At 35.4% G+C, this 72089-nt stretch overlaps 2 protein-coding genes and 1 pseudogene across 2 annotated transcripts; all 3 read left to right on the top strand.

Moving 5' to 3' along the window:
- Positions 1 to 29836: 29836 nt before the first annotated feature.
- On the top strand, positions 29837 to 33381 carry LOC122627411 (annotated as a pseudogene).
- A 7686-nt stretch (positions 33382 to 41067) lies between these two features.
- Positions 41068 to 44571, top strand: LOC122627410 (mitochondrial sodium/calcium exchanger protein-like). The gene is made up of 5 exons (XM_043808518.1): positions 41068 to 41135; positions 41680 to 42005; positions 43202 to 43282; positions 43411 to 43536; positions 44198 to 44571. The coding sequence occupies exons 1-5, from the start codon at positions 41068 to 41070 to the stop codon at positions 44524 to 44526; spliced, it is 930 nt and encodes a 309-aa protein (XP_043664453.1). The 3' UTR covers positions 44527 to 44571.
- Positions 44572 to 44782: 211 nt separating this feature from the next.
- Positions 44783 to 47773, top strand: LOC122627409 (mitochondrial sodium/calcium exchanger protein-like). Its single transcript, XM_043808517.1, has 4 exons — positions 44783 to 44798; positions 45440 to 45558; positions 45697 to 45850; positions 47181 to 47773. The coding sequence occupies exons 1-4, from the start codon at positions 44783 to 44785 to the stop codon at positions 47552 to 47554; spliced, it is 663 nt and encodes a 220-aa protein (XP_043664452.1). The 3' UTR covers positions 47555 to 47773.
- The last annotated feature ends 24316 nt before the right edge of the window (positions 47774 to 72089 follow it).

Genomic DNA, 72089 nt, shown 5'->3' with positions numbered 1-72089 from the left:
ACTAAAAGGGTTAATGATGCCTGCCGCGCATAAATGGCGCTCATGGGCTCGAGACAAATGAAACGTAATGAGCGGATCGACTGAACGTAACGCTACGCGTACGCGTAACGTCTACCTCAACGCGATCATTGCGAGATTCGTAATGATACTGTCACACAATTCGAATAGGAACGTTACGGTGGGTGTCAAATCGAACGAACGTGATTAGTCGTTCGTTTCTCTTGAAATTGCTCTAAATTGCTGAGTAATTCTAAATACTGTTTTATACGTAATTAAATTTATATCGTTTTTAGAACGTTTAGATCGAAAAGAAACGTTTAAATTATATACGATTTAAAAAAAGTTTATACATTTTATTTCTTATGTATCAATTTTTAAAAGATTTTATAAGCAGTATGTTATAATATACTCGGAAGTAGAAAATGGAATACAATTTATTTACAAATGTTTACGAACAAATACATTGAATCATCGTTTTTTTACGAACACGACATTAAAGATCTTTGTTAATATTACATCAAGAAAAATACTTTAATAGACGATTATATTGTAAGAGTGACGTAAGCGAAATGAAAGTACCGATCACAATCATATAATTTATAGTACAATCTGACTTTTTTCGCGATTTCGGTAATCTCTGCTATTTCTGCAAAAGCCATTTAAATTCATGTCGTCAATACGATAAGAATTCAAAGATATATAACTTCTCTCAAAATTGTATTCGATTCTACTTTCTATCCTACATACATTTCTTTTTCTTTTTTTTAAAGACAAGTTTTATTTTGGCTGGTATATTAAGTATTAAGTGCGGTAATAGTGATGGAGAGAGAATTTGAACTTAGAGATGGAGTAACTTCGTTGAGTATAAATTGTGGTTCGAACGTATTAAAGTCGTCATTTGGCATAGACGCAACAATCAGGAGAGAAAACTCTTCTTCAAGCAAAGTTTTAAAAAGCGTTGCCAAGAGAGGTGGGATAATATTGGTACAGTTCATTCGTAACAGCATTCATTAGCAAATTATGACAAAATATATACATAATTCAACGAAATATGTACTTTTTTAAAACACTTACAAAAACACATATCAGGAGTATGAAATAAACTTCCTAATTTATATTAATCTAAACAAAGAATTCAAATATGTAAAATAATTTCAACAATAATAATAAATATAAATATATATATATAATTATATACATATATGTATATATATAGATATATAAATATATATACATATGTGTATATATATATATATATATATATATATATATATATATATATATATATTAGAAACGTCATTGTGAGAGAACTAATTGCCGACGAAAATTGAGGTAAATGCGATCGTGCTTATCGATCTATGTATATATATATTGTTATATGTTTGCTGACGGAGAACGTAGATACACGTTCACGTTTATCGGGCTTAACATAACAGACGCCACATTTGGAGGTATGTAGGTACAATTAGGGGTCACTGTAGCATACGTTCTCGAAATCGAAGCTACATGAACTTCGAATCGTTGACATTGTACATAGCGATAAACGCTCGACTGATACAAGTTAATTGGAGAATAGTATTGACGTTTTAACTTTTAAGTTAATAGTCAGTCACATTTCACGCACGATTTACCATTTGCCACAGAGTGACCTTAAAATATTTATTTGTAATTTATTATACATAATGCTGAATCGCGAAATGTTGAAAATTTGATACGTTTAAATCTCGATGCACGAAACGATATCTTTGCTTGATAAATATTAAAAAGAAATAAAAATACTTGAATAGTTCAAAGACTAATGATTACACAAAAGATGCATAAATTGGATTATACGTTTTTTGAATAACGCTATTCCATGGATCTTCGTCGATCTAAACCGGCGTGATAAACGTCTTTCGAAATTTTTTAGTTCAAATTCAATATAATATGGTTTTTCCGTACAAATACGTTCTCGAATTCGCAACGTTATATCGTAAAAGTCGTAAACGGGTTTTCCTTCGTTACACGTTGAATTGTAGCCGCACCGATTTTGTCACATACCGGCAGGATGTTCTATTTATCCGAGCGAATCTTTAAAGTTGCACGCGAGATAAATTTTAAAAATATGTAGGTATTTTAAATGCATACCAACGTTAAAATTTTTAATATCCTCAAGTTTTGCATTTTTAAAGTTTTTTAAATTTCTAATTTTTTAGAGAGACGAGACTGAAGGAAGAGGTATCCATTACGAATATTAAGCTTCAACGAGACTGACAATATTCCTTTCAGTCACGAAAAGTTCTATCCTAATTGTCTTCGTCGGAGACCTATTCAATGCTTAATTCTGTAATGTGACTTGCGTTAACAACGGCGGAAACTGTTGTACGCCGAGTACACACCGAAGCCATGCAAAGTCCGTTTCTCTTCGTGTTACAAGAAACCATATATCACGATAGCGTAACATAAATGAACGTTAAAACGATCGCTCGTTTCTAGACACATCTAAGACTTGGGAAAAACAACGACGACGACGACGACGACCCTTGTCGACGATAAATCCTACGAAAGACTCTTTTAATCTCGGTTTTCTCTTCAATTTAAATACTTTCGAGTTGGAAAAAAGGAAAAGTTTCTTAAGAATGGAAAAAGTGAAAAATATCGGGTACGAGTCAACCGAACTGCGATTCGTCAAGATCAAATCGTCAGAAAAGATATTGCTTCGAAATTAATTTGCCTTGTGAGACAATGGCCCGTATCTAAGCTTATTACTACTTAGAATAGACAGGTTAGAGAGCGAAAGAGAGAGGAAAAGAGAAATAAAATTGGCGAGGGAGAACGAAGCGTAAGAGCAAGTCATATTTGAACTTGACGTAAAGGGGATTGACAAGAGCACGTGATACAAGCAACCTAACGAATGTCTCCCTGATTTTCGGCAAGCTTTCTTTGGCCACATCTACTCTCCTTCGGGCCAATTTATGCGTCTAGAGTGATAACGAGGGTAGTCTTTGCTTTTCGAGTAACTTTCTTCTCAAATATTATGATTTGTTTACCGTTTCCTCTTAATCGAAGCTTTTACGACAACAACTAAGACGAAAATTGCTAAGTGACACTTCTAAAATGGCTGATCTCAAAGGATAATACATTATGTGAATGGTGGGTATTAGGGTGAATACAACGTTGTCGATGTTAAATGCAAACGCTTCTTCCGAAAGTTTGGCTTTCGAACTACAGCGACGTTTTCTACCTCTTTCTCACAGTTCGAACGTTTTCGAATAGAATAGCCGGAGGTACCGAGAAATGGGATGAGAGAGATGGTGGTAAGAACGTCGATTCTTCCCTTCTTCCTCGTTATTCCGGAAAATTCAGCTTCGAACTCGTACGAGTCGCCAAGACGACAATATTTTCGAGTGGTTCCTATGCTCCGTCAGGCTCGATCCACTGAGATAAATTTTCGGATAGACTGTCTGATCGTATTGCGACTTCGACTACTTTCTTTTTCTCGTTTGCCAACTCGAAAAATTCGAGTGCATGCTATCAACGAAGAGAAATATTCCGAATAATTTAGTAAGATTTTGAATTATTATTTTTCTCTTTTTTTCCTTTTTTCTTTTAATCGTACGTAAGGTCGTCGATCTTATTACTTTCCTAAGATTTTTCATTTCGACGATATGGAAGCTTCTTTACGCATAATGAATTTACCCGGTTACATAGAAACGCGTATTCGTTTCTAACAACAATATTTATTCGTGATATATGGTCGAGGCGATAAAAAGAAGACTCCCTGAGGAATGTAGCCAGAGTCCGTTTTACGAGAAGTTGGTGCCTCTCGCAAAGCGACCATCGCGATAGTGTACTCCGGTGGGCGCATCATGGCAATGCGATTACTAAATTATATACGAGCTGCTGCGCGTCCACGTTCACGCGCCATGAAGTGCATAACCAATATTTAACGGCTATTAGTGCCAAAGAGAATTTATCTTACGGCGCCATGGGGCGCTTGTACCCCCTCAGGGGGTGAACTCAGTGCGTACTATGTTCGAAGTGTGTGAGAGAAAGAGAAAGAGAGAGAGAGAGAGAGAGAGAGAGAGAGAGAGAGAGAGAGAGAGAGAGACAGAGTGTACGCATATTCTACGCGACGGTAGCCAAATTACGCGACAGCAGGTATCTGTTATTGATTTACAGTCAGCAGATGCGCCCCCGTTGAGATGAATTCCCGTCCGACGAATTATTTGGTAGACCAGCATACGCAGATATACATTCATGTACTATGTACATCTCATCTATGCACCTGTCTTCATGATCGTGACCTCAATATATCTTGAAACATCTCAACGTTCTTTAACGTATCGTATTGACGACTATTCGATAGATCGATGTGTCTCTCGTGAGAATAATCCATAGATTTTCGAACGATCTCGTAAATTTCCCTGCTTCTGTTATAAATGTTACTACGTGGAAAAATAATCATATTACCGACGATTGTAAAAATGTTTATGTTTTATAATCATCGTTGTTATGTATGAGAAACGAATATTGAGATTTATAAGCATATATTTAGTCTATATATATATATATATATATATATATATATATATATATGTACATTGGACTAGAGAAAAATACATCAGTATTTTCCACTTATGCGAGGAGTTTAGAAGTCGTCGGTTTTCTTCTTCTATGGCGCATTCCGTTATCATCGAACAAATTCCCAAGGGGAGAAAGAAGTAGCTGGAAAACGAGCAGTCGGTAGAACGAAAGTCATGCTGGAGCATAGACCGACGACCGGCTAGTATTGAAGACACTAAAAGAGAAAAGGAAGAAGAGAAAATAGAGATAGAAGTAAAGATTGAGAAAGAGAGAGAGAGAGAGAGAGAGAGAGAGAGAGAGAGAGAAAGAGAGATGAAGGAAAGAGCGAGACGATGAAAGATGAAAAGGAAGAGAAGGTTGCTGCAGTAGAGACGAGCTTTATCAAGCTATTACCCGTCGTTTTCGAGACATCGATCAATTAACTGAACGAGTTCGAGAAGAAAGGGCCAGATAGTAAGAGAGAAAGAGTAGAAAAGGGAGATGTCTGGCTCGAAGATAAAAGATCATCCAATCGATGTGGATAGTTCGCGTGTGAAGAACGCAAAGCGCAGCGATTTTAAGATAACAGAATCAGTCGCTGAGCTTGGAAGTGCTCTCTCTCTCTCTCTCTCTCTCTCTCTCTCTCTCTCTCTCTCTCTCTTTCTCTCTGTATCTCTGTCTCGCGTGTAGAAGAAAAAGGTAAGTACGGATGAAGGTAGAGACAGGAGATTGCGAATGCAGATAGAAATCCAAATGTTGTTTCTGCGTCTACGTGGCTCCTTTTTAGTCGCATCTGTAGTGGTACATGTCCATGTGTATACGTAAGCGAGAAGCATCCGCTTTTCGAAGGGTGTAGAAAGAGAGAGAGAGAGAGAGAGAGAGAGAGAGGGAGAGAGAGAGAGACTACCGAGGAGAAGTATCATATCAGCAAGAGTCCTCGCATCTCGTCTCTTTGACAGAACTTCACTGTAGAAATGATGTGTTCCTTTGATTTCCCATGAAACGCCATTAATATGTTACGCTACGTAATTGGACGAGCTGGAGCTTTTTTCCGGATGGTAGATGGCATATGTAAGAAAGTAAACTTATAGTTACAGTTAATATCGTTTACCGAATGAAATAATCGTAAGAAATAGCAGAGGTATAAAAATAATAAGAACGTAGAGATAGGATAGCCGGGTCAAAATATGTACGTGTAACTATCGAAAGAACGATCGATCGTATAACTTTGAAACAAAACATTCTTTTTGATGGAGTACTTGGAATAATTAAGATAAAAGCGTGGTTTTATCTATAAAGAGAATCATTCTTTTCCTTACTTCTCTCAGTGCAGAGACGGATAAAGTACTTATGTAGAGTCGCAAGTCTACTTCGGCTAGATCTTTCAAAGATTTACGTGGAGTGCATCTACGCGAAGGTATGGAAGACCTCTTAAATAATCCGCTTACCTTGCGATTATTGCAAATCAGAGGGGGGAAAAGAGACGCGAAGGTCTGGGAATAAGAATTCCACGGGAAATTCCGAAGGAAATCCTAAGTTCTCGTATAATTGCTGGCGCGGAAGAAAATACGCCGAACGGCGGCTAAGAAGTTGCGGGAGGATGAATCGTCTTCGAAAGCGAGCCAGACGAGAACCCAACTCCAGCCACGCCGTCTATTCTTCGATTCCGAAGAAAGCTAATCTCTCTTTCTCTCTCTCCCCCTCCCTCCCTCCCTCCCATTTCTCTTTTTCTCTCTATCGACGTTCTCTACCATTTTCTTTTCTTCAACTCCTCCGTTCATAATATTCAGCGAGTGCACGAAGTAGAGGCTAACAATACGCATAATTACCGACCGATTTCCAGTCGTTTCTCTTTTTATACTCGTCGATCGAGAATTTTCGCTTAAAAAATAAAAATCTTTTTATTGTCTGTTTTTATAATTATTACGAGTTACGATATTATTTCCTATAGCGTATTTCACTCGCATTAAATAACCAATCGTGAAAGAAACATAAACCGATGACGATAGCAAACGATGTAATTAACAAATGAAATAAATTCGATGGTACTTCGTATAAATATCTTAGAAGTGCTGCTTTTAAAATAAACGATCCCACGAGAATACTAATAATCGTTCGAAATTTATCATGTTATTTATTTTGTTAACTGTAAATGCATATTTGGTTACGTAAATTTATAGCGAGCAGAAGAGCAAGAGAAACACATGGTTAAAAGCATCAACAACTGTGGACAGTATAAAACCGATTACATTTTAGTCTGAATATTTTACAACGACGTTTATATATAAAACCATATTTTAATTTCGAACAAAAGCATTTCGTCGAAAGTAACAACGGTACCATTTCGTACGAAAGTCGTCGTATTGATTTTTTTTCTTTCCACGCGATTCGATTCTTTCGAGTGTCTCTGGGAATGCACGCGATTTAATTGAATTATTCAACGGTATCTTTTCTTCTTCATACGATATTGTTTCATATAGATATTCATTAAAATCATTTTTTTTATTTGTCCAACGAATAATGGGCTTACGTTTCAATCCGGTTTTATTATCATTTTTGTTTAAATAACGATACAACAAGTGATAAGGTTGAACGTAACTCTCGCGAAGTTTACGATTTCTCGATGGAGTTGGTTATGTAGCTAAAAGAAATGTAGTTCGAGTGGATCGAGCTCGGAGTTGTTTCATTAAATTATTAGAACTTTTCTTTCAAACCGTTGGTCTTTTGGTTTTACGAGAATCCGAGTCGAAGCGTATATAACTTGACAGCGGATATTATGTTCGAACGAGATTTCGTTTGATATTCGTGGATCGGTCCTATTGATTCGTTAACGAATTCGATGTAAATAAACAGAGCGTAACGGAGTTTTTTTTATGTGTTTGCTTGTTTGCTTGCTTCTTTTTCTTTTTTCTTTTTATTTGTAAACAAGTATTATCGATCCATGCGTACAGCCATATTTAATGGAGCGTATTAAAAATTTTCGCTTCAAAGTTATCACTCGTATCTTTTTTCTTATTTATTGTTTATATCATGACTTACGAAACATTTTTTATAGATGCAGTTTTCTTTCGAAAAAATCCTAAAAATAAAAAATCTCTTTCATAAACAAAGAAAACAAAAGGAAAAATTTTAACAGTTGCAGAACTCGACGAACTATGATGAAGCCATGGTGAACAACAATGTGAAAGAGCGGAAAAAGTCTAAAAGAATATATCCAGTTTCGTATTTTGTTATACACATTGTCGAAGAGGGTAGAAAGTAAAAGGTCAAATTTATATAGAGAGGAAATTTTTCAAAGCAAAAAAGATATTTAAAATTTTTATCAAAGGCCACATGAGAAATTGCATTTGTCGCGTTACAGCACGACGACGATACGTTTTTAAAAAAATTTCGAGGATCATGACTTTTAGAAGAAAAATAATTCTGCTATAGAATATAGAAGGAAAATACATAGTGAATTTCGTATATCTACATATATATTAAATGAAGAATTGATGAAATATATATGTACTTTTCTATATATATATATATATATATATTATCCTTCGATGGAGCAGTAACTCTCTCTCTCTCTTTCTCTCTCTTTACTCGTTTCACATTTTCAAAAGGGAACGCGCGTTTACTTGCGAATTCAACTAACAAACAAACTTCGAAGTTCGCCCGATCGTTCTCGTTTGTCGAAATTCGAATGGAGGTACAGACTAAGGGCTGTTCGCCCGAGTTTCGGTCGGAACTTCGCTATTTACCGAAAAACGTCCCTTTAATTAAAGACGTATCTTGCGAAAGAAAGGAAATGTCCGGTTAGTTGGTAATGATCAATCAATTGATTACTGTTTTCAGACTTTCTGCATTGGAAAGTCTCGAATGTATGAGTTAAGTTAGTTCAAAGGAATGGTTCAAAAAAAATGAAAGAGAGAAAGAGAAAGACAGAAAAAGGGAATAAAGAAAAGGAAAGAGAAAAAGAAGAGAGAGAGAGAGAGAGAGAGAGAGAGAGGGAGGGAGATCGTTTGGACGATATTTTTCATTAATTGGCTGAGTCTCGATTGTTTGTCGAACGAAAGATAAAGTCAAACAAGGGTGCAACCGTAGGTTAGAGAAGAAACGTAAGGGGTTATTGGGGGTTAGTTCAGAGGCTTTGGTGGTCCTATTGCTCACGGAGCTAGTATGATCAGACTCGTTATCGGATTCCGTTTCCACAGTGCTCCAGTCGAATTAGTTTTGCGTCCATTTAGTTATCAGCCATCGTTTACCTTGATTAACCAAACTACTACTTTTCCTTTGCCTTTCGCGAAACGGTGACACGGAACTTCGGTACTTTAATGGACGATTTGTTCGCACACCTTGATTTCTGCCAAAGGGTTCGGCATTGTCCCTTTTCCCCCAAAGATTCTTATCTCTTAATCGTTTCTCGTTTATAGAAGAATTTCCATATATATAATATTTATTTTTAATAAATAATGTTTCGAAACTAGATTTCTTTAATATCGATTTTGAAATATTATGATTGACAAATTGAGTCTAATCAAGAAAGGATAGTATCGATAATGCATCACTTTCAGGGCAGTCGATTAACGTTACTGTATTTGCGTCATCTAACCACTCATTTATTTTAGCTATCAATCCCAACTGTAGAAGAAATGATTTTCGCGAAGTTTTTCCGTTGAATTTCGTCAGTTTAATGCAGTAATTTATCCTTGTCAATGTTTGATTTGAACATGCCGAAATCGAAACCCGAATAAAAGCGTTTGCGAAAAGGTCGTGTAAAAGCTTCTGTGACATCTCCGGTGCTTCCAACACATTCTCGAAATTTGAGTTCGCTGATTCATGATTTTATCGTCATAGTTACTACGAATGTGTTCTCTGAATTTTCCGATCTATCTGTTTTATCTTCCATTCGAGAATTTCATGTCAATTCCAGTAAATATTGTCTGTCTTTATCGCATATATTTGAACACCATAGGACGTAACAACAATATAATTTTCTGGTATAATATAGACAATGAAAATAATTATCTCTCCAATGCATGTTTGTGCATATATCTACTTCTGAAAATATTTGTCGCAAACCCATAAAAGGTAAAATAATGAAAATGAAATGATCGATGATCATGGGCAATTTTGTTTCTCTTTCACAAAACGTATTATTCGTAGCCTATCAAAATTATGATAGTAACAACGGTATACGCAAAATGGAATGGCAAAATTCATACAGAACTCCATTTACTATAACAAAGTTATATTCACTTGTATAGTATCTAATCCCATTTTAGTGATAAGGATTTGAAACTGTCGGAGGAAGGTTTGCAACACATACGTATGTTCCTATGTAGTATATATCTACGTATTCGTATCGCATGCGAGGTTTCTCTCATGGAGTCTCGAACAGTGGTAAGGTCGGAAATGATTGCGACGTTTAGGGGAGAGATGGAAACGGATCGTCGAATCCCAACGACGCCATCGATGCGCCAGCGTATAAACTCCAATGGGTGACCATCGCTACGTGACTCGAATTAACGATCACAATTAACGCAATAGCTGGGGGCTTCGTCACACGCGCGTTCGTTGTGGAGGAAACTCCACAAATCATACGAGTTGTCTTCATGCACGTGTAGTACTTTTTACAGAAAGAAAAATATCGATACCGTGACGTATTTTTAATTGGTAAAATTTCGTAAAAATGATACTTTACGATACCGATTCGTCATATTGTTTTTATGATAATGACTTTTTTAAAAATGATAAAAATACATCAAGGTATTACTGTAGAACATCAAAGTTCCGATGATACATTAAAAATATATTTTAACCATAATCTCCAAACAATTTTCAAGACGTTGCGTTCACCCTACGAGGAACATAACGATAGCTATCCAGCGGACAAATATAGCATCGTCGTAACATCTGCCACGTGGTACAAACTTTCTCCTCTTACCAAGCGAGTATTAACTTTTCACTTAAAATTCAGTGGTTTATATATGTACATATATATGTATTTATGATGACATCGGTATTCACGAAGAGAAATATTTTATGAAATCTCTTAAATTTTTCTACAAGAGTTTTATTGGATATCTTAATCGTTCAGATTTTTATATATCGTTGAAATGAAAACGATTAAGAAAGACCATTCCGAAGAAAGATCAAATTTTTCGAGATGAATTTTACATAATTGCAATCTCTATTTCGAGCACGCGAATGTCATAAAGATCGCACACGTTCGTTTTAAATGGATTTCCTATCGGTTTTGAAACATAGAATTTGCATTGATGCATAGGCACGTATAGAAAGTAGAATTGAATGAATAGGGAATACGTAGTTCGCATGACACGTTAATACTTGTCTTCATTTTGACAAACTTTAACATAATTTTCTCGTTCTCTATCCTGATAAAAATGATAAGATTACCGTTTTGACGATAAAGCACGATATCATCGTATTAATAAAAATGAACAGTTACGATCGAAGGATCGCTAGTTGTAAGTCACGCGAAGATTTGATTTATTTTCGGGCATTCTAAACGAAGACTTGTTAATTGTGAGAGATTAGTTTGATACTTCAAGTTCGTAGATCGTTCATGGATAACTTATAGAACTAAAACGAAGGAAAATGTGGCGTGATACAGAAGTACACCTATGGCATCCTTTAATTAAATCTGCGACCGATGCGCTAATTCGAGTCCCTTTCATTATTCCTCTTGATTAGAGGGCTCACGCTAATAACCATTAATGCCATTCTAATAACGGCGGACCAACCGTTCGTAATTGCGCTAACTTCGAAAGGCGATTTGAGACACGTACGGTGAATCACGTTCGTTCGTTCGTTCGTGCCGATTATTTGTCCGATAAGTGTCCATCGAGATGTCAAAGGATCTCCCAAACTTTCCCCTTCGTTCACGATCCCTTCTTTTACGTACTTATATAACGTCTACTCTAGTTTTTGTCTTACGTCATCTCGTCCTTTCTTACCAATGAGAGAAGTGATTCTACAAAAATTTCTTAAAGTTCGTTTCACGAAGTTTGCGCGCCACGTCCCTCATACTTTAGTACTACCTAACTAGTAGTAGTAATAGAAGTAGTAGTAGTAGTAGTAGTAGTAGTAGTAGTAGTAGTAGTAGTAGTAATAGTAGTAGTAGTAGTAGTTCTTACGAACTATTCAAAGAAAAACTTTCAACGATTATGACTGTAGTATTTTAGAATGAAAAAATTAAATGACTAATTATGAATATTTAATAAGAACAAGAATTTATAATGTAGGTACTAGTTATTAAGCTTATATTCAAATTATATTTTTTTAATATTCATCTAATCTCTTCGTCTTGCTATTCTTTCATCGTCTAATCGTTTTTTTTTATTTAACATTTATTCGATATTATAAATAAGATCGATCTTTGATAGGCAACACAATGGTTTTCTATAATATCACTTTTCACTATCACTTTCGACTTTTCAATTTAAATGATTTTGTAAATTAAAGAAGATTTGGTAGAAATCGAATGATAGAAATTTCTTATGCGGCAAAATTTTGATAGATTATCGTAAACTAAATGCGTTTAGAAATGAACAATGTATGATACCTCGCAACGAGAGAAGTTTCGTTCTCGAAGAAGGAGCTATGAGCTGACCTAGCGTGATAATTCGCGTTTATCAAAGGCGATCCTGAAACATCCAGTAGATCGCGCTTTCGTAATGTAAACACTTATAGTGCCCCCTACGCTCTGTTGATCTTACTCGAATGTTAAGCCCGGGTATGTAAAATCTAAATTGCAAGGAAGTTCATGCAACTATCGATCGCGCATGCGCACAGTACAAGAATATCGTTGACTCTTCTACCGGGTATCCTTTAATTATTCAATACGGAAAGGATACTGCCATTTTGCGTTTATAATATCGCCCCGTTGAATAACGGCAAATATTTAATGCCAGAAGTAACGAGTTTTTCTCTACCGATACGACGTCATATGTGTGTTTACAGAAATTTCCTAAAAAAAAACAAAAAAGAAAAAAAAAATAGAAAAAAATGTATAGGAGTGATCCAGTGATTTTGGCAGATTTATAAACGACATTGACTACTTACGAAGAAATAATATTCATCTAAAGGAAATATAATTTAATAAAACAATTATATACCCTACTAGCGTTACTACCTGGACGAAATGGGGTTATTGTTATTCATAATATTATTGTAGTGTTGCTAACAATATTACCAACGTTATTATATCCTAAATATAATATACATAGAGAGAGAGAGAGAGAGAGAGAGAGAGAGAGAGAGAGAAATGATAAAGACAGAGTAAAAGTTGAATAGAGTCAGGTGCGAATTTTCAAAATCTGCCGTGGCGATAGGCGCGATCGATGTTTAGTACGCCGGGTATCGATATATTAATGAATAAACGGACAACAATACAGCTGCCGGACAGAGATGCAAATGCTGTATCGCTTCGCGATCATGAAAGGCACGCGAGCGAATTCGACGTGCTCTAGCTGGTTTCCAGTCCCGCGTTCGAGGTCATCATTGTAACTGGGGACTGAGGGCTACCAGTGTGGGAGTGCCGGAAGTCACTTAGTATGGTAATTTCGTAATTTGTTTCCCATTGTGCTCCGGTATATGATGTCGCCATCGGTCGATCGATTCGCCTCGTCGGATGCATGCGCGTGAAATTGCCACGTTCCCATCGATGCGGTCCCGTTCTAAGAGAATATTCGACGTTTTCACTAGCTTCCATTTTTTCATTCTCTCTCTCTCTCTCTCTCTCTCTCTCTCTCTCTCTCTCTCTACATATATATATATGTATATATGTATATGTATATGTATATGTATATGTATATGTATATGTATATGTATATGTATATGTATATGTATATGTATATGTATATGTATATGTATATGTATATGTATATATATTATACATATATTCCTGTCTCTGTTCGTTGCAACGTCGATCGAAGCGTGCACACCGGGGACAACGTCAGTTAATTTCCCTTCGGACGATATCCCATTGTTTTTCTTTTTTATTGAAAAAAAAGAAATCATATATTCGGTAGACAAAATTATTGTCGATGTGTAGATTCCATTCTCACACTTTCTATATTTTTTCGATAAAATCGAAAATTACAAGCGCCGGTGTCGGTTAACTCCGATAGAAGAAAGAGAATCACATAGAAGAGGGAGAAAAGGATAGATGTTATCATTCGTACTTTCTGATAACGTACGTTAAATGGGTTCTTTTTCGAACGGAGGAAAGTGCCAAATTGAATGGTAAACCGTACGGTGAGAAAAAACACGTGAAAAGCTTCTTTATCTCTCTTTCTCTCTCTCTCTCTCTTTCTTTTCCTCTTTTTCTCTTTCCCGTTTTGCAAGAAAGAAAACGATAAAAGTAGAAATGAATTACGACGCTCGGAGATAATTTGAATACGTTCGAATTTGAACGGAGTAAAATTAAAGATTAAAAAACGTCTCATTCTGAAAATGAGTTGGAAGAGAGGAAATGTTTGTATGGTAAACTACAACTACTTCTTCTTCTTCTTCATTTTATTAATTTCCAACGAGAGATAAGGTTTATTTAACGAAGTTCATCAACTTGGTATTAATGAAACGTATACGTACAACTACACATACATATCTATTTTAATCTCCTTTAATTCGAACGTCGAAAAATCCTTCAAAATATGTACTTAGATAGCGAACATTCGCACTTTCCAATGAAACGTTTAAAATTCGCTTTCCATATCCAGCTATCTTGCCATGAAAAATAATAGGCATTAACTAGAGATTGTCCATCATTAAAAATGCAAATGCGATTGAAAATCGTAATACTGCTTTACGAAATATAGTCGAATATGATAAAACGAATTTTATAAAATCGAATTTGATTGCAGATAGCTTATAATAAAATGAAGAGGATATAATAAAACCGTATAAACGTGAGATACTTGTTCGAGAACGATTTCACAATATCGTGAGATCGATAATTGACGAGCGATTATCCGAAATAGATAGCTATTATGGGAATTTGGATGTGAATCTAATTATACTGTTAATCGTCGAATTGGCTATCTATTGTCGAATTGTGACGTTCTATAGTAGTACATTCAACAACGACTATAATTTTTCATTGAGATTTGTTGTTAATCGGCCAGAGTTTTACGAGTTTGAAAACGGTATAGACACTTATCCTTGCCTATCGGTCGCGTCCTGAGAATTATGCACCTGCACCTACATTACTTGCTTTTTATATCGTCCCCTGTACGTGTGTGTATGTATCCCATTACTTCTCTTTCCACTCTACGACTTACGGATACATCCTCAAACGCGCGATGCGTCGCTTTTATTTTCGCTTGGCGGCGTTTACTTAATCTCCTTCATTCTCTTGAAAATAATGGCTAGTTACCGGTTTCTTTGTCATGCGATATTTTCAACGATAACTCTTTCAAAGATAACGCGTTTTCGAAAACAAAATGATTTACAATGGATTCGTTCGTTTCTTTCTTTTTCATTATTTATTTTTTTATTCATTCTTTCATTTTTTATTTGTTTTTTAATTACCTTTTTTATTTCCTTTTTTTTAATAACTTTCAATAAAATGCGTCATCACGGTAGTAAAGTATAGATGCTTCGATATAACTAACAATATAAACTCGCATTTATTCCGTTGATCCTTTTCGGTACAATTTATATCTCGGGTCTGTGAATACGAAGTAAAAGCGAAGCTGGATTATCATCGTTATCGCGAAATAGACGATGGATATAGTCACTCGACTTTGCATCCGAGCTGCTCAATTAAGCTTAATTGACTCGAGTAGGTAACGAAATTTTATCCGGCAAAGAAACAACCATTAATATCTAAAATGCCATGAAAGAGAAAGCATGCCGGAGGATACAAAAGAATGCGTATCCTTTTGACCTCTTAATGTTTTCTCATTTGGGTTAAAGGAATATCCTTATATTTACTAACGACCTCCGAAAATGACAAGCTCTATCTAATTTCCTAAAGTGCTATCTTCTCTGCCTCTCTCCCTCCCTCCCTCTCTCTCTCTCTCTCTCTCTCTCTCTCTCTCTCTCTCTCTCTCTCTCGTGTTAGAAGAAAACTTTCATGCCGGATGACACGTAGCTGACGCGAACAACCAAGTATTCTAGTATCTCCTTGATAAAAGATAAAGAAATGATGTAAGAAATGCTTAAGAACTATCATGGAATGAGGTCGAACGATGAATCGTTTGATTCGATCGATGAGCCTTACGACTACTAGCTCGTAGAATTAAGACGACTTTAGGGATTATCGCGTCCTCTCCCTAGGGAAAGAGCTTGCGATTGCGATAATGGCATGGCCATATCAAGCGGAAGAAGTTTCGAAAAGTCGTCGATTGTATGAACGAGTGGACACCGAAAGGGAAGAAAAGGGAGACGTTTTGAGGATTAAAGGTCGATATCGTTGATTGTAGTAATTAACTGGGATTTACTACGCATTGCTGAACACCAATCGCTGCTTTTTTCTTTTCGATCGGGGACTTTAATTGCCTTCTTCTTTCTCCCTCTTTCTTTCTTTCTTTTTTTTCTTTTTTTCTCTTTCTTTCTCTCTTTATATAAAGCTATATCTATAAAGATATACAGATCATATATACGTACATACAGACATACATACATACGTATGTATATGTGTGTGTGTGTGTATATATATATATATATATATATATATATATATATATATCTTGGTCCCTACTCATCCAGAGTGGCCACAAAACGAGCAGTAGGTCCCCGAGGGCCGTTGTAATCTTTTGCAAATCGTTGGGAGCTGTAATGATAGCCGGCCATCCGGCGACGTTCGAAATGAGATTTCTCCTACGATAGCTACCGACATGTTTTTACTCTTACTAGGAAATTCTGCGGAACGTTGAGAAAACTAGAAACACGTAGATGAAAGTAATAAAGGAAATTATAAAATCGCCCTTAGTCTCTTTGGTAATTCGCTTGCGTATTAAATGCGTAGATGTAATTGCGCGTACGTGTTATGATCAATGGAATTTTGTGATAACGATGAAATTGACAAACTAATTAATGTTTCCTTTTCATGAATTTATGATGAAATTATAATCTTCAAATTCAAATGTCAAAAATTTGTATCTTTGATATTTGATCGTCAGACTAATGGAATTTAATACATGAATTTTTTACCTCTGAAAGATTTCACTAAAGGCTATTTGATATCAAACGTATTATGGTCGAACTAATCGAGGATAGTCGAAGGAAATTTTCTATGCGCGAGTGGACCTCAGCGTAGAACTCATTTCTTAACTGTTTGCACGTCTCATTGATTAACTGGAATACCTGTGCAAGCTGAGGTCGTTCCACATGCTCATCCCCTTTCTTGCGACCTAACGACGCTGAAAGTGGATGTCCCTTTGTTGGAACCTACTGGTATCCCAGAATCGCGCAAAGATCACGAATAAGGGTCTCTTTACGAGTGCTGGAATTTCTTTGTGGGAAGCGAAGCAAGTCGGGCATATCATTTTGCGAGCTTATTAGTATAAACCCTTCCGGTTCTTGGTTTCGGTAACATCGTTAACGGATAAAGCGAATGGGATTACTTTCAAAGTAGTTCCCGATTATGTAACCCGGAACTCAGCGTCCATAAATGCTTTTTCTCTTTCTCTTTCTCTTTCTCTTTCTCTTTCTCTTTCTCTTCCTCTTTCTATTTCTATTTCTATTTCTCCTTTTCTTTTTCATTCTCTTTTTCGCTCTCTCATAAAAGACACATTGAAACAGAGCTATACGAAAATTTGGAATATTTTACTCCCATACAAAAACGTATTCACGCTTGCGTATTCTCGTATGAATTAATAACGTAGTAATAATAATATTAATAGTAATAATAATAAACATACCCATGATAATAACAATAATAATAACAATGATAGTAATGACAACAACGACAATAATGTTTTCGCGAAAGAGATACTAAAAGCATTTGAAAATATATTCAAACGTTATTTTAAATTGTTAATCTATGATTTTTTTAAAAAACATATTTTCTGACGAGAGAGAAAAAAGTACTTTTATTATGTAGCACCACCATACTCTATTTTAATGTTAATCGAAGCTTTTCTAATTACATAAATGTGCAAGGGATATTACCCGGACGTTAAATCGATTGTGCGATTTAAGTGAGCGCCAAGAGGCAGGAAGCCAATTGGCTGGGGTACCTTCTTTTTCCACTTTCGCCTTTCGTTCTTCTCTATTTTTTTTCTCTCTATCATTTCTCTCGCCCTCTCTCTTTCTTTATCTTTTTCTCTTTTTCTCTTTCTTTATCTTTTTCTCTTTTTCTCTCATTCTCTTTCTTTCTTTATCTCTCTCTTTCTCTTTTTCTCTTGCGTAGTAAAAGACTGTCATAGACGTATCGAATACGGCAATAGCGACAATTTACTGGTAAAAACTAAATTGTGCGACGTAGCGAACGTTCAGATAAATCTCTGTACACGAAACGTCGAATGGCTGATAAAAGCGGACAGTCAAAGAGAAAGGGGAAACTGACTCTTGCTAGGTCCGTACCATTGTTTTTCGATCGACCATTTAGTTCGATTGTTTTATCGCAATATCCGTATTCGTGGTCGCGTAGCTGCCAAGCGACCAGTAACCATGGCGATAACAATGGTAAGAACTCTTTTCGGACTAAACGAAAAAAAGAAATTAATTTACTATAGTGTACTATCTCGGCGATGTAAAAATAGTGGACAAGTTTATGGTTACGTAAAAAAAAAAAATAGCGAGAGAGTTAAAAAAAATATGCTCGATTGGATATTGATCGTAACATTCTTTTTCAATTTCAAAAGTAAATACAAGTATGTACAATGATCAAGACAAATGCAGCTAGACTCGGTAGTAAAATCGATCATCGATTCACAAAAATAACAACGATAATTATCCTCAATTTATCTTATTTTTATTCGATCTCACTTTTCTTTGTCATTTATTCTTTCTTTTATCATTTTTTTTTTCTTTCTAATTATTATTTTAGAAAAATCTATATCGCTGATCATCTTCGCACGCAAACGTATGCATTTATGGAATTCTCGTCGACTCTATATATTCATTCTTGTGGTTGATTCTTACTCTTTTATCGTAGTCGTACTTTATGTCGCAAGTTTTCCAATGTGTGCGAAGTAGACACGCATATTATATTATATATGTTCCAATGATTGGGAGACCGCTGGAAAGTAGTAACGGACGACCACCGGTGACTGCTCAATTAGTGGAATTGGTCAAACCGCTAATTAGTTGGCAGAAATTTGGTAAATACATAAGCCAGACAGAATGCAGATATATATATATATATATATATATATATATATATACCGTTTACATCGAATTTATCGATAGTGCACCTCATGCTCCTGATTTATTATATATTTACTTTTCTTTCTTTTTCGCAATATCCACTTGAGAGACTATTCGCTATTTCATGAATAATAATTAATAAGTACTTATAGATTTAGAATGTAATGAAAACATTTGAAATGATTAGGTAAGTTACGAGGCAGAGAAAGAAAGTACAATTTGTTAATAAACACATAGTAATATTAAAATAAAATAGATCGCAAAATAATTTCTCTAAATTCGTTAATTAATTTCGCTAAACTTTTAAATAATTTGACACACATAGTTAATTAATGCTAAGTAGTAAAATTATTAAATTTGGCCGACTTCAACGAACTAAAGTAATTCTAGCATTTAATAATTCAAGTACCCGAAGTTTGGTGGAAGATCACATAACGAGTATGAATTACGACTATCCGTGTTCGAGCGTTTATGTAGTCGAGTTAAGCGTAGACTGACACACAGTTATTCGAAGTCTCTTGTTCGAGTTTCACTGAACAATACATCTGTATCTAATCGTCATATCCACAGATTGCTTGTTCTTTCGTGATCAAAACTACGAAAATTTATACAACGAAAATCTATAACGTCATAGAATTAACCGAAGAAACTCTATTACTTGGCGTCGTGGAAAATAATTAATGCAATTGAAATAACTTTCGTAAGTCTTATTCGAATAAATTATTTTCCAAACGAATCGAATGGTCTAACAACTTACGATATTTTTTCCAATGTCGTTAATCATAAGATGATTATTTTTCGATTAATAAAAGACGTAGTGACTCGTGAAAAGCGATATGAATGGATAATGGAATTGAAATTATACTTACGCTCTACGCCCTCGAATACGTTTCGAATAGGGTCGAAGCTCCGCAAACATTAATTACTTTAATGACGGGTTGATGATGTTCTGTTACAGCCATTCAATTCTCTTCTATGCATGTTTGAATGTAACTAACTACAAAAAGATGTTAATAATTTATTATTATTATTATTATTATTATTATTATTATTATTATACAAATAAATTGTCATAGATGAATGTAATATTATCAAATATGTCAATGAACAAATTGTCCCTGTTAAATTTTCATTAAAATAGATGATATAACATTGTTTAGAACAAATATGGTACGTCGTTTTAATAAATATTAATTTTTTAGGATCGATGTCGGGAGCAATATTTTTGAAGAACAATTAGACGTAGCTAAAATCGTTTTCATGATGGGTTACTTTAGCCGTCGTTGGAGCAGATAAATTATCCTGTCGTGATCGGTAGCGTATTTTTAATACTCGCGAGCAAGGAGAAAACGTAAGGCGAGAAAGCACTTGGCAGGCTTGCGTTAAATTATTAATTATTCGACAAAGATTACTTAACGAGCACCATACGCTTCTGTCTGGCGGGTCTGACGGAAAATTAATTGGCGTAATTAAAAGAAAATTAAAAGTGCCCTTCCATCTCTCTTTCTCTTTCTCTACCTCGCTCTTTCTCTCTTTCTTTCTCTCTATTTCTCTATCCCTCTTTCTTCTTCCTCTCTCCTCTCGTCTGGCCTTGTGCAAGGTCGTAAGGATGCTCGTAAAAGTGAAGTCAATTTAAATCCCCCGTTGTCAGCAAGAAAAGAGACTTTTGAAAAAGAGCACACACCTAGAAGCCCCGTGAATCGCGCCAATGCGAACTAATTTTAAGGACAGTTCTCGGAGGAAACAAAAGGTAAGGTACGAATCTCGAAGAGAACAGAAACTTTCATCGAAAAGAGTTTTGCCTTTAGCCTTTAGCCTTCTCCCCTTCCTACTACCTCCCCTCTTTCATCCAATCTCTTCGACTTGGCGTCAGCTCGCTCTTTCTCTTTATTCCTTCTTTTTCTTCGAAACAATACTAATTGAATTCAATTGTGGAAAGGTTAGCCGGAAAGATGTTGTTCGTATTTCTTGGATGACAAACATTGACGAGAAAAAGAAAGACGAGTCAAGCTTTCGAGAGAAGAGAAACTTCTCGTAGAAATTTGTTATTCACGCGAGATACGGGCTTAAGATGCGACATAACGATTGCATGATTTTAAACTCGTTCTCGTTATGGCGAACAGAAGCGAGTCCGTTGCAAAGATTATTTGTTGTTCGTAAAATAGAAAGGATTGTTATAATACTTTGATGAGAAATAGTTATTTGCGAGCGACATAATTAACCTAATTTCAATGTCTCCTCTTTACATTTCGATATTTACTTAAAACTTTTTCTTTTATCAAAAACTTCTGACTTTTTGGTCGATGATTACTTTCGTGAGAGAGAGAGAAGGAGAGAGAGAAAGACAAAAAGAAAAATTTTGGAAATTACGTTTGCCAAGACAAATATTTGTCTCTTGGACGGAAGCATGTAAAGTATGTAAACACCAATGATTTTCGTGTATTACTCGTCAAAAAAATAGGAAAAAGAATCTATTCGAAAGATATATCCTTTTTTTTTCGTAATTAAAGATATATCTGTCGTCACTTCAATAAAGGTGTCTTTGTACTCTTTTCCTTCTTCATCTCTTTCTATCCAATAACAATGAGCATGAACTTTTTCAATATTATTAAGCAAATCCAACCATGCGTTTCGTCGGAAAAATCCAATTTTCGGGATAATCCTGTATCCAACATAAAGTCTTTGCGAGGAGCTTTCAGTAAGGGAGCGCTTTTGGCCCGGCCGTATTTCAATCCTGAAAGTGGAGGACGTCGCTTTTTAAGCGTGGCAGAACTCGTCTTTAGCATTTTCGGTGAAACGAGGTGGAGGACTGAGAGAGAGAGAGAGAGAGAGAGAGAGAGAGAGAGAGAGAGAGAGAGAGAGAGAGAGAGAGAGAGAGAGAGAGAGAGAGAGCAAAAAAAGAGTGAGTATAGCGTGAGAGTCGAACGAAGGAACGGATTTGTCGATTAATTTTCGCTAAAGCGTTTTCGTCAGCCAGAAAGTTGTGTCGGTTGGATGCAGTTATCGATATTTTCAAGCTCGACGTAGTTCGAAATTCATTAACGTTTGCTTAGCAAGGGGTTTTCTCGAAGAGAGGACGCATGGAATCGCTATCGAGATGGAGAGCCTTTCCTTGAGGATACAACACAACCTTCGCTCATTTCTACTTGGTCCCTTCAACTAACAAGTTCTTTTCTCTTATCCCTCTTTCAGTTTCTCTTTTGGAGTCCAAATACACCATACCCCGTTTTCATTCGACCGTTCGTTGGTTCATTCGTTCGTTCGTTCGTTCGTTCGTTCGTTCACTCGTCGAGTTATCACGGGGTACCTTTATCAGACTCTACCCTCGTCTAGGCCCTCTTCGAATCAAAGAGACGCCCTCTTCCTCTCTCCCTTTTCCTCTTTCTCCCTCTTCCCTTCCCTTTCTCTCTTTCCGTCTGTCTCTCTTTCTCTCTCTTTCTCTTTCTGTCTTTCTCTTTCTCCCACTCCCTTTCCCTTTCTCGGTAGCTCCGCCGGTACAGCCAATTTCATTATGTGCGTTCTGTCACCGACAGAATACCTACATCGAGACAAGAGTTGTGTCATGTCAATGGATTCGAGAGATCGACGGAATAGATAAGGTCACAGCTTCGAAATCATGATCAATGCCTACCCTCGATTTATGTTGATTAGCTTCGATATTTCCAAGAATGAAAGAACTCTTTTTGTGAAATCTGTACATATATATATATATATATATATATATATATATATATATATTATACAAAAGAATGAAAAAAAGAAAAATTGATTTTAATTAATTGAATACGGAGACGACAGAGGCGAGTATATTTTTATTATTATAAAAAAGTAAAAGAACAGAGAAAAAGAAACAGGAAGGAAAAGGTATAGGTGTAGTCTTTGCGAACCGTTCCCAGTTGTAATTAAAGGAAAACGGGCATTGGCGAGTCTTCTGCGCAGATTCACCCTCGGTTACCACGTTACCACGAGCCCTTCGTTTGGGATTTCTCTCGGTCGGCCCTCTCGAATCAAAGGAACATCCCTCGTTGCCTGGTATCACGGTCAATTTCATTACTCGTCTTCCGGGCCGTCAGGTAGACACCTTTGAATTTTCCATTAATTTCCCGCCGGTAGCCCCTCTGGTCATGTACAGTTTATTTCAGACACCGCGATGCGTGGCTCTGAGCCAACACACGTTCACGCATCGGTAACGTACCTTTTAACATGTAATTGAACGTCATGCATCTGCAGAAATTTATGACGTCAAATCATTGTCATGCAACGCTGATATTATCAAACAATGGATCGTGTTAATCCGGAAAATATACGAGCGATCACTAGAAACGTTTGCGTTAGTGGAATATTACATTTATGACGTTGATAAACCAACTTCGTAATTGCTAATAATCATTAAAATATTCTATTACCAACAACGAAGTGCTTTTAAGGTTTGATGATATCGAGGGTGTAACAAAAATATGCGGCGAAACTTAAGAAATAAATTGCTCATTTCTAAAAGAGAAGTGATTATATATTTAAATATAATGTTATTAATGTCTCTAATTGGATTTAATTTCAGAGAATAAAATGAATATAATTGAAGAAGGGAATGTCTTATAACTCATAAACGAAGCATTTCCAGACTCGTGTTGATTATTTTTCTTCTTTACATATGAGGAATTCATTTTTGGAATTTTATCTCGTATTTTTGTTATACCTTATATGAAGCGATCAGTGATATACGAAGAATCATCCTATACATGTGTTTAATAATGAAGTTTTAGAAAAATTTTATCGTGTATTCGGCATATTTGTTTATGATTTAAGTCATACTTTAATTTTCTCATTAATAAAGAAATTTTATACAGGGAGGTACGGTGAAAAATAATATTCGAGCAAAGGTCTCGGTGCCCAATGATGCATGCCATGTTGTTCGAATATACGAAAGCTTCGTTTGTTAGATGGGAAGGATGGATTATGGATCACTTTGTGTTATTCACGAATGACAATACAATTTAATCGCGTCGATAGCTTCACACGCGAACGAAAGGGAATGAGAAACCAGATAATACGCTTGCAAATGGATGGCTTTATATAACTGCACGACTCTTTTAACCGTCATATTAAATGCAGCCGTTACTTTTTGATAGGGATCAAAATCAATTCATCCTTTTTCCAAAATTCAAAAATGTCTTACAACAATAAATTCGAGTCGTCCAATTAAAAACGCTCATTTTCTATTAGTAAAGGCTTTGTCTAATTTTTTTACCTGATAATTTCATTGAAGATAAAAAGTTCATGCTCGTTAAATAAGATTCAGTAAGGAGATTATACGACAGAGGTCTTACGAATAAAATGAAATCTAATATTTTCCTCTTTGATGATCCACTTGTTAGTACTTGACCGAAGACATTGTAATAAAGCGAAACGCCGATGGTCGATGGTGTAAAGGGAATCTACGAGAGAATGTCGTTTAAATTGCAGGAAGAGTGAGGTATTTGTAACGCAACGTTGTGGATTATGGATGCATTTCTCTCGAATTGCGCCACTATTTAATTACGTCGCATTGCGCTCGAATTGCACCGCAACGTAATCAAATCCGCAGTGGCTTGATATAATCTGTGTGAGTCGAGACAACGGTAACTCACATTGTTTTCAACACTGTATAGCTTCTTCTGAATCCTATCCTCTAGAATAATAAAACTAACTTTGAATATTTTCATATATGAGAATTATTAATAATTTTTTCTTTCGTATTTCCTTGCCTCTCTTCTCTTTCGACTTTCTCCTATTACAGACATTTTTCTCGTGTTACATCTTTGACGAACAATCGAATGTTTTAAAAAAATAAAACACCCGATCGAAATCCAATTAAGGATAAAATTTCAGTGTCGCTGTAATAGATGAGTCCGTTAATCGATGTAGAGGTGATAGATACATTTTACGTAAAGTCGATTTGATCGTGGCAAAACCACTTCGATGGACTTAATCACCGTTTATTTTCTACCATCGACTGGACCAATAGAATCGAATAAAAGTCTACGATTAACCACGACGTTGTTCTCCCAAGGATCAGGTGCCTCGTTTAATTGTTTCTTCCGTGCACGGAATTACTTACTCTGTTTCTCTTCGGTTGTATGCGTAGTTTATCGGTAAGCAGAAACGAGCTAGCGAGCGAACGATAGGGAGAAAGAGAGAAAGAGATAGGATGTATTTCTCGGTGCTAGATTCCTTGGCACGCGAGTTTGCGACACGGCGGTCTCATTCAATTAGTCGATCGGTCGATTCCCCGAGAATAACGAACCCGAGAGAAAGAGGGAGAGAGAGAGAGAGAGAGAGAGAGAGAGAGAGAGAGAGAGACGTTGTCCTTTCTGGAATTAACGATAAAATTAATGGTAACATTTTGTCCCACACTATGAATGAGAAAAACATTTGCAATAAGATCCTAACGAATGTGTCTCGATAGAAAATTTCGAAAATTTCACTTTTTAAATCCATTAATTGATCATTTGATTAATTCGAAGGTTATCAATGCAAACCTATGTTTATCAGTTAACTTTTTAAAAGCTTCATTTAAAATATCATCGTATCGAATAAATGAATGAACTGTAGATAAGAGATTTTATGGTTAAGCGAAACATCCACGTTCCACATATTAATATGATATATAATAGCATTTTGAAATAAATTTTAGTTCAAACAGATTTAAATGATTTTATTTAAAAATATTTTATTTCAATGATTTCAAACATGATCTACTATATTGATTTTATTTATTGAAACGTATTTAATATTTTTTAAAATAATATTTTTACTCGCACACACGCACACACGTATATATTTCATGGCTTCGTTTATGTTTCGCAAAAAGAATAAAAAAAATATAAAGAAAAAACAAAAAAGAAAAAAAAAGAAAAAAGAACGAAAGTATTGTTTTTACGATTATGTTCGAAATAAGAGAAAAAAAGAAAAGCAGAAGACATAAGAGAAACGAAGATAGTTTAAAGACGATCGTTTGCGAAGACTAAAGACGAGTAGTCGTTGGCAGCGAACTCTCGTTAGAGTTTCAACGTTGGCTCGTTAGAAGAACGATATCGAAACGGGTTGTTGCCGTTTCGTCGTATGTCCGTTAGGAAAAGGTGCCGCTCGTTTTTCTTCAGCCACAGCTTTCGCAAGTATTCGATCTGTTCGTTTCCAGGCGTTCGCCAGAAACTCTCCCCATGCTTGTCTCGTTAACGAGGACGGACAAAAGGTGACACCCTTCGTCACCCTTCGTCACCCTTTTCGGTTACGCACCCCTTCGATTCTCTTCGCTTCGAGGCATCCTCTCAACTTACTTTGCTCGACTCGCTACGTTTCTGTAGTGACGAGAAGACACGTTTCGCACGTAATTCTCGAGAAAGTATCTCAACTTACGTTGATCGAAATAAAGAAAGAGAAAGAGAGAGAGAGAGAGAGAGAGAGAGAGAGAGAGAGAGAGAGAGAGAGAGAGAGAGAGAGAGAGAGAGAGAGAGAGAGAGAGAGAGAGAGAAGCTTATTACATCGGTATTGTACAATCTTCGTAAGTTTATAAACCCAGTGAGAAAAATAAAATAAAGATTAGATATATCTAACAATAAATTGTGAATATTAACACGGAGCTTATAGTCTTAAGTTATCATTTGCGTAATAAGAATTTAAGTTATTTTCTTATAAAATAGTCAAGCAAAAATGTTGGATCTACTTAAAGAAAATATTGTAAGTATTATGAAACATATAATTTGCGAACTTAGTTTTGTAGCATCGATAAATACAATGTTATTAGCGTTATCATCATCGTACACTGCACGTTTCTCTTTATTTCTTCCGATTTATAAAATGACCAATCTTCGTTCTTCTCGAAGAGATTTATCGCATGAGCACCAATGCCTCGAACAGAAGCGTAATTCTCCGTAACGAGTCGAGACGTATCGATCGTCTTCGGATTTATGTGTAAAATATTAAGCTGTAACGAGAGAGCTGGTCTTACAAAACGGAAGGGCTCTCCGCTTCGATGGCCACTCGATGTTTTATCGCGAACGCTTTGTTCCGTAAAGAAAAGAAGTAGAAGCTCTCAAAGCTGTAAAGTCGATAAACCTAATATTTGCACGGACTGCCGATCTCTCGATTTCTTTTCCCTTTCGGAATTACGAAGAATCAGAGTAGAATCGAATTAATTTCCCTTCGTTATTTGCTTTATTCCTATACGTCTTATACCGATCAATAAATAAATAAATAGATAAATAAATAAATAAATAACGAAAATTGTCTTTTCGACGATTTGTAAAAGACATCTTCATTATTACTCAAAACTATTAATTACGAGATATTTACCAGGGAAAGAAAAAGTAAACTAACGGAGAAAAGTTTCGTTTGCGAGAGAGTTAGAAAAAGAAAGAAGAAAGACTCTTCTTGGTCATACTCGTTAAAAGAGTACAAAAGAAATTCGGCTCGAGTTCTTGCAACCTGTAATCAGAGACGAGTCTCGCGACTCGTGCTGGCTTCTGATTTTCCTGGTTAATTTTTACATAGAAAGAAAGAATTTAATTTGCGAGTAACGCAACTACGTGTCGCGTGTATAAAACTCTTTAAATTCATTGTCCAACGAATATTCGTTGCTCAAGATCGTACGTAAGGATAGACAAATCTTCTTCCTTTTTTTTCCTTTTCCTCTTTCCTTCCTTTTATAGATATTTTCGAAATAGCTAAGGTTACACGTTTAAGCTGAAACCAATAGAAACTTTAATCGTTACAGTCGTTCGTCTTAAGAGACAGTTACATACCAGGATCGAACGATCTACAAACAGAATAGATATTCGATGCGCTTGTCGACAACTTATTGACTTTCGATTCAACCTCAAGCCCCTACGGAGGATACCGTTTCATGGATATTTACGGGCTGGAGGTCCGTGAGAGATCGGTTGCATTCTACCACGAGGGAGTTCAATCGGGCAAAAAGTTGCTTTCGGTGCTTGCCCATTAAGACTGACAAGGAGCCTGCAACGACGGAAGTAACGATGAGGGGGAGAAGCGGTGAAAGAGGAAATCGTGTCACCGAAGAAAACGGAGTAAGGCGAAGCGTTTCTTATCTGAATTTCAAGTTTTACCTTCCCCCACTTATTTCAACCCTCTCGTAAGAGAAAATGTTACGTCGGTCGTTGTTCAGCGTTGAAGCGAAGAAGCGAAGGTTTGTGGTACACCCGTTGCTAGAAACTTTCATGATATCGTCGGAGAAGTAATTAATGCGCGGAATAAGAGGGAGCAATTACCACTGCGGTTCCATTTAATTTTCGGGGCCGACTTTAAATTCGGCCAAAAACGGAACTAGGTCGCGAGATCGCACTCTTCTCATTAGCATACGAACCCCTATATATCATCGCGATTCTTTCATTTTTATTCACCTTTTTTCTTTCTTTCCGTTATGAGAGTTATCTTATGTAATTACAATCACGAAAAATGTTCGTTCGCTAAAACTTTTGACAATCCTGAATTCTGTTTTATAACATTTTTCATAATAAATAATATATGTATGCGAAATTTTGTTTCCTTTTTTCTATTTTTATTGTAGCACCTCTACGAAACGATTGGATCGATCTATCGTGACGAAATTTTACAGCAATTTTTTAGTGGAAAAATATTTATCTATATGTGACATTAGTGTAATAATATTAATGTGCGATAATCGTCAGAGAATCGATATGGTGAAGCCAGAAGGCCAGAAATTGAAAAAAGTCATCCTCGATAGTCAATAATGAGAAGTTGTTTCACTGAAGTAACTAAATCGAATGCTGAAGGCGGTTGGTCTGGTTTCTATTTTTTCTTTTTTTTTTATTCTTTTTTCTTTTTTTTATTCTTTTTTCTTTTTTTTTCTCTTTTTTTTTTCATATAGCTAACAACGAAGAAACTTCTCGTCGATTTTTCCCTCGCTCCATCAAACTGTACCTTTATTTTACCTATCGGATAATTTTACTTCAGTCGAACTTTATTCGGAATTTTCTTTAGGTACAATATTATCCATGTCTAGACTGTTATATTCAATGAGAAGATAAAAATGGATCGATACATTATATTATTAAAGCGATAAAACGTTGGATGATTCATTAATAACGGGGTAATACTTGACCTGGAATCTCTCGTTGTAATATAAATGGTAATTCAAGCTCTTCTTGTCGCCATTGTTATCAATGATATTACATCATTATATGCATAACTATCTGGTACAAACAATAATGCGTTTCCTTTTATCAGTGAGCGGATATATCGATTAAATTTAATGTCTCGTTTATGCTCTTCCTTTTAGAATCCATCGAAAAGAATCTTTTATAAGAAAAATATTTTTATTATTTCAAAAAACGCAAACAAAGAGAGAAAGAAGGAGAGAAAGAAATATATATTATATATATGAAACAGTTGGTACACTGTCAGTATATAGCTGTACATAACGTGTGCACGCGACGTATAATTCGTGATCTTGTCGCTATATCAGCATTTAAGGCAGTTCATCACCTTTCGTTCGAAGTGTGTGTGCCTTCAGCGACAGGACACAATGGACGAAAGATTAACTAAACGCAAACTAGAAACACTGTTTCTATCGAAAAGGAAACTTTTTCGATAATAGTTAAAATCAATGAAAAGTTTTTTTTTTGTTGACGTAAATACGTAGATCGCACTTTCAAATATTAACTCTACTTAATTATTAATTTAATTCTATTCTATATTTAACACGTGTTTCGAGTTAAAAAATGTTTAAATAAATGTGCCATTGCTTAAATATTATAGTTATACTCCGAGAGCATGTTTTTCCCAAGAATTACGCCTAAAATTTCAAAATAACTGAATGCGCACTGAATGAAGTTCTTCCTTCCTCTCTGTATATATATGTATATATGTCTGTGTGTGTGTGTGTATATATATATATGTATATTCGTAAGATTTATAATGAACTCCTTCTCCTTCCGTGTTCCCAATGCGTAAAATTGAATTTAACGAGACCAACAATTGCAGTTGCAGCAAGCACCAACAACCTCACGTTGCTTTTCGAGAATCGACACATTTTCCAACTGGATTAAACAGAAGAATACTTTTGGTACTCGAGCTAGATCTGAATGGGTTAAAAGCTGAATTCTTTTCTTCCGTTATTCTTTTTTCATTTTCTCGCTTCCAACCTCCTCATTTCATCGTTCTTGTGCATTTCTCTCCGGTGCATTTCTTAATAATGAACCACTTTAATCTGGTACGCGAGAAGTAAGTACCGGGACTTGTAATTCGTGTTCCAATTTTCTACGTAAAATGGGACGATTAATCATAAGCAAAATATAATTTGATAAGAGCACTTCGCTCAAGCGAGGAACTATTGTGTTATCGTTACAATGCGAAAACGTTTATATCTGTAGCCTAAGACGTTCTAATGTACCGTAACGTTTAATGAACAACTTAGTAAAGAAACGATGATAAAAAATATTATAGAAATTCCGATTGAAAATTCTTGAGAGAAGTTAGAGGATAGACGAGATCGGACAGAATCTGAGATTAAGATATACGAAACGAATCGAAAAAGATTTATAGGACATATGAAAGAATAATATCGTAGAGAACGAAATGGCAGAAGAACGTATAGAGGAATGCTAGAAATTTGATTTTCACGACAGCATTTGAAATATGAATAATAGATAAATGATACTTTCGTTGACAGAGAAAAATATTACTTATTAAAGATTTAATATGGAAACGGGCAATTATCCTTTTCGTGCAACGAAATAAAACATAATAATGATAAATATCAGTAATAAAAAATATCAATTAAGCAATTCGTGCGATAAAATTTTCATGATTAAATAAATGAATTACGTCGTATGTAAAGATCCATATTAAGCTGAGTGTACTACTGAATCTTAGACACGAGTCGTTGAATTTAGTGCTTTTTCCGTATTAAACAAAGAGCTATTACAAGGTCTAAGAACTTCTGTTGAAGAAACTGGTTAAAAGAGGTCACGAGATTGTTACCATTTCACACTTTCCTCAAAAGTAAAAAGGTTTCTAACTTTACCAATATATATATTATGTATCCTCGACCTTGTCCTCTCTGATTAACAGCAAGTTCACGTTTCTGTTCAAAGATTTTACGATTTGGCAAAATATCAGATATCTTCTCAGATATTTCAGAATCGAGATATATGAGTCTGTACTGACTTATTCCAAGGTAAAACATTTGATTCGACATACACTTTCAGAGATACTTTCATCGTCGAAATCTTCGATATAAAATATTCGATCGAAAATATCTAACTAAAAATTATATTGAGATATCTAATTAAAAGAAAACGATAATATACTTATTCTACAAAGGATTCTAAGTTTGAGCCTGGACCTTCGAAATAATTTCGACTCTTGCATCGAGTATGTACTTATTTACTTTGGTCTCAGATCTCAAGTACACGCGTCGAGCATATCGGACTTTCGCAGCCTTTTACCGAACATTCGAGGAAATACCACAGTAAATACTAGGAAAGTGCAACAGAGAGAAAATGCTGAAGTTACCGCGGAACGTTAAGTACATGGAATGGATGCCTTGACTCTCCATATTATGTATGTAAATACTCGTATGTACTATCTGGTGAAACAAATAAGTGTATATGAGAGAAAGAGAGAAAGAGAAAGAGAGAGAGAGAGAAAGGGAAAAAAGAGTGAAGGAAAGAACTAAGTGAAGAGCAGGAAGAGAAAGATAAGAAGGACTTGGAGCGAACGAGAAGAGATCCGAGACGTTGTAGAGTTTTTCGATAAACTCGAATACTCGATTTGGGCGGCGGCCAGAGGAACGTGCGCTTCCACGTCGATGATGGCTGTTTATGGCTCGCGTTATCCACTCGAGACGATACACGGCGTGTCTGGCTTCCTCGTAGGACCTCTATCCGTTGAAAATAAATTCGAAGACTCGAACTCTCGCGGAAGTAGGAAAGTTTGAAAACTAATCTGGACTATCTGGATGCTAGAGCGAACTTTTGGGAAAGTCATTAAACCGAGAATGATCCGTGCGTTAACCGTTCTTGTTGGAAATTACGTAAATACATAGACATATCAGACGTATGTATACAATATACTTATCCACGTACATACCTCGATACAGTACTCCCATAAAAATATTTAAGGAATATAAAACTAAAGTACCAGCTCGCTGTTCAAATTTTTACAACGACCAGAGCGTTCTTTTATCACGGACAAAAAATTTACAACTGGTCGTGATAACCGGCCACCGAGTGCAGCGATTGCGAAAGCGAGACGGATAGCAGGTGCTACGTGACATTCGCCAGTTACGAAACTAACGAGTTGCGAGAAACCGTGACATGTATATTCAAGAGAATCGTCACGCTTTTAATGAATTTTCCTAGCCGCTAAGTATGACTTACGAGTGTTATTTAATCTTGATTTAATTAATATAAGCCGAAAACTCGTCCATCATCGATCGTTCATTTAATAAATATAACAAGGTTGAAAATGTTCATATCGACGTAACGTTAAGCATTTTTAAGAGAGATTATATAAATTTAATGCTTTTATTCGTCGAAAAAAAAATAATGAAAAATTTCCTAATCACTTTTTAAATCATGTTATTGATACTCATAATCACATGAGACACAACCGTATGCACGTATTAACGACTTTGCGCACGTGCGTAGATATTTTTTTCAAATATTATCCAACACTCGTTTTCCATAAAACGAAGAATCACGAGTTGAGTTGTACGAGGTTTTTCGAGTCGACGAGCGATTATTACAAATTGATCGCCATGAGCATGGGACACGTACGCGACTACAGACTCTTGTATTACGTTTGTTTGAGAAAACGAATGTTCAAGTACGTGTTTTCTTTTTTTTTCAACAAATTGTAGTAGAATCTACGTTATAGATCGAGGATCATTAAAAAAGATATTCCGCTTTAAATTTCCCATATTTGTCTTCTTTATTTTTTTCCATTTGAAACGTCCACGCATCACGTCGCTTTTAACATTACGTTACTGACCGAAAATAAAAATAATATTCATGCCAGTCACATTTCCAGCAATTTTGTTCATTATTGCTGTAGTTAATTCTTATGAACTCTTCATAAGATGAAAATAAAATGATTTGAAATATCAGAGTACTGTATTATTAGAGTACTGTAAAGCTACTATAAAATTATTTGAAATATTATTTTCAAAAATTTTAAAAAAGTTTTTAATAGCAATATCACTGGAGAAATATATACTTCTTGATTTTTTCTGACGAATATTTCAATGTTAATCCCGTATATATATATATAATTTTTTTATTCGTGATTCTTTAAAGATAAAATACTTTCTTTAAATTAATAGTACGATTATTTATCACGCACGATGGAAACCAAAAGGTAATTTACTGCAGAACTCCTATTCTCGTAATACCTCCATCCGTAGATTAGTACTTGAACGTGCCCTACTTCGTTGAAAATGGTTTTGCATTGGAGTTAAACTTCCGTCGATTTTCCTTCGAACGATGATTGAGAAGTCTGAAGAGATTGCTAGCAAATAAGATTTAACTATTTCTTCTATATCCTGGAAACATTTATTAAAAACTTTCATTGAAAGTATCAACGATAGAAGAAAACGTAGAAATATTTTCCGTTATCATTAAATTCTCTAATACGTCAATAATAGCTCTATTTCCATCTGTATTAAATTATATCGAGGAAAAAGCACGAAAGGCTTCTCTTCGGTTCAATCCATTAGACTTATGGATGAAGTCGTGTACTGAACAGAATACGTTATCCACCATAAATCTGAATTTTTGAGAACAGTTATACGGAAAATATCTACCATGGTATTGGTATTATTTAATAGACGTAACATCAACTGCAATCGCAATTATTTCTTTGTCTACTTCATATAACTTATAACTTGGCAGAACTACTATCGCGAGCGAACAATTAATATTGGCAAAAAACAAAAGCTATGGTTGTTAGGTAATACGAAATAAAAATGAAAAAAGAAAAAAAAGGAAGTATTTTGTTTATCTGTAGCGTAATAACGTTTTAAACAAATAACGTTTTAACCGCCGCGTTCGATATTTTTCGAAAGGTATGATTAATCTTATAGATACCTATATTCTTTATTGGTGAGAACTCGAATGGATCTCTCGGCGGAGAAAGAAAATTCAATCGACTAGACGTGAAAAATTCCATTGCTTATTGCGTCTGGAAAAATACGCGAGCGTATGCAAAGAAGAGAGAGAGAAAGAAAGAAAGAGAAGGGAAAAAGAGAAAGAGATAGATAGATAGATAGATAGATAGATAAATAGATAATAGAAAGGAAAAAAAAGGAAGGATGGAAGGAAGAAGGTAGGAAGCCACGTTTGATTTTATATCGGTATCGACTCTACGAATTCCCATAGCACGATACGAGAAAAACAAGAAACTTTCACCGTCCTCCCTCTTGTCCTGCTCCCCCAACATACCCAACATCGCAACGCCGCGCTGTGCCGTGCCGTGCCGATTTGTAGATCGATTAAAGTGTTAAAGTGGCGGCAATGTTCTCCGCGCTAAGCTAAAAACGAACGGCGTTAACGCGAGAACGCCTATCGGCACCATCTGCTTCAATGAGTTATCGAAGGACCGTCGCAATTGTCAGACGAAAGGCTCGATATAGTCGCCGTGTAATCGAATCTCCACCCTAGCCTCTCATCTACGCTTTTATTACATCAAATCATGTCGATCGGTTGTAGCGAGTGAACGAAATTGAAATTTGTAACGAGACTGAGAGAGACAAAGAAAGAGAGAGAGGGAGAGAGAGAGAGAGAGAGAGAGAGAGAGAGAGAGAGAGAAAGAATTATTAGTTACTGCATTCTGAATATTTCGAAACAAAGCTATGTGCTGTTATTTTATACTATCATTGTACGAACTATTTTTCTATATCCTATCTTTATTCGTATCAACGAATTATATTTTTCATTTACGCAGATAGGTTTCAAATTTATTTTTGTTTCCATTTTTATTTTCTTCTTGTCTCTCTTTTTTTTTTTTTTTTTTTTTTTTAATGGATCCTTCAAATTCACGTTTTAAACGAAGGATTTTATTGAAAAAATATTTAATATCTGATACTGTAGTTTAATTGAGACTGTAAATTCAAACTAGTACATTTTTCTTTTTGTCTTCCAATTTTTCGAATTAAAATCGAAATTGTTTTACTATTAATTTTTTTTATCGAAAGGTATTTATAAAAAGCATAAAAATTAGTGCATATCAGGGGAAGAAAGGGATTTGCCGCAATTGCAGCTAAAATTATATTTATTATTGGTATATCGCAAGAAAAACACACGCATATACAAATACATAAGAAATGAAACGAGGAAAAGTTACAGATCCACAACGATTTATCTATTCGGTACGTATGACTCTTGTTTTTCCAAGCTCTTTATCCCTTTCATTCTCTCTCTCTCTCTCTCTCTCTCTCTCTCTCTCTCTCTCTCTCTCTCTCTCTCTCTCTCATTCACTTCTTTCTCTTTGTTTTTTTTTATTGTTATTTTTATTTTACGCTTTCACAATACGTACGTTTCTGAGCGCTATCGAGACGGATCGCGATTTAAATGACACAAAACATGAAAGCTCCGATATCGCTCCCGTTCGGAATCCTTCATAAAACGTTATTAATCCGAGCGTTTTATCCGGCTCTCTTCTTTCATGCGAGTTCAATCGATCCGACTGGACGCGGACTTGTTATTATCGACGACTTGTTATAAAAGAGATGGCAAGATGGGCCTTCGTAAATTTTCCGTCACGGTGGCTCGGTAGTACAATGCTACGAAGACGTCGTTAAATTAATTGTAAAGAGTCGAGTCTTACGCTCGCAGAAAGAAGCTTTTGCATATTCCAGCCTTATATCACTCGGTCTTTATTATAAATGCACGGAGGTGAAGTAGCAAAAGAGGAAACCGGAAAAGCTGAGCGAGGTTGGTCGTACTACTCGTTTATACCGTTGCGAAAGAGAGAGACAAAGAAAGAGAGAGAGGGAGAGAGAGAGAGAGAGAGAGAGAGATAACACAAGAAGAGAGTTTATAAATTGGAGAAAACCGTACTTCCCCTTTATACAACTCGAATGCTACCCAATAGTGCTTAGAGTTTAACCGGCATCGTTGTCACGAAAATCTCACAGAGACCAACTTTAAGAGTCCTTTCCGTAGAACTGCAAAGAGCGAAAGGTTTCTTATCAAATTTTTTGCACCGACAAAGAGGACAAATGATAAATGGTACGCGACGAGGATCTTGAAAAGTCAAGCTCAAATTACAAGTCAAAATGGGTCATAGGGGCATGCGCGCATGACCAACCAACTGCTGTTTCTATGGTGACGATACGACAGTTTTGGTTAACCTAAACAGCTTTAACCATAGTCATTAAACCGAATGCTTGTCCCAGTATTCTGCTATTAGCATTATTCACAAATAAATGTTTAGCTGTTGTGTTTGCATAATTTTGATTGCAATGAAGTTTGGACTATATTATATTGTAAATATGTAGAGATGAGTGAATTTAATAACGAAATGTGAGTGTTGAAGAATATAAAAATAAATCGTGAACAAATAAACGAATTTATAAATCGAATAATAATTGAATAAATAGAACTATTGCTTATTATTTGTATACGGTGTAATCAAGAATACCAATCGTAACGATAATGCGTGATACTATTTATCGAGATGTTGTTTTATATGTTATTTCGCTCGAACGCAAAACCAAACGAATATATTTCAATAGAATTCAAAAAAGCGGCAGCAAAAAAATACTCCATGTTAAAAGACTTTTACGATGAAATAATTTGTAAAGGCGAGTTATTACGTTGGACTCAAAGGTAGTTATGAAGGTCCATAACGGACGCAAATGAAAACAGAGAGCGAGCTTTGTCCCAAAGTATTACTCTATGGATATAACGGACTGGTCGATCAAAGACGACGAATCTTGTTTGTTATTTCAAACGTATTGAACATTTTGTCGTTTAGGTAAATATCTATTTGATGTGGCGAAGAAAAAGTGAATAAAACGACGGGGAAACGATTGAGTTACTTAAATAATTAATTTCTATTCTTCGCCATTCGCGAAAACCGCGAAAATTGCCGTTGATTTACGGAATTCACGAACGTGTGCGTCCATCCTTCAGTCGACTGAAAGCAATCACAGCGAGTACAACGGGTTAATATTTTTTTCCACGATAGAGTTGCGCTGCTCCCTCGGTCACGCCGATATTGGTATCGAAAAACTGTCGATATAATACCGCCCTGGGCCATGCCATTGAGGACTGCGAACGAGAGAGATATATAAAGAACGAGCGAAAGGGAGAAAGGGAAGAGGGAGGATCCATTCTTCGAAAACTCGAGAGCTTCATTTCCTTCCGTCCTCATTACTGCCACTTCTCTTTTTATCGTCCTCTGACAAACCGGAAAAGGGAGAGAAGAAGAGAGGTCTAGGAGACTCTCTGTGTCTAATGAGCCTCTTGCTCGCATCGGACGAGTGTGGACGAGTGTTCCTGTTCAGTCTCACCTCAGTGTCGTGGAACAACGACACCCTTGAATGCACAATTACAAGGCTGTAGAAAAAGCCAGAGGCCATCCGTCTTCTCTCTATGTCTCATCTCTGAGCTAAAACACTGCATTCTCGCGTAACGAATTACAAATCAAAAAATCCATACTCCTCTAACGAATTTTTCGGATTTGTCTTCGCGAGGAAAAATTCTACCAACAACTTTTTCCATATAAAACTTTTGCGATTGCTTTAACAACGACCTCGATGTAAGATATTACTTCGTAGTTTTCAAAAGATTTACTATATCCACCGCGTATATACCCATTTACCTACATATTCTGAGGCGTATGATAATTAGTTAGAAAGAGTTACGGACAAGTTTATAATGTACGATATAAATATTTTGTAGAAAATGGCAAAGAAAAAGAAAAAAAGGAAAAATGTATATAAATGTATCGTGTCTAATGAATGTTTTCTTACTACTCTTGAAAAAAGCATTCTTTCTAACCCTTTACTTAATGAAAGTAGAACAATCCTCGCTTATTTTTCACATTCGCATAGGAATGCGCCTCGTTTTCTAGAACCCAACGAAATTGAAATTGTAACTATATACGCCTCTACGTATTTAAAAGAAAACAAAGTTTCACTAAATTTCATTCTGCGTAAATGGACGTCCGTACAGAGTGAATACAGACATAGTACCTCGCGGCATTTTTGAGTTCTTCTATCTATCCAGAAACGAGAGAGACATAAATTACGAAAAGTGCATGCTACGCGAACAATTTAAAAAAGTTATCTGTTCTGAAATGTTCTCTAATATAACCGCGCGATGATACTCGTGAAATTTTCCCACATTTCGATAAATTTCTCAATTCGTTTTTTTATCTTTAAATCCTATAGAAAAATGTTTAAACACGTACGTTTGAGAAACATTTAAAAACAAACCGAAAAAAAATCAAATGAAATGTTTTTTTCTATGTTTCGTTTCCAATATACTAAATTCTCTCGTATCGCTCTTTTAAAAGCTGAAACTTTCAGTAACTTTAAAAATGTTCGAGACTGCGTGACCCACGATCGTATTACGTAAAATTGGAAACTTTATAACACGAGAGCCATCGAAGTTACAACATTTCTATTGTACCTAGATTAGGGACGATTCCACTAACGCGGTTTAAAATTTAAATCGAGTTTAACCGCGCTACGTTCACCAATCAAGGGCCTAAACTTTCGAGTTAAATAGTGTTCGAATTCTAATCCACCGTCCGTTGAAACTGGCTGTTAGATGCGAGCTTACATGGGAGCACGTAAATCTACACAAATTGTTAAAATATTTCAGAATGAATAATAGGGATAGTTAATACTTCGAGTATAATCACTTTCTTTAACGCTAAGCTATTTTATTTTGTTTTCCTTTTTGTTTCTAACTTAAATGAAAATGATTTTTCTATAAAATCTAATGGAGCAATTTTATTGAAAGTGAAACGAAACGTATTTTTTTGATGTCTACTCCCTATCTCCAGTTTTAATAAAGTTCGAAGTAAAATCAAATAGCCAACGTTCATAACGTTTGGCAATAGCAATCATTTCTTTCGCTACGTTTACGTAAAACGATCTACGTGTTACTGGTCTACGGATGCACGCACGAATTTATGGATCTATAAGATTCGCGCGCAGAATCCATAAATCTTGACGTCCGTACGTTTATCGATTTATTCCTATCTTCAAAGATTTACGCAACCATGCTGCCCTGGATTCGACTGTCGAAATATTTATATGGATCAGTTTGATAGGTAGCCACGTATCTCTGACTATGAAACGATAAATCATTGTAAATGTAAGACGTGATAAGGATATTGTACATAAAACGTTATTTTTTTTAAACTATTTTTTAAGTCCCACGCGAGAAAAACTATATCAAAAATTTTATATGACACATGTCGTATGAACAATGAATTAATTGATCGATATGCTCACGGACACATACATATACATCGATCATAAAAAAATTTCTTTATTTACGTAATATTCAATTGATTATCTTCGACAGTTGAGCGAGTAAAATCGATTTGTAAGATTTCGTAAATGTTTTATCGAAAAGTTTAGGTTAAATGATTTTCCTCGCGAATATCTCGAAAAATGTTATGGAAAGCGGAGGTTTATTGAAACGGTTTCTCAGATACGGACTTTTACCGATACGCGAAGTAAATTTCTCGCAGAATTTTCTCGTTTCAACGTAGATACGAGCCTCCTGAGTTGTCTTTTACAGGATGATTGTTCATACCTTTGGTATATTCCTGCAGAGGAACGTTGCGAATGGGTGAAGAAAACACAAGACTGCTACAGGGACTCCGTCGTGCAGTATACCGCAGAGCTCTTTTGCATTTTCCGATCGGAAAATACACCCCTATTTCTCTTCGGCATTCTTCTCTTCCTACTCTGGCTCTTCTATCTCTTCCTCATCCTTGGAGTCACGGCAGATAGTTTGTATGTTATTACAAATATTTTACAAATATTTTACCGAAAATATTATTTTTTAACTCATAAATATAATATCGATCATCGATACTGCGACTTAGATTTTACTTTACTGGTTCAACGATAACCGTATTGAAAATGGAAATCAGAAAACATAATGGATTGATTGAAGCGAAAATCAAAAATTGCGATTACCGAGCGCGAAAAGAAAACGAAGAAAGCAATAATGCGAGACACTTACATTTCATATAACGTATATCATTTCGCAACATAAAGTTCTATATAGCGAATAAAGAATCGGTCGTAGTCGCGTTGAAAGAGAAAGAAAATTGTGTCAACCTATCTTTTGAAACGATCTATTCTATCGACCGGAAAATTCGTTTAAACTTATCGTTATTATTGGGATACGAACGAGCAAGCTCGCGAAAGAGCTCGCGAGAGACAAGAGAAAGGGACGAGAGCAACAAAAAGTTAAGGACTTCACGTAAATCAGGTTGAGAACCGTGAAGCATTTTACTCCGGGCGTAGCTAAACACACTCAGGCGATTTTCAGCTTTTATTCGAAGTAGACTTTTCCTACATACGCTTGAGTTTCTCTGCTGGGTCGATCAGTGAAATTCTCGGTATTGTGTGGTGCCTCTGAAAGACGATAAATGGACTTAAAGAAAGAGAAACTAAAACAGCTTTGTAAAATTTATTTTTATAACGCGTGCTTTATAAGAAATACGACGCGCGAGGTACGTTGCATCTCTCGAAAGTCGAGTTTACATTCGAAAAATTAAGAATCCGTAAACGAATTATTTTCTTTCTCTTCGAATCACGAATCGATGAACGGATTACGTGACATGGTTGACGATATTGTACGTGATTTCCAACCGCGAAATCCTACGTGTATATATGTGTATCGAACGCCATCAATATATCGCGAAATATCGATAGAGTTTATCGCTTTTAGATATATATGATATCTAGTATTATTTTTGTTCCTTTTTATTCGATTAGTGATCGATGATGGCAGGTATCAATACAAACATTCTAACTGGTATTATGTAATTAAAAACGGAATCTTCTTAAACAAATCTATTAACAGTAATCGTAGTCGTATTTTTGGGTTGGTTTACGAAATTAAAGTATTACTCATTCGACTAGGGTCTTGAACCAATTATTTTCAATTGCATAAGTAATTGACGTAATTTTTAATCATGGCCTTTTTCGTTACCGTTCGTCTTTACCTTGTGCTTCTTTCGAGCATAATTGCTGGTAGTTCCAGGTAAAATACGATGTGATTTTAATTGAGAGACCGACAACGAGAACGTTTTTACGGCTCGCCATTAAAAAGAAATGCAACTTGACGTCGACGACGAGGTGGTCGGTGTAATCGATGCGAGCCACTTTTAGAACTAATAAAGTTGCTGAATATGTGAGGGATAATTCGACGATGATTTCGATTATACGTCTAATCTAACTTCGCTGTTAACGCGAACGTTCGAGATAATGTCGACTTAAATAAACGAACGTCGTGGATAATTCGTAACGATGAGATTAAAGTCGCCGTGAAGAAAAGTATAATTTGATGAACTGTGACCCTCATTATTTTTAGACGAACGTTTCACTATTATCAATGATATCGAAGGTTCAAACATTTCTCGATCGTTCTTTATCGTAAAAATATGAAATACGAAAAAATTGGAATTATTTCGCATGATAAAGAAAGAAAAGAATACAAAACCAAAATAGATCCATAAAAGATACCGTTCATTCGAGCTAGAAAAGAGTCGAATTAATTTTACCTTTTCTCGTTATCTTGATTCCAGCTTTTGTCCATCCCTATCAGTGATAGCCAGTGTTATGCATCTGTCAGAAAATATGGCCGGTGTGATGATATTGGCATTCGGAAACGGAACGCCTGACATCTTCACGTCTCTCGTATGCCGTAGCGAGGATTTTATAATCATGTTTATGGAATTGATAAGCGCAGGAATCTTCGTGACAACGATAATCGCGGGTTCCCTTGCCGTGGTCAAGCCTTTCCATGTATATTTTAAGTCCTTAATGAGAGATACATGCTTTTACATAGCGGCACTCTGCTGGATAACTTACGTTGTACATGACGAGAGAGTTCATCTATGGGAAGCCATAAGTATGAGCTTTTCTATACTACTATTACTACTACTATTACTACTACTATTACTACTACTACTACTACTACTACTACTACTATTACTACTACTACTAATACTAATACTAATACTACTACTATTACTGCTACTACTATTACTGTTACCGATGGTAACAACTTTAAAAAAAGGTTCGAAAGAGGGTGAATTTAATTAAGTCGACCGAAGAGAATTCGTCTCCCGACCTGAGCCACGCAATCTGACGTTCGGAGACTTTCCAGCAATTTCTCTTCTTCCTCCTTCTTTTCCTTTTCCTTTCTATCTTTGTCTTTTTCTCTTCTTTTTTTGGTACTTTCTCTCTTCTTCATTTTCTCGCATAGTTTCTGTCGTGCCAAGCAAAGATTTTCACCCGCCATAAATTGGATCGGATTATTTATATCCCGTTTCGGCGAGCGTCACGCATGGTCATAGACTCTTCCAATACTTAGGAAGAGAACCCTTCGATACTTTTGGTATAGTATAATATCGATCTTGTAAGGTTTAACGTAAAACAAGATGATGAATCCTTGTATGAGCAAATTCGACTAAGTGATTAATTATAACGGTTAATATATTTAATTATTATATTATATTGAAAACGAAATGGAATTTGTGAGATAGAAAAAGAAAAAAAGAAATAATTGCAACATACGTCATTACCGGAAAGTCCGATTGTAATAAAGCGAGTACGAATTTACCTATTAATCAGCGAAAGATTCGAATTTCAACCATATATAGTCTGTAGTAAAACTCGTTGACCTGAATTCAGTTCCGTTTAAAAGACGCCGTCGAAGCGGGCGGGTGTGACTCGTCGTTCGTATTTTTGTCATTATCCAAAACGAACGCCAGGATAATTTTAATTTCTCCCGTGATTACCGATGCTTCATTTTCGCTCGATATTACATATCCACCTATCATTCGATAGATCACGATTTATTACGGACGTGATAAACAATATAAAATATATAACTAATAAGTTTCATCGTTGTCATTCGAAACAAAACGAAAATGTAAATTTAAATCAGTCACGATATTTCTTTTGGAAATATCACGGAATTGGTTCACCGATTGCTTCACAAGGATCGAAGTGAAAATGAAGCAACAAAAGTGTAAATTCGAGAGAATTTCATCGTACACCAGTAAATTGCTATTTCAACGTTGATATCGTTCATAATTACAGGCTTCATTCTCCTCTACGTTCTCTTCATTGTCGGTGTCGTGATAATGCAATGGCGTGATACTCGAGAGGAAAAAGTGAAAAGTGCGTTTCGCTCGTGCCGGTTCTAAAACGAACGCCGAGAGGAGTACAACGTCATGGAAAGTATCCATTCCCTCTCCTCTCTCACCTTTTATCCCTTTACTTTTCGAGACACGCTCCCGTGCTTTCAGGTAGAATCCCAAGCGTACCAGATCCAGATGTATTACATGCTTATCTCCTGAACAAAGATACGGACGCTATCGCCATCTCACAGATTCCCACGAGGAGCCGTCCTTTTGGCTTCCGAGCCAAACTCGGTACCAATTCCGTTTCTCTCGCGCTTTTTCCACTTGTCTTTATTTTCTTTTTTTATTCTTTCTTTCTATCTTATTTCCCTTTTTATTTTTTTCGTTATTATTGTTGGCTCTTTTTTCTTATTAAGTACGATCGAATACGCTCCAATGACTTTACGCGATGGTCATACGTACGTGTACATATATTCCTGCTTTAACCATTTTCAAGATCCTATCTACGTAGTGAAAACGTTAAAGGTCACTCGTTCTATCCACGATTATTATCCTTCCACGTAAAATATAGTATTATTCTTTTTTTTATCCTTTCTTTAAATTATTCAACAACTTTCTGTCGTGGATCGTCTACGATTCTTTCTTTCTACTGGATGTTCCTACTTTCTGTTTTGTTTTCTTTTGTTTTGTTTCCTTTCCATTCTTTTCTTTTCTTTTCTTTTCTTTTCTTTTCTTTTCTTTCTCTCTTTCTTTCCTTCGTTTACTCTTTTTCCGAACAAAGAGTTCTCGTTGGTACACGTAAATTTGTTTCACGATCGTTCGGTTGCTCGGTAAAGAAAAAAAATTCGATTTACGTTGTCGCAAAGAGTTTATAAAATTTTCCTACGCATATCTGTGCACATGGTTGTAAGAGATAAAAAACAAAGAAACAAAAAATATTTGCAAAACACAGACATCGCTATTTCCACTGAATTGGAGAGAGCACGAATTCGTAGCGATGGCATCAAGGTTGATAGAGAATTCGAGGATGTAGCCGAACGACCAAGTGGCCTCTTCAAAGAATTTCTCTACGACATTAATCCGATTTCGAGAGAGGATTGGAAGCAAGCGAACCGATTTTTTAAGATCATCCTGGTTCTATGTGCCCCTGTTAGGTTTCTCCTACAATTATTTATACCTGTTGTAAACGTTACGGCAGAAAAGAGAGGTTGGTCCAAGCTGCTAAATTGCTTCCAGCTGTGTGTGACACCGACGGTGGCGTTGTTTCTATTAAACGGTTAGTCGCATTAATCCTCGAGACGCCTACACGTAGAAAGCTTTTTCTCTCTCTTCCTCTCTCTCATTCTCTCTCTCTCTCTCTCTCTCTCTCTCTCTTCTCTTCCCTCTCTTTTTCTTTATCTTTTTCTTCCTTTCTTTTTACGTGTACCAATAAACGACGGCCGCCTTGAATCCTCGAAGAAATGATTTTCCGCGAGGAGAGAAACATTCCTAGCACGTTCAAGGGAAATTTAATTCGCATTTAATTTCCTTATGGCTCATGACTCCTCCGAGCTGTACGACCTAATATTACGTGACAAACGCGTTTCTCCGTCTTCACATCGTTTTTCTCTTTTCTTCTTTTCCTCTCTTTTCTTTTTTTTTCTTTCAAGTTTTTCCTTCCCTTTAATATATCCCATGCTTATTCTCATTGTAGTCAATTAATTAATATGGTAAATCGTCTATTCGTTGGTAGAAACAGAAAAGGTTTTTTCCTACCGAAGCATTTCGGAAAATATCGCGAGTGTCAGCGTTTTCCGCACGATAAATATACCGAGTAATTTATCGACGTGAATGCATGAATTTTGTTATAGAGAGGCAAAAAAAAAAAGTTTGGAAGAAAATATGTCGAACGGAAATAAGTCTCGGTGAACGAAACGTATCGTCGATGGATGACCCAAAATGTTCACGTATACATACGTTTCGCAATCGAGTATTAGATGCTATCGATAAAAAAATATCGAAACGAGCAATGGGAGAATAAAAAGTGCAAATCTTTCCCCTTTCTACTAACATTAGTCAGACACGAATATCGTGTCAACTCGTTCCCGCTGATTTTACACGAAATCCAAGAGGCGTTAGTCACGAATCGTCGACGATACGATCGTTTGACGTCAAAAGTGTTGACCTCTATTTAATTTTCATCGTTCCTTTGCAGTCTGGCAAGTGAAGGTTGGCAAGGTGCCGATACTACCGATATTCTTCGCTTTTGGCACTCTAATTGGTGTAATTGTGTTTCTAACGACTCGCGTGGATCGCATACCGAAGTATCATAATGTGAGTCTCGTCTTTTCTTCTATTTAAAATTTTGACAAAATATTAATTTTTTCTTATTTTTCTTTTCGGTTTTTTTTTTTACATTTCATCATCGAGAAAAACTTCTGACAAAGGTAATCCCCGAATTAATAAACGTAGGCTTTTGCGTTTTTTGGATTTTTGATCGGCATGCTGACAGTTCATTTCGTGGCTGGAGAAATAATGGCTGTGCTAGGATGCATTGGATTTGCCTGTAGTATTTCAAAAGCCATGCTGGGAATCACGTTTCTTGCCTGGGGTAATAGCATCGGGGGTGAGTTAATATGAAAAATGTATTTCATACGTAGAAAGCGAACGTGCATACTTATCAACGTTTACGGAAACTAACGCTAGGACTTCGTTTTGATATTTCATGACTTATGGAAAATAACAATGCTCTCTAAACAGTAGACAACTTTACGATTCGATCTTTTTAACGATCGGATTATTTTCACAAATTCCTTCGGGAATTAATTTACTCCTTCGATACGGAACATCGATCATTCGATAAAAAAAAAAAAGTAAATAATGTTCGATCGATGAAAAGGTTTCGTTGATACACAACGATATACTACAAACAGTTTTTTACAAACGGGGTTGTATTTCAATCGAAATGTAAAAATTGATTGCCTTCGGATATGAAGCAAAAATTTCCGTCTGTTTATTTTGTTCAAAAGTATGACGTAGAAAATATTTAATAGATAATATTTAGAAAATACCACGAATGGAGATGAAGAATCGAGATAAAAGGGAAAGATGTCATTAAAGAACGTTAATTAATTCTTCTAGTAGTATTTTATTGTCCTTTTAAAATAGAACAAAATATTCTTTTCCGATCGAATTGTTCATCCACTTTATCGGTCGAAACGAATTTAAACTTTCTTAACTACATCGTTTTACCTCAAAGCACCGTAATTTCATTCCTACTGTACTTGGTATCGCTCATTTCGACGTCTCAATTATCGTCCTGAAATCGGAACTTATCTAATACCTCGTATCTCGTTCAACTCAAATTCAATTATTTCCGTTCATGCAACGACGTTTATTCTCGTCTCATGAAATGCGATTACACCGAACTAGCTTTTTCAAGCATGCTTATTGCACCGAGGATGACTCGGATAAGAAAACAAAGTTTCCATGAGACTCGATGGAAGTTAAATGAAATTATAAAGCGAGAAGAGAAAGTATATACGCGAATATACGACGTTATTTATTTATGTTTATATCGGGTGACAAAATTTTATTCCTTATCGAAGAAAAGAAAATAGAATTTCAAAATCATTTCCAATAATTTCTATAATCCATAAAGAATAACATAATGAAATGTCATATCGTATTTAAAAATGTCTTAGACATCGTGCATATGACACTGCAATTAGTACTTAATTAGCGCCCGATCAGGACAAATAAAATCCGTAATTACATTTCGAATATAAGAAATGCTTTCTATTTCAAAATTGCATGATCTGTTTTCCGAATAGAATTTTATATTATTGTTAGTTCAAGTATAGACGTAATATTCGAATTAAGAACGAAGATAAATCTACAAAATCGTCCTTTAATAACAATAATGAAATATTATCGATAAAAATCTCTCATTACAGATTTGATATCCAATACGACGATAGCTCGGCAAGGTTTCTCAAAGGTTGGTTATGCAGCCTGTTTTGCCAGTCCTATATTTAATACTTTATTGGGACTAGGATTGACTTATGGTATAGCAGCCGCATCTTCTTCGGATTTAAAAACGAAAATTCGTCTGAGCAACATGGCACCGGGATGTCTAACTTTTCTATTCTGTTCGTTATTGACTACCATCATTTACATGAACATCACAGCAGCGACGGCACGGCGTTCCTATGGATATCTTCTTTATTCGTTGTATTTGGCTTTCATTCTCATTCAGTTTCTCAGCGAGTTCCACGTTATTCATCCCCTTGGAACGGATCATCGTGCGGACGAGCCGGACGGCCGATGAATAATCGAACGTTATCTCTAGAGCGTTCTCTCTGAAGCGTAATGCTATCCTACGAAATGTTATATGGAAATGGTGATGCGTTTTTTTTTTTACGTATTCTTTACGTTAATGGTATACCTATAGATCGATGTCGATGGAATTACCATGATGATAGAAATGTGAGAGAATATTTGTATTTGTCCGAATGTACTTACTGTTATCGAACGAGAGAATAAATTGCACTTGCGATAATAAGACTCTTTCTTGGTATGTTTCATTAATCCATGTCTATCGATTCCACGTTTAAATATTACCTCTCTGTCCTAACTGTTATTTCAGATATATTCAGATTAAGAAGAAACCGACGATAAAACCGTGACTCGAAATTGAAATGTTCATATGTAAATATAAGAATTTCACTTCATTCGTATAGTTACATCATGCGATTTCTTTTTTTTTTCTTTTTACTTAACAAATTTAAACAAATTTAAATAAATTTAAACTATTACATCGATCAGACGATTTTCGATAGAAGGAGAAAGCGTTAGACTCGAATGTGTGCGTGTGGGACACACGACGAAGTGAAAAATACAATGATATTTGAGAAAATATAGCGGTACAGAAATATTCCCCTGATCGCCGATAAAGGATCCCCAATCCTGCCGCTTATGGCTTTTATATGGAAGACATAAAAAAATATTCGGGCAAGCAGTATAGAAGCGGAAGGTCCCGTGGCTTTATTAGATCGTTCTCGGTCATTTCCTTGGGGACGAGGTCACCGGTTACAAAGGTAGAGGCGAAGGTAAAACGTGGCTACGATAAGGTAAAGGTAAGAGTCACGTTCGCAGCCACTAGTCTCTCTACTAACTCTGCTCGTCTTCTTACATTTTGCATGCTTCTCCACATCATGGGAATCTCTCGTAGCGAGCGTACACGAGTGTAATTGAATCTGTTATTAGAGAAGGGACGAGAGAGAAAGAGAGAGAGAGAGAGAGAGAGAGAGAGAGAGAGAGAGAGAGAGAGCATCGTCGTCACGTCGAGACTCTTTTTTATGAACCCTTTTGTAATTTAAAGAAGCCCTCTCGTCAGAGAAGGAAAAGGGTGTAATCTTGAAAACGAGTCAACGAACAATACGACTGCGTTCTCTCGTCCCTCAGAAAATCTTTTAATCCAGGTATTATACAAATATCATTTGTGCGAGGCGAACGAGACGGTATTACCAACCGTAAAATATACCAATTCGTTTCAAAATCAGTGCGATATAACTGCGTGACGGTTATCGGCAATGGCCGGGAATATCGGTGAGAGCTAATTTGAAACGTGATTCATGATGGCATCGATCGGAATCGATGATAATGTGTTACCGAAATGCGTTGGAACGAAGGGGGTAGGGAGGGGAGGTCAATCCGAATATTCACGCCTACGCCAAGGGCGCCAAAACGGAGATTATCTACTCTTTAGCAGAAACCAGCTCAATTATGCAAAGTTAATTTACAGAGGAAGCCAACATGATAATTCTAAACCGGTTATGAAAACGAGATGCTATCTACGTCAAGCCTGGAATTCTCTCGTAGGGTAGCCCACCAACTGGATATCTAGATCCGTCGGATTTTCCCTGCTCTGGAGTAGAAAAAAAAAGAGGATGGGGTCTACGAGAAGGAAAATGGTGGGCAATTTGTAAGCGTGCGAGTTAACGAGCCCATTCACCGAAGCGGCCATTCGTCTTTCCGTGGTAATGCAATCAGCACATTTCGAGTACTCTTTTGCATTCGTTTCCACTGGCTCACCAAAACTCTTCTTCTTTCTCTTCTCTCTTTCGTTCTTTCCTTTCCTACGTCTCGTGTCTCGTTCGCTAATTACGTAAAAAATTAATGACTCGTCTCACCGTTCGAGCCGTTGTCAGGCAAACTCGCAGAGAAGATAATTAACTACGTACCGATGCCTGTACAACATCGTTATGCTCGTTGGAGACAGGGATGCCTTGTTTTCACCCCCTAACCATCCTAAACCTTCGACTTTCCTGCTTCCTCGCACTTTCTCCCTTGTCGTTCCATTCCAACTTTACACAAAATACTCGTAAATCTCGCGTACGCTTTAGTACCGTAACGAGAGATCTCGTCGTGAAGAAAACTATCGCGGAATGTGGCCGAATATAGAAAGTAGTAGAACGCGCTGGAATGAAAAGTAATGAAGCTAGTATTAAGCATTAACGATCGTACCTCGATAAATATTGTTCTTGTAACGAATCTTTCTTTATTAATCTTAATTATTTGGATAAACAATTGCATAATATTTGTCTCTGGTATTTCGAATACAATATGAATAGTTATATTGAATGTGTATTCACGTCGTCGAATGGTCCTCGAATCGATTCAACGCAGATTGTCTTGATACTGGGAGATGGTAAAGTTCTCGAGAGTGACTAAGGAAACAACGAGGATAACAGACGAGTAAGTAAACAAATAAAGAAGTGGACAAAGGGCATAGCCAAATATTCAAACTATAAATCAACGTCCTCTGGCCAAACTTATATCCCTCTTATTGTTATTAACCTTAACCACAACGAAGATTTACAATGCGTAATAACACGACTTTTTTCATCGTAAATTTGGAAACAATCAACGTAGCCAAAAACTGGAGGCGTGTACTTACGATCGTAAGTATAGAAGAAATCACCCTTGGAAATGTAAGGAAGAACGACAAAAGCATGCGATAAAAGTGTCCGATAAATTTTAGTGTGGGCGTGGAATTGTATGTATCACGCGCAAGATCTCTAGAGTCGTCGAAAAATTCGCGAACGTCCCTTTCTCCCTTTCCCGATACATCCTCTTACTCCTTCTCCAAGACGTTCTCTAAAATATGTAAGTCGAGGAGGGTAGCGAACTCGTTTACATGCGTAAAGGGAGAACGATATAAAGGGAGGAGATGGGCTAACAACCATGTCGAGTCGAAATATGAAAGCAGAACGTAGTAGTATTAATGTTGGACCGGCATTACTACCACGTGAATCGAAAGCAGGAGCACCGTAGTCATCGACAAGGACGACGGTACGCCGAATAACGTTCTGGACCATCTTTTACAAGAGACAGAACAGAGATTGCCAAGGTTACCATTGTTCCCTGTTAGTAGCCTTTTCAACGTGTGTATACCAAGGGAGCTGCCCATTGTCTCCGGCCAAAAGTTTAATTCTCCTTCGTATTCTCTCACTCCTTTCAACCCTTTTCCTTCTCCCTCCATTTCCAACCTCCCCCCCCACTTTCTCGTTGTCGATAGGAACAATGAATAAAGATGGCTCGAGAGAACGAAAGTTTCCTTCAAATCTCTCTTACTCTTTATGTTGAAGACGTATCCTGAACGTAGATCCTCGCGAGAAGTATTCTTACTAAAAGAGGAAGTAATAGGGATGAAAGAGGAGAAGTAGTTGAAGAAGCACTTCTTTGTGATTTTCTGTTCGACGCTTCTCGTACGAAGCTCCTCGTTCTAATTATGAACCTTCGTCTCATCTCAAATGAATTTTCATACGTCCTTCTCAACGGCGCACGCCTGAGGAAATGGATTACAAAAATTGGAGCGAGCATTCTTTACTCATAGTCTTTAGAAACGCACGAGGCCGAACGAGATTTTTTGAAAGAACGCTTCTCTGCTTTCTTCGTCGCGAAAAGGATTTTCATTCTCGGTGGTTTACTCTGACAAAAGCTATCTCGCGTATGACTTTTCTTATTCAAGTGTAAATGCATATATACGATGAATAAAGTCGAAATCGTATAGTATATACATATAAAAGATTAAAGTCGAAAACGAGCCTTGCATCACAAACTATTTCACTTATTGCATTATTATTTTTATTAGTTATATCTAATCTGAGCAATGCCAAGTAATTTTAAACTACGTATCGTAAAATGAAAAAGTGCCAAAAAAGTCGGACCGAATCGATTACATGGACATCAAATCGAGCCTTGAATCAGATACTGGATCTTTGCCCAGACTCCATAGAAAAATCTCTGACGAAAATGGTCGTGCCAACGAGAACTCACATTCCTTTCAGACGGGGTGTTTATTTGAGGGTAGAGATCGCGATGATACTGAATAATAACGAGCCCTGAAGAATACCCTGCACGTCCATCTCCATTCACCCTTCTTTCACTATATGCTGTTAGGGATTTTCCAAATCGGTTGATACATACAAAGTTACAAAGACTGATTTGTTTTTATGATATCAAATCTTACGTATAAAATCTAACAAAAGTATATTTTCTGATATAAAATTTTTGTAATATCGGATATTTAAAGAATGAATTAATTCGTGTCTCCGTCAGGATTAATTAAAATAAACCGAATGTATAAATAATTCAATTCTATGTAAAAGAATCCAAGATTCTCTGCGATTCACTGCGTTACCATTCGTCGTTGAATTTGTAAAAATCCTCGGCAAATTTTAAGGAAATTCATGCGAATAAAGAAAAAGAAAAAAAAGATCTCGATGCGCAATATATTACGGATGGACTCTTCTTGTCCAGATTCTGGATCGGTGCCCAACATCCATATAGAAGATTCTTGTCTGGTTCCTTCCGTGCGAACGAGAAATAACGTGGCTCTCACGCCAGACCATTTGATCCGAAGCACCCTGCAGTCAAAGATTTTTGATGCACGCAGATGGAACATCACTGAGAATAAAACATGTATATTCTTAATATTATCTCTTCATTGTGCGAAAATCACCAAGTCAAACATATTGTTGAAAGGCAAGAGATCTGTTTCAGAGTAATTGACTCTTTCGCTCGTCGAAGTTGATTCAGCCAATACAAAATTCAATGAACTAGAGTGTATAACTTTCAATTATCAAAGTTAGCACAAATCAGACGCATTGACGCGTAATCCCCATCTCCACGATAGATTAAACAAATATACGATATTGATTAAAAACAGATCATATAAAGATTATTTGATAAAATATTAGAACAATATAAATGTTTGTGTAAATTTGATCTTATATTAATATCACTTGTGTTTACTCTTCTTAGAAAAAGTGACGTGCATATTTGTTTGAATTATAGTCAGATTTTTCTTTCCTTTCTTTCTGCTTTTAACTTAAATACAAGAGAGAAATAGAAAGAGAGAGAGAGAGAGAGAGAGAGAGAGAGAGACGCGTTAACGAGTTCGCGTATGGATCTTTGTGTCTTTATTTTTTATCAAATTAAATTTCATTTACTTTTGCTTTTCTCCGCCTGTATATGAAAAAAAAAAAAACAAAATAGAATAATATAATTTCAAATTTCATATTATCTTTCTATATTTTATGCAAATATACTATAACCGCATTAACGAATCTACAATTAAATCGTCAGTTTAATTTTGCCAACGTTGCTGCTTAAAACAGCCACGTCTCAAAATTACAACGCATATTTCAGACGGATCTTTGCCAGACTACCAAACCATTTCTATTCAATTAATGGTTATGCATCTGAGCGATTCCTTGCGAAGATTAAATATAAGCAATTATTTTAGCGAATGTATTGTGAAAGAGCAAAACAGAGTTTAGTAATTGTAGTTACTTAACAAAAATAATGGAGTATTACAATTGCAGAATTCATATAATTACGAATTTTCTATATGTACTTGTCAACCTTTAATTAGAATTTGTCAATTGTAATTTTCGTCATTTTCAATGATCGTAATGTTCTTCGAGTACTTTCGATTAACACAATTCATATTAATATTTAATCGTCTGTCAACTCGCAAAACGATTACTTTTACATCAATATATTTAAGATTTAAATTTCTTTTATATGAAAACGCTATATAAATTTAGTTTCTACTTCGTAAAAACATGCGAATATGAATCCTGTTGAAAAAGAGAAAAAAAAAGAAAAAAAAAAAAAAACAGAAAAGAGAAGAGAAACAAATTTTTATCGATCTGAAAAACTATACCAAATAATATCAGTAATGTGTAAGTACACGTCATACGATTTACCACCGACACCATCTAGCTTCTATATAAATTATATGAAGAGTGTTCTCTTACATTATAGTAGAGTGCACGTAAATGCACGAAGCTTTCTCTCTCGAAACCCACTTTCGTTCGGCTGAAAAATCGCATCGATAACAGTGACGAAACACCCACGCACCTTCCAAACGATTTACCTTTATCACGCGCTCGTTCGCATATTCGAGAATTACACGATTCTAGAGCGTATCGCAGTGCACAGGTGCAATTCATTTGTTACGCGTCGTATCTAAAGATTACCTCATTAATGGGAATTCATGCAGAGCGATTCTGATTTTCCGCTGGTGATATAATATCGGCACGTGCAAGAAATGTGCATTGACCGAGCATTCGATCTCTTACGATTGCTACAGCTGCATATAACGGAAACGAAGAAAGTAATAAAACGTTACGATTGGTCGAACTTCAAAAGAGAACTTCATAACACTTATAATTTTATCGTATTTGGTTTTTCAAGTCTCGTATAACGATCGATAGTTTCCTTTAGGAGTGCCGAAGGAAACCAATAAAATTAGAAATTTATGAGACTCCAACAAAGTATTGGATCTTTACGTATCTTTTCCAACACCAGACACGTATTTCTTTCAATAATAAATACGACAAAAGATCGTATCGTTTTGTCAATAAAACGACGAGAGACACTTTGAATGAGGAACGAACGTCCTAGAATCGTGTTTTTTTTTCAACTCCCTTCGCAAAGGGCCTTTTATCTCGAGTAGTTTTCACTTGGCAATATGTCAGCCGGATATAGACTGGTAGATCGCAATTAAATACAACACGGTGAATTGGAGTAAGTTCGATCGAAAGCGAAAAAAAAGAAACGGATCCACTATTTCAACAGATTTCTATACATCTATTAATTTTTTAATTAATCTGTTAATTTTCCAAAAAATAGATACGGTTTGAAAAATTTTTTCTTAAAACACACATGAATCGTAGTTCCGTGAGTTTTCGAGAAATAAAGAATCACGTTCTTAGCGACGTTATTTTAGAAAAGAAATTAAACGTACTTTTTCTTTCTCGAGATTCATCCAGTCCAAAGATAAGCCGCAAAAATAGCGATGCTTAAAACTGCTACGTCAATATGACGCTACTCAGTAGCCTTTTTCCCTTTCTTTCCTCTTAAACCACCCTCTTTTCTTATCCAAAACCAACTTCCTCTCCTTGCATCCAACCTGCCACTCCGTAGCAAACCTCTTCCCTACTGGCCACTTCGCATCTTTCCTTCATAGGATTTCACCGAGTTTGATATTCTACCAGAAAATATATTGTAGTCAGATAAAATATATTACGTGTGTGAGATATTATACCCGTATTACTTATACCGACCAGAGTAGGAAATGGCTCAACAATGATAAACTGCACACTTACGCGTAATTCGAAATGGATAGATCGATGCCACGAGTTTTTCGGTTTATTCCTCCTACATACTGTGATATATAAGAAAAGCACGATATAATTTATACGATACGCTCTGAGAATTCGATGATTCAGATATTATAAGAAATACGCGCCGATGTCGAACGAAATGGTGTTTGTCGATCGCTTTTCGATATCATGAATCGAGAATTTTGCATTATTTGCAATATTTGCAATACATCTGCATAAGAGTATTTTCAAGGATTTATTTATTGTAAAAGAAAGGTCGAGATTGTATTGTAGCGTATGAATGCCATTTCATTATAAATTTAAGGAAATCTTCTCTTTCACAATTTCAATTTCAAGTTTCCCTACGTGGAATTTAATACGTAAATATATAATATATGTATTTCATTTTTTTATCATGCAGTATTTTAATCGGCTGCGAAAACCTTTATATATAAGTATGTAAAAGAAATATTTTGTTTTATGTATTACTAAATCTGAATTAATTTTTTAGTTACGAATTATTTATCTATATCGAATAGCTCGGCTAGGTTAAAATAAAAAATAAACAATTATTATTACCCTTAGTATTTATTTGTCGTTACTGCCATTTTTCCGTTTGTAATATTGATGTTTATAAAGGATGATAATTTTTTTTTCATGAATCTGTTGAATCGGTCAGTTATATCCGTCGTTGCAATAATCCAAAAAGCTTTTTTTTCCATGCGGCATACTACCGATAGCGGATTACGTATTTCGTTTTATTACACAAATTGCAGTTGTAAAACTCATTTGAACTAAAACCATTTTCCAATTTATACCAAACAATTGCAATCGATCTTTCATGACGAAATGAGGAGCACTTTTCCAAATCGATTTTCTCATATAAGAGAGCGTTGAATGCATATATCGATAAAATAAAGTGATTAAGTTTCCTATGTTTCTAGCTAAACTAATAATAGGTATTAACGTAAAAGCTCGAAGATTAAAAAATACTTACATATTTATTATATTCATGTTATTTAAAAGAGAGAGAGAGAGAGAGAGAGAGAGAGAGAGAGAGAGAGAGAGAGAGAGAGAGAAGATCCAAAGATATTATATTATATTTGCCAACGTAGAAGTGAATTCATCGAATTGGAGTTGCGATGTTATCTTTAGGATTTTCTCGATAAGCGTATGAACATATTCTTGTGTTCGTTTAAATATTATTACAGAGTCAGTTCGTATTCATAGATCTACAAAATATATATATGTAGAAGAAAAATCAATGGATGAATAGAAGAAAGAGATCGAAAATTAACTTTTCAATGGAAAACTTTGCTAACTGATGCCAAGCGAGCTTAAAATCAGGTCGTTCGTTCTAACGAAAGTAATGAAAGGACGATGCGCCGTTTCTACGTCCAAGCTCTTGCCATTAATTTATTTGAAATTCTATTCTGCGGTCTCATGCGAATATCCCTAAACGGACTGGGTTTAATTTTCTACGTGGTCCGGGACTACTTGCATTAAATCCACCCGGATGACGATAAATTATTCGCTTCGAATTATATAGTTTAAGCTGATGGGAATATTTGGAATCTGGAAAACATCTAATTACCTTAAACGAGAGTTCCAATAAATAAGGAATAACAATGAAAGCGTTTCTCTCTTTGAGAAAATAGTTTGACGGTAAAGAGAAGAGAAGAGAAGAGAGATTTAAGCTTTCTAATATTGATGCGTTTTTAAATCGTTCACACATAAGACGTTAAATGACGAATTCTTCGTTTGTTCACTCCGAAGTTTTAGACTGAAAATGAGTGAAGGAGAAAGAATGAAGAGGCAAAAAGTTTTAATTCACGAGTACGCATACAATGCTGAAATTCAACAAACCGTGTTGACTCTATAGGAAGAAGGATATTTTATTTGACGAGAAGTTGACTTGGTAATGCCGTAAAGAGGATCAAGTTTGACCCGTAAAAATTGTCTTCTTTCGAATAGCACCAAGTAAACTCAGGAGTCTTCTTATTTAACGATGCATTTATATTTCACAATTTCATCTTTAAAGCTGATTATGAATACTTAAAAATTAGCTCGGTCTGGACGGATTTTAAAGCGAAGAAATTCTCTTCCGTTTTCTTTACCTTAACTTACCTCTTCGAAACAATATCTTTTCCGTTCATCTTTTTTTCTTCTTTTACATCAATCGTGTCTGAAATATATTATAAAAAAGGAAATATCTTCTAAAGTATATTTTAATAAATTTTTTGAAGTTTTCCTGATCGTTCGTTCTACATTTCGAGCATTTACTTATGCTACGTTCATAAAGCAAGGGACGCTTTGCAAGAAGGCAACACGAAATTACTCAAGAGTAACAAGGTAAGCTATGGCAATTCCGAACTAGGAACTTTGCGTGCTGGTACTGCACGAATAATTATCGATGTGGTCGCATACTTCACACCTGACGTCATCTTTCAACTCCCTTCGACCGAACTGAGCTTCGCTACTCTCCTTGGATCAAGAAAGACTTGCGGTTCTCCTTTACCAAGCAACTCTGACAAGCGTGGAACTTGAGTTCCTCTTACTCCTAAAATACGACGGTGGACATTTTGATCCAAGTTTGATCGATCGAACTTTGTCCCAATCTTGAAAGGAGTGAACTACAATTTTCTACGATTCGCAAACAATTATATTGCAATTTTGTGGGAGCGAATCGATAGAAACGTGAGCGATCCTATATTGGTCGGATTTTCGATAAATTACAGACTATATCTTCGAAAAAACATTCTATGATCTGTAATATCATTGTTTGAAATAATTCTTAGCTTACAGGGAGTCCATAAAACTTACTAAGCCGATATATCATGAACATTAAAAATAAAAGCCACTTCGAGGAGAAGAAAAACGAAGGATCAACGTTACAAATTTGTTATCCTTATATTCTAGGTAAATAGAATTTATCACACAGAAATATTCGATTCTGTCTAACTATATAGAATTGAGAAAGTTACTAGGAAAATGCTTCTCATTTTAGTAGTCCTTAAAGCCCGAGAGCAATTTGCCAATGGGCTTCGTTATGGCGCTTGCACAGTCAGTAAGAAACGATCATGTTTTCCGCTGGAAAATGAAAACAGGCTGGGAATGGAAAATCTCGCGAAAGAAGAGCTGTTTGTAGTTTTATGGTGTATATAAACGAGAAAAGTCGATACGTTACTGAGAACCGACAGTTGCGGCGTAATGCTATAGAGATATATTAATTGCTTCTGACCTTAAATGAAGAAAAACGAATGAAGTGAGAAAATGTAGAAAAAAGAAAAGAGAGTAGAGAGAGAGGGAGAGAGAGAGAATGATACAAGGATCTAAAAATTTAAAACAGTAAAATAAAAAGATAGAGAGAGAGAGAGAGAGAGAGAGAGAGAGAGAGAGAGAGAGAGAGAGAGAGAGAGAGAGAATTGTGAACGATCGCACTCAACGAAATGAAGAGCGATCGTTTAATAATAAGAAATCGATAACTTTCCTTTTGCTTGAAATATCTCTGATATCGAAATATCGAAAGATTTCAACGTTATCATTCGACTCGTTGTACTAACTATTTGATCCAACGATAAAATTAATTGTTGAAATAAAACGTGGATTATTAATGAAATTAAAGATAATTAGTTCGCTTCGTTTCGGGTTTAAGAATTACGAATACGACGGTAAAGTTTCATCAAGGACATCGTTGAAATATTTCAAAGTCAACGAAATGTGCTCGTATCACTGAGCACTTAGCTATCGGAAACGTGATAGCTAATGTGTAATTAGGTAATTAAGAATATGACATTATCGAACGTATCGATCCATCTATAGTTGAGATAGGTAGCTCGTAAAAGACTCAAAGAGGGAAGAATTCGTAACCGAATATATTTGCTCTTATTAAGTTTAACGAGAAAACTCGTTTCTTAGTGTGATAAAATTTACTGGGAATTCGTCGGGTATCGAATATCAAGATTTTCGGTTATACTTAACGACGTTCGCGCGTTCGTCGGCACCACGAACGCGTTTCGAAATTGGAATGGCAGTTCCGTTCTCGCTATCGTAAAAGCAACGGGAATCGAATCGGGTGAAGCTTTACGAAGCTAGACTACTATTGGGCTTGCTAACTTTTATGACCCCCTTCCCCAAGTCTTCGTTCTCGCCAGTTCCTCTCTCTCCATAGAACTGCCTTCGAATTCCATTTCCAGACTCGATCGATCGATTCTTCAAATGTCTTCGAACTCTTCCTACAGAAACTCGAAATCTTCACCACATTATTATTATTATTATTGTTATTATTATTATTATTATTCGAAAGATTGAAATTTTTATAAGCAATGTATCATTTTAATATTCTCAATTCTCCTTATTTCTCGTTATCATTTCTCATTTTTTTTCCTTTTTTTTTTCTTTCTTTTTCTCTCTTTTTTTTATGTTCGACCGCACAATGAAAAATTCCTGTCTGCTGTAAAAAAGTCGAAATAGTCACGTCAGCTTCAGATGATGTATGAGTATTTTTGTTTGTTTAGCCGATTTTTTGTTACTCGACTGAATTCGGCTCGTTGCTGACTCGGTATGAACGACTCTGCTACGACTGCGTTGCATACCGACAAGCTTTCCCTGCTTTTTCCCTTTATAATTGCGAAAAGTGGAACAAACATTCTTCAAGCTTTATCGCTTTTGTAGAAATAGACACAATTTTTCGAGTTGTTTGTAACTACTGAGTTGTAAACTGACTCGGCGAATATGAGATATTGCGATATTGAAAAAAATATCCCAATTTTTTGTGTATCTGATATTTATATGTATAGTTAAATAAGAAAAATCTATACATATAAGCACGATTTATAAAATTAAATTCAGTACGTCATAAAATACATAGCTGCCTGTACTTTTGTATTAACTAAAAAAAAAAGTCAAACATATTCTTACCAGAAAATTTTGTTTTTTATCATCAAAAGTAAATTCTCGCGTTTAGTTTTAAGGTACTCACCCGATATGTATATATAAAATCAGTCAGTGTATGAATGTAAGAGCAAGGGCATATCTCAGCAAGAAGCCGTTCAACGTCTCTCTGTACCATCCTGAGTCAATAGAATCGTCGAGAGAGCTACGCGAAGGGGTGCACTTTCAACCGGAAGATAAGGCACTCCTTACTGGAGGGAAAGCCTTTTCGAATGTGAGACCAATTCTACAATTTCGAGAGAATTCCTGGGAAAGTTGGTTCCCTGAGTTTCTAGCTGAAGAAGATTGATCCAAGGTCGAAATCGCATCGATTTATTTGTATCAACGCTCTTCTTTCTCCGAGAGATCTAGTCAATGTAAATTTAACATTCTAATGCATATTACGATCAAATTGAATATTTCCTTAAAATAAAACCTATTTGCACTGAATATCTATATTTTACAATGGATTTTGTTAATAGGAATAATTATTATACGATGGTCGATCTTAAACTTGTTCTAACATCGTAATCGTTAACTAATTATACAATGTACCAAATATATAATCTTTCTGATAACAAATATATAAACTTTTTTGTTATATTTACAATGTAGATATCGTCATCAGCTGAGCATCATTTAAAGCTTTGATACTACATAAAATCTCGAGTAACGCTAAAGTAAAAATAAAAAAAAAAAAAAGAAAGAAAAAGGCAAAGTGCAATCGTAAAAATAGCATGAGAACGCTCGAGGAAGCGATTACAATTTACTCGTCGTGTAGGGTTTTCAAACAGGCCATCAGCAACAATAGGAGTACCACCTTCTAGTGTCGTTATATCCTCTATAGAATTGATTTCAATGAAATTCACGTTTCTATTTTTCGCCATTTCTTTTACCAGTTGAATTTACATTTTATTGTACTTGAAACTTCGAAGCATATTCTCTCGGAAAGTATTGACTCAAAATTTTAAAAAATAGCAGCATTATAAAGAGAATTAAAAAACTTTAATAACGTTATAACACTTGATCTCAAATATCGTCATTTAGAATTTTTGAAGGTGTTATAATCTCCCATCAAGAGTTAGCTCAATTTGAGAGAATTTATAACAGAATCTATTTTTCTCGAAACAACATTTACTTGTTTTAGTATTCTTCGAAAAAATCATTAGATTTCGTGATAATAAAAAAATACGATTACTTTTAAATTAAATAAGAATAGTTTTTAATTAAATACGATTATCAATAAAATAACAATTTACTTTTTGATTAAAACGAACAAATTTGAAAAAGAATTTTATGGATGAAAATCACCTTTAATATTCATGATACTAACTGTGTCGATTAACTTCTGATATCTATGTATATACCTCTGATTTAATATACACGAGTTATTCAAATAAAAAACAAAGAAAGAATAAAATAAAACTGAATTAAAAATAATAATAAAGAGACAATTTCACGAACCATTTTCAGTAGGAAGACGTTTGCGTGAGAGTGCAAAGTTTTACCAATTTTCTTTACGATAGCCAGGAGTATAATAAAATAAAACAGTATCGAATTGTTCGTTGCTTTTGAACGTCAAGTTTCGTTCGTGCCTCCGCTTGCTTTGTATAGCTCTTCTATGTAAAGGAAAACAAAATGGAGTAAGATCCTAGATACGCGCATACATTTCTAAGCTCGCAATCTTGTTCAAGTAGGATGAGGAAATTTGATCAAGGAGAGAATAGGTGTATTATAAACGAGACTTTGCAGTTTTTTACTCGATAAACTTCGACCCTATACCTACTATTAGTTTTTAGCTATTACTTTGACCCTTTGGAAAAGTTCTACGAGATGTTTACTATCTTTTACTTTATAATAGTACTTCAAGAGAGAAAAGAAGAAGATATATGAGAAGAAAATTTTGTTCATATTTCTTTGTGATTAAATATCGAATGTTATTTGTAATTGAAATAACATTAAATACGTCTTATGCATTTTTACATTATTCGCTTGTAACAATGTTATTTAAATGTTATTCAAACAACGAATGATTATAAAGTTTCAGTTAATTGACAACTTATTGAAATTGAAATAATTGCGAAGTATATTGAATTTTGATGTACTAAATGTTTGTTAAATGATCGTTTCATTAGAATTTATGTATGCAGATATGTAAAATTCAATGAGAGAAAGAGAGAGAGAGAAAGAGAAAGAGAGAGAGAGAGAGAGAGAGAAATGTCTGTACTACATAATAATATCGAAATGTTATTATTAATTAAAAATCGAAATGTTATTATTAATTAAAAAAAAATCAAGAAATTAAATAAACAATTACATTTCAGTTCAAGTTATATTTAAAAAAGTGATCGTTAGTGAGAAAATACGAACTCTTATCATGAAAAGTTCAGCGGCATATGTACTTGAAATACTTCCACTTCGTGTACCGAGAGAGAGTGGAATAACGACCCTTAGCCCTTAATTACCACTTTACCAAGCGGACAAGCGTTGCGACAAGCCAGGTCTGTCAAGTGAGTAGTTTCAATAAACGTATGAAATATCACGAGTTTCTAGAAACGTACTCATTAATAGCCTTTGCGATGTGACATCTACTCTTTATCCAATGCTAGTACATACATATGTATATACATAGATTATATTAGCTGTGCATAAAGGATGCGTGCAAGTGCGAACCTATTTGATGTCGGTTAACGAGAATGAGTAAGTACGCTATATTTCAATAACAACATCCAGTGAACACGCTCTCATTGTTCTTTTCAATATTCCATTCCGAAGATCCTATAGAAAAACGAAAGTAAAAATGAATGAAATTTCATGTAACTTAAGTGCAAATATTTTCAAAAAAAAGAACATGTATCTGTTTATAATATACATCTGATTATTCTTTAATTGTTTTAATATTTATTATAAAGAAATCACGATTTCAAATGTTCTTCCGTGTGATATCACCTATAAAAAGGACGCTGATAAAAATGATCGATAACGAAAAGAGAGAACGGTCGCTTATTTTTCTTGTAGAGAACGTGCAGAAAAATACGGAAAGTCGGAAGAGTATGAGCAGGTGAATGGAGATGGAAGAGGGTTGGAGGGGTACGCATCGGACAGCTATTTTGCAAGTAGATACCTGGCATTCCCTCGGGCTACCATAGAGAGCCCGCATATGCGCAATCCGTAGCACGTTCGAACGTTACACTTACACAAAGGCAGGAGAGATTGTGTGCGCAGCGGGTGGCTCGTTGCTCGTCAATATACGCGCGCGCGTTCAACCCCGCGGCCGATGTGTTCTCGATCATATCTCACCCCGAGGAACAGTGGCGGCAGAGGAGATGGTTGGTCGACCGACCGACACGTCCCTACTAATTAACAATCGCTATTAGCCGACTTGGTCAATTATACCTGAATTATTCTATCGGTAATGTCACACCGATTCCATACAGATTCGTAATCTGTCAGAGAATGTCGAAACCTTTTTTTTTCGGCCACATTTTTCTATATGTTATTATCAAAAGTATTATTTAAAAAAAAATAAAAAATTAAGAAATTGCCATTAAAAGATTAAGCAATTACTACGAAAATAAAAAATGTATGTCTCTGTTGCGTTAGATATTCACTTTGATACGAGTATCAAGATCACAGAATGAAATGCAAAAAAATAATCTATTGTCGAAAGATAGTAGTATTGTAAGTCGGTATAGTAAATTAGTTGGGAATGTAGGATCTGAATTACTGAGTTACTGCATGCAGGTACCAACGTCTTTGACCGCGTTTGCAGGAGCCGATAGTATTTACCTTAGACATGCCCGATGAAGGTACAATAAAGGCTTGGACTAACACGTTGAACTTACAGTACCTCAAAGCACTGGTAAAGCTTGTGTATGTATTTCACACATCTGCATATATATATGTATATATATATATATATACACATGTACATATGGGTTAATAGCGGTCAAGACTGATAACGTTGGAAATTGCCTAATCCTTTGGCTAATCCTTGCTTCGAATTAGTAATTAGAATCCTTAGATAAACTCCAACAAAGGAACATTATTTAGACATTAACGAGAGTAACATTTTCTGCGAGTTATTTCTACGAACCATATCGAGAGAAACGCGTTGAAACGATATAGCTGGTGTAACAGGTTCAACGTCGACGAAGGTGTGCACGTCTGCAATCTCGAAAGTAAGATATGACGGAAGCACGTCGTTCCCTTTATAGCTGACACGGAATCAGTTCGAAATATTCTCTGGCATGTCATACCGGTGTCCGAGCGTAAAACGATAGGAGATTTCATAGTTCTATTATTTGAGCACGTTATACCATGGAGTACACTTCCAAATATTTCTACACGAGAAACATTACAAGGGTATAATACAGTCATTATTTAAACTAAATGCTACCGTATCGCAAAGTTTTATCTCATCGAATATTGGAAGCAATTTTCATGCTGGTATTTAGAATTTGTATTACATCACAGAATTCCTTTTAAATCTAAAATGACACGACCACTTTCAAAATCACGATTATCAACGATAACGATATCGACATTATCTACGTTATGATAGGATTTTCTATCCGTACTCTGTTGTATGATTTCGACAATGAAATTTTAATCGATATAACCATAATTCCTCTAAAATTAATGACACGAAAATCAACGGTGTATACTAATTTATAAATTAGTATTTAACTTTATGAGATACACATGTTCAACCAAAGCGACGTGTTTCACGAACTATTTATATTCGGTATATTTTTTATTTCATCTCTTTGAGCTTTCTTCTGACGTATGTTTATGGGCTGAAAACACATATCGATCTAAAGAAATAAACCAAAGCCAAAGCGAGAAATGGACCGAAAGTTTGTTCTTTTCGATGCACGGAAAGTGGCATCGTTCAAAATTGAATGGATTCTATTGACGAGCTATATGTACAGTCAGTTACAGAAATATTTCGACATTTTTTTCAAATCGTATAGATTACTTGTTTTTGTTAGGCTAAGCGAAGTGGTCTAACTTTTTTAATTCATACACGTATGAAATTAGTATGCTATGTAAAGTATGTAAGCGTTGTAAAGAAAAATATCAAAAATATAAATTTACTAAAAATATGAATACGCATACGTGACATTTTATTTGAATAAAAAAAAGAAATTTGATAATTCGTTACGTTTCGATAACCGCTGTTTCGTGCGTTATTACAATTTTATTGATATTATCATTAAGCCGATATTCATGTACTTATATTAATATTAGAGACTAACTAGTTCGATTTTCGTCCAGTTCTCAACAAGGGGATTTATCAGCTTCGAATTTTGGAAGCAGGCTTTGTCGTTCATTGAATCATTTGACCAACGTCAATCGCATATTGAATCAATCTCCATTGCTCGCGCATATTTACCTCACGTAGCCGTTAATAGGCGGGAAATACCTTGCAACGTGAACAGAATTTCAAATACGATATTTGCACACAAACGAACGAAATGTAAAGCTACAATTACAATCGTAAGATTTTCTAATTCGTAATTATTGTACTTATACCAATACGATATGTTATAATATACTATATACTATATTATATTGTACTATGCTATTCTCTATTATGTATTAAAAACAGTATATTAGTATTTATAAGAATATTTTATATGTAATATTATTTACATTATATTTCTTAATAGTTAGATTTTCATTAATTTAAAGGCCCAATAATGTCTCGTACTTCATTAAAATGTACGAAACTTCTACTTTGAAATCTCTATAAAGTCGAGTTGTACATTCTGCGAACTCCAAAGAAATTTACTTATCAATTTACTTATCGTATTCAAAATAGCTACACGAACCAGTTCGCGGAAAGTAAACAGTTTAAGCACTTAAGTAAAGTCTCTAAATCTACCAAATTATTTCCAACGTTAGAAAACACAAAGCGAATCGATTCTAAGTTTCAACGAAAATAGAGAGAAGAATGTTTTCGTACATTCAATTTACTCTCAAACGTAAAATGTTAAATAAAACGTAACTTACATTAGTCGAAAATATTTTTTTCTGAGGATATCTACGTTGTAAGATCGCATTAGAAGTAATAAATTATATTATAAGAAAGCCCCTCGCTTTATCGTTTCCTTCTAGACGTTGTATAGTTACGGCCCTGCTTCTTGGCGAAGCCTTCCTCCTCATTTCGAAGAGATCCACAATCTTTTCCCGCTAACTCGACTCCACCTTCTTCTATCCGCGAGTCATGTTGTTCCATTTTCTTCTTGGCTTTTCGGACATGATAAATATTTTATTATCTCTTGGAATTCTTGAAAAATCTTGATTAAATCGTACATAATACGTTTCATAAAAAAAAAAAAGAAAAATGAAAAGAAAGTCAATTCGAGAATATCTACTTTTCATTCTTCTTACGATGATCAATATGATGTTTATTTTAATCGAAAATATACTTGTACAATTGAACGAATATTTTCTCTCGAAATCTCATTGCACCCCTTCATTTTCCGAAATCGTCTTATGACCGAACTATATCCTTTAGCTTCACGAAATGGACTCGTTAAAATTTGAACGCTTGGCTTTCCTATTATTCTCTCGTTAGTAATCTCAACGGGCTAGCTAGAAATTCAGGCACGTGTTTGTTGCCGAAAAGCAATCACGTTAACCTATCTTAGCTTAGTCATTGTTAAATTTTAATTCTATGCTAGTTTAAAAGAATAAAATATAAAATCGCTTCGGAAGAAATTGTGTAATAAAATATAACACTGTACGTACTGAAATATTAAACAGTTTCAGATAGAGAGTTTAATAATGCTCATGAATGAATATACATACGTAGATAGAGTGAGTCATGCTTATCTAAACAACCTTTTATCTGCGTATTACTTAATTTCCCATCTAAATTGTCATTGAACAGGAAGAAAAGTCAGATAACATATAAACGCCTTTACACTCGACCTATTTACTCTCTATCGAGTCGTCTAGCAGATATTTCATGAATGAATATACATATATACATATTTCTTTCGTTGATGTAAACATTGACTCACGTATATACATGTATCATCTTGATTTTATATGCTCGTTAGTTGAAATAAATAGATCGAGTTTATATAGGTATTCTGTTTCTCTCAAATATTCAAGAGCTAATTAATTATTAATAATTATATTTTGCATTTATAATTATCAAAGATAGAAATGTATTTTTAGAAATATTTATTTCCGTCATATTCACATGTTTCATTAATCGTATCATTTCTTTTTTGACGGAAAATTAAAACTAGATTTTGTTGGTACAGATATATTACCATTCGAAACTTCACATGGAAATGTGGAATTACTGAGAAACTATTTTTCACGTACCGACAAAAAGTTCTTACATGGTTTGCTAAAAGTTAAATAATGTAAAGTTATTTGTACTGAAATATCGCAAAAGTAAAAAGTTAGTAGATTATTCCTGGTAGGCAAATTCCATCGACCAACCATTCATTATTTCCTATGATTATTTAGTAGAACTAATTACTTGCACATACTTGTATATTATTATTCGGTATCAAAACTTTTCGATAGATCTTAATTATATTACGTATAAAAATTTGAGAATATCTATGTATTGATACGATACATACCTGATTATTAATAAACGCACAAGAGAAGAATCGAATTCTTGACAATTTTCTCTACTACGAACAACACCGAAGATCAAACGCAGGTACATCTAACCTGGAGGACGATCGGCAAGCGAATGTTAGTCGAAACACAAACAGTGAGTACATATGTATACAGAACGTGAACTCGCAACGTTGAGTTTGATCTCATTTGGTTCGATGTTCCTTAGTTTCGTCCTTCCTATCAACTTCATCAAAGTTTACAAAATAACTTATTTACTAAATTCGAATGTAAATCGTGTTTCCATTGAACGACATTTCTCATTTAGAAAGCTTCGAAGAATATATTTTTTCGATTAGTATTTTTTTCGATAGTATTTTCAGAATAATATTTAACAACTCTTAAAAATTAAAACCATCATCGTGTGAAGTCGAACGTAATTTAAAAAATCTTTTTGCATTCAGAAACAAGAATTATCCATGATACTAGAGACATTGCTTGTTCTTCGTATTTTCAGGTACTTAGCATGCGATTCCGAAATCACAGCAAACGTTAGCCCCTGTCGTGCAAGGTAATCCGCAAAATCGAAGAGTTTATGCAAAATTATTTAAATCCTCGTACTTCTACTTTCAACTCGACAGTACGAAGATATTCATATAGTTTCTACGTGTCTTGCCGATGCTCTTAAAGTTAGTTCTTTAAAAATATCGAATCCCTTTGTTTCTGAGATAAGGATAAGAGGAAAAAAAAGAAGATTTATTCTTCAGTATAATTTTTAAACACATTACGACAGCATTGTAATGAAACGTAGTACGACAGCTGGTAGCTCGTTTTTACATGAAATTATAACTTATACTTGTTTCTTAGATGACGATGACAAATATTGCTAATTTCAAATATATTGTTAAATTACAGTGGAAGATAAAAGAAGAAGAGAATCAACTAAAGTCTCTTCCATCTCTTTCTCTCTCTCTCTCTCTCTCTCTCTCTCTCTCTCTCTCTCTCTTTCTCTTACCCGGCTTTCTCTCGGTACATTCCTCGTATGTGTAGTATACCGCAGCTCTCCTCGTACCTTCTCCATTGGTAGAGATCTTCTTGACGGTTGCCCGAGAGGAACGAGACGCCGAGACTCGAGAGCCATGAAATATTTCGACCAGCAGCTATTAATCGCGGCTGCTGATCGTTCGTGCAGAAGTAACGGCCTTATACCCGTAAAATAATTCATGCCGCGTACTCTCACCGTCCGATGATTTATTTCGCGTGACAGCCGGGATATCTTCCTACCGTATTCTCCCTTCAGACCTATCCACGAATTTATATCGCATTACGTTCGTTAAGCGAATTCCAACGTTGATTTTCCTAAGTTTTGAAATCGTCGACAGCTGAGGAGCGAATGTATTACGCACAACGATACCATCTGAGGTTGTTACACGATCGATTATTAAAGCCAATGGAAATCGAGAAAATCAGCTTGATATCGATCGACGTGTAAACCGTTCGCAATTTAGCCGAATCAAGATTACAATCGTACGAAATATTCATCAAGCCATGTTAATCGAAACGCGATTTGATACGAGTCAAATGCTAATCATCGAACCATTCTCTCTAGTCGTGGCTTGACCAAGCGTAACGTTTGATAATTTCGTGATGCTACGTGGACATAGAAGTGTGCTCACGTGGAAATGGTTATCTATGAAAAATTGATAATTCTTTAAAATATATTTGCGTTAGTATTTATCCAGATTGCAATTCTTTTTTTTTTATTTTTTAATTAATCCATTAGACTTTTTTCTCTCAAGTCGCAAATATTAGATCGTTGCATAATTTTTGTGACAAAATTAGAAATTGATATCATTTTGAAAAGGCATTATATTTAATTATTATTTACAATTTTTCTTAACGAATAGCTTGTCGATCCTATATCAAAGTAATTACAAAACGATTTAACGCAAATATTTTAAAAGAGAATAGTAGTAGTTATAATCCATATGTACCTATACATAGATAAAAAATGCAAGGAAAGCTCTATCGGGCTTTCACATAGATTTCGATCGCGAGAGGATTTTATTAAATCCACCTCTAGGATCGGAGCGCATCAGGGCTCAGCGGATCGACGAATCTCTCAAATCTCGACCGAACGAACGATAAACGAGCTGAGAAGTACTGCCTCGGAAAGGACTGAAGGGTTTTTTGTTCGCTTACAAAAAGCTACGCTTTGGATATCCCTCCTAGGTATTTCACCATGCTTTTATCCCCGTGGGTAAAATCGCGAAAAGGTCTTTGTCCCTCTCTCTCTCTCTCTCTCTTTTTCTATCTATCTATCTATTTCTCTCTTTTTCTCTCTTTCTCTTTCATTTTCCCAGCACGTGCGAGTGAATACATGGCGACTTTTCTTTCTTCTGGTGTCTTGCTCCTCGAAATTGACGAAAGCACGTCGATTCGACGGTGCGAAAGTTCGCATGCTTGGAATAGCAAAATGGAAGAAGAAAAAGAATGTGTGTGTGTGAGAAAGAAAGAGAAAGAAAGGCGACTGCGAACACGTAAGACGTCATCGACGCTCTCTTCAATGAACCCTCGGAATAATAGACGAATATAAATGCGGAAGAGCGCTCGTACACGAATGAGCCTTTTCGTGAGCAAGCACGCGAAAGCACGAAAGAGAGCAGCCTCAAGCTTTCCTATACATATAACTACTCTATATAGCTACATGTGTGTATATATATATATATATATATATATATATATATATATATAAATATCATGTATATATATGTGCATATACATAAATATATATATATATACCTTCTCACCAAAATTACATCATCGTGCAAACGAGTGGTTAACGCACGCCTTTATTATAAGCTAACCGGCCGATGTGTTCCCGAGACAAAGAGTTTCTCTCGCTCGTCTGTCGGTTAAATTCGGTAAACCGATGTTGCCGGCCTCACTTGCTAAAACGAATTTAACCTTTTAGAAGCTTACTGTGCGCACTTTCATTCGTTTTCAAAAATCTCCGAAAATTTCTATGGAGATGAACGATGGTCGTCGTGTTTTCTACGGTTCACTAACAATACAAGATAATTCTGAGTTTGCGAATAGACAATATAAATCAACATTTAATTTAATTCCAATTGTAACAGACATTTCCAAAGGAAAGTCCATTCATTTTTCTTCCTTTTGTCTTTCATTTTTTTCATCTTTTTCTTTTCTTTCTTCGTTATCTTTTACATACAACATGATGGCAAAATAAGTTTTCATTTTTACGCATGATACACAAATACAATGAATTGTTTCGTTCTCATTCGAATTGATGTTAAAAGCAATGCACTCGTAAAGTCAACTCTTTACACCTATGCTTCTTTAAAATAGAGAGAATTTCGGTTACGTTTTGCGACATCTTTACTTTACATTTCGCCCTGCTACTGTAACGTGGTTGCTCCCGTTGCACGCTACCATGTTTATGAAATTTTTCATTTGCACAGAAAATTCCTTTTCGCTCTGCCAATTTACATAGATAGCTCGAAGAAAAATACCAACCATAATTTTTGGAAGACTTTATTCTACCACAATAAGACGATTTTTTAAGTTAAATACCTTGAAAAACTATTTCTTTAAATTATTATTAAGTTCGCTATATCACATAATAATTGTTCGATCGAAGTTAACTTTTATTTCAAAGTTAAATAAAATGTCGATACAATATCAAACTATTCGTGTTAATATAATTTCATTTATTCGTAAGAACAAATTATACGATTTTGGACCACGAATGAGATAATTCTGAACGTTTAAATATTTAGTTGAAATCGATTTCATATCTTGTAAGCTTCGAGTTCTATCTATCTATTTGTATATATATATCCCTTCTTCGTCATTCAAGCACACGATCGCGTCATTTGCGAGCGACGTCTAAACTGTACGATCGTTATTACGGACCAACTATATATTTTGGTCCACTCTCAAGTTGTATTCCTGCGATTGGATCTGATACTCTGAAATTGACTACCCTATCTAGCAACTACAATTATTGTCGTGCCTCTTCCTCTCCTATTTCCTTTCCTTGCCTAAACCACACTTCTCTTTCTCTCTCTCTCTCTCTCTCTCTATATATATATACACACACACACACACACACACACATATGTGTGTATATATCTGTTCTATGATCCTCCGAGTATAAATTTTCGTTCTGTAACTAACAAGCGATTCAGCTTTACGAGATTTGATCTATCAACGTGAACTATATTCGAAGATATATCTTACGTTTCCTTCGAACATATCAAACCATAAAATTATCTTTCGATTGGATTCGAGGCGTATATATTATATCAGAGAACAATTACTGGATCAAAAGGAAATAGGTGAAATATGGAATTAATAAAGCGAGCTTGTAAATCTTGTCGATTCGTAACAAAATTAAAATTCTTAACGAGTTTTAACTTTAATCTATTAACTCGTTCGATTTTCAATTTTCGATCTTCGGTCATTCTCGGTTCGAAATAATTTATTGACGGATCTTGATTATTAAAAATTGTAGAAACTTCATAACGAACAATCGAAAACCAGAGCGAAGTAGGTTAAACGAAACATTTTTCATACCCTATACGCCCGTCTAAACGAATAAAGAAAATTTTTATAAAAAAAAATTTTACAGGTGAA

Source organism: Vespula pensylvanica, chromosome 2, assembly GCF_014466175.1.
Source record: "Vespula pensylvanica isolate Volc-1 chromosome 2, ASM1446617v1, whole genome shotgun sequence".
NCBI classification, from domain to species: domain Eukaryota; kingdom Metazoa; phylum Arthropoda; class Insecta; order Hymenoptera; family Vespidae; genus Vespula; species Vespula pensylvanica.
This window is presented reverse-complemented; position numbering and strand designations above follow the sequence as displayed.

Bases quoted from the DNA above. Each gene is read 5' to 3' on its own strand.
- LOC122627410 (XM_043808518.1), top strand. From the start codon at position 41,068: ATGGCCTTTTTCGTTACCGTTCGTCTTTACCTTGTGCTTCTTTCGAGC. The intron at 41,136-41,679 runs GTAAAATACGAT...TCTTGATTCCAG, and splicing joins ATAATTGCTGGTAGTTCCAG to CTTTTGTCCATCCCTATCAG. The intron at 42,006-43,201 runs GTATGAGCTTTT...TCATAATTACAG, and splicing joins TCATCTATGGGAAGCCATAA to GCTTCATTCTCCTCTACGTT.
- LOC122627409 (XM_043808517.1), top strand. The intron at 45,559-45,696 runs GTGAGTCTCGTC...TAATAAACGTAG, and splicing joins GCATACCGAAGTATCATAAT to GCTTTTGCGTTTTTTGGATT. The intron at 45,851-47,180 runs GTGAGTTAATAT...CTCTCATTACAG, and splicing joins CTGGGGTAATAGCATCGGGG to ATTTGATATCCAATACGACG.